General features: G+C 40.2%; 1 protein-coding gene and 1 non-coding gene across 2 annotated transcripts; both read left to right on the forward strand.

The window, feature by feature from the left end:
• Positions 1-9313: 9313 nt before the first annotated feature.
• Positions 9314-41039, forward strand: FRZB (frizzled related protein). Its single transcript, XM_052635830.1, has 6 exons — positions 9314-9791; positions 17512-17559; positions 33310-33375; positions 37136-37340; positions 37725-37788; positions 40759-41039. The coding sequence occupies exons 1-6, from the start codon at positions 9314-9316 to the stop codon at positions 40873-40875; spliced, it is 978 nt and encodes a 325-aa protein (XP_052491790.1). The 3' UTR covers positions 40876-41039.
• Positions 41040-48485: 7446 nt separating this feature from the next.
• On the forward strand, positions 48486-48592 carry LOC128044120 (U6 spliceosomal RNA). Its single transcript, XR_008199088.1, has one exon. It is a non-coding gene; the product is annotated as a U6 spliceosomal RNA (small nuclear RNA).
• The last annotated feature ends 23497 nt before the right edge of the window (positions 48593-72089 follow it).

Below are 72089 nucleotides of genomic sequence, written 5' to 3' on the forward strand. Positions count from 1 at the left end.
ATTTCTCAAACAAAATGCATAGCAGATGTAAAGAATGCAAAGTTCCCCACCTAACCTTTCACCATAAATGATATTTTTAACACTAAGCAGCACCCACTGAGTGACTGATGTGGCGCTGCGTGGCGGAGTTCCTTGAGGCGTGTACTACCCTGGCAATTATGGTCTTACAGATACTTCTAGTTGAAATTTTTTATACCAAGAAGAGGAAATGCAATCTTCTGCAAAAAGAATATCCATGGATGATGTGGGGAAAGAAGCGAAAATAACACAGACCTATAATTTGGTAAAATGAAACATGCTACCTATAGGACAAAGAATCATTTCAAATGTACACAACTTAGGCTCTTAGTATATAAAAAGTGACTAAATAAGCATATACTGAGGTAGGAGGTAGACGCCCCACCCCCTCAGGACAAAGCGATTAGATGTTCCCTGTGGACTGAAACTAGAAGACAAGAATAGCAGGACAATTAAGAGAGGCGGCTGGGCCCTGCCCAGACCATATAGTTCTCATTCTCCAAGTCAGGAGACCTTGCCGACCACACACGCACAGAAAGGCTCCTTGGAGGCCAAAGGGGGTTGATGTCAGGGGATGTTCTACCCATAAACCTTTTCAGTAAAACCCATGTTGACTAAGAGTTGTGTGCGCATACATGGGAAGACCCTGAGATAGAGCAATTATGGACTGTAAGACAGGCAAATCAAAATGATCGTCCAAAGGAAACTTGGAAGAAATACCTCATAAAAGTAATTCAGACTTCCACGAGGGTGCAACTTGGGGACTCTCCCTCTGAGTCTGCCTGTCTATCTGCACATACTGTACTCTTTTTCCTCTTAATAAATACTTTACTTGTTTCACTACTTTCCATCTCATGGCACTTCTTTTCTGCAAAGCCAAAGGGCTAGCGCCCTTGTCACCGACCACTGGTCTGGTGCCTGGGACCTGGTGCTCTCACCACAACTCAGCTTCAGTCTTTGACTGGGAACCCAAGCACCGCTCCAAGCCATTGCAGGCCGAGGTCACCCATGATCATTTGCCAAGCAGAAAATATGTAAGGGAAATATAAGCAGTTTTTCAAGAGAAGTTTACAGGTACTATCAAAAATGCCAACTTAACTCATTTTCCACCTGCCATTTTTATCAAAGCCTCACCTCCCAGGCCTCCTCCTTCCTCTTCAAGTTTGGGGCCCATCTGAAGAAAACAGTGATGTTTGTGGTTGTGTTTATAAGGTGGTGTCATCTAAACACCTAGAAGAAAAAGGTGTTCTGTCTTTCTGCACTAAGGGACCAATTTCAGGACTTTGTCAACCTCAACCTAGAATATCCTTCAGATCTAGTGTCAATCTTCTTTATAATGTTATGTTACAATGTTATAACTTAGTCTTTCCTCAGTTATGATATAGGACCAACCATTATATAGTTCTTTCCATTTTGTAGAGAAAACTTGTAACCCTGTACGTTTTATGATGGCCCAGACTTTGCTTTGTTTATCGTGTCATCTCCACAGCTTAAAACCAGCACTTAGAAGGCAGCCATACGTGTTCAATGAATGAATGGATGAATGACCTTTTCCAGGATAACAATATGCCTTTAAACTTCAGAGATTATATTCTACCTCCTCACCACTGCCAAATAGAAGTTTCATTGTTTCCTCTTTATCCTGTTTACCTTGGTCCAATTAGACACAATATTCTAGACCTTGATAGCTATGTTGTCATTGTTAATCACCATCACTATCATCATAGTCAAAAACAGCAGAACATTTATGTTGTTTACAAAACAGTATAAATGGACTCCAGTGGCACTCTACTACAAGATCCTCTTAGACACCTAGAATTTGTTTTCATTCAAAGCTTACAAATTTAAATAGTTTTAGTTTCAAAATTGAGAAGAAAGGGAATCTAAGAAAAGGGACGCTATTTCTCACTCTTACAAAATATTTAAAGAATTAAATTGTTTTTGTTTGACAATTACTAGTAAAAACTAGTCAAACTCTGAATGTCTATCAAGAGAGATGAAGGATTTACCAAACGTCTAAGCTTAGAAGTATTTGGATGATCTGAATCAATGGTCAGGTTTTTACCTTTATCAGGCCGAGGGAAAGAATGGCTGATTTTCTGTAGAAATCTTTATCTTCTATGTCTTCTATCTCTGTAGAAATCTTTCAGCACCTATTTCTGAAATTCTGATGAGCATTTATTCTTCAAAACTAAAAAAGTATTTTTAAAAAAATTCTCTGGCTTTAGTTAATTGAGGCAGTTGCCAAGTTGGCAGAATCATGTTCTCATTATTTATCTAACTATGGAAGAAACGGAGTCATCTTCCAGCTTAAATACGATATGTACAGCTCACATTTAACAAATCATAGATGACAGAGGCCTAGCAGGATTTTCTGACCAGGATTTGAACCTTTGCCCTCAGCAGTGAAAGTGGACTCCTAACCACTGGACTGTGAAGGAAATCCTGGGTTATTGCGTCTTATTGATTTTTTTTTTTTGGCAGGATTTCTAATCTTGTGGGGATCATTTTAATGCCATTTTCTAATGTGGCCTTGATGGATACAGTCAGTTGCTCAGTTGTTTATAAATAAGGTTGCAGTGACGTGTGTGCTACTTGACTTCTCCATCACCGTAAGAGAGGGAGCTGAGGAGTAATTCAAGACTTCTACAGATAGAATAAGTTGAAAGATGTAGCAAAACGTGTACGTCTATTCTAGAGTAAAATGGTAGAAAAGGTATTCTAGAAATCTTCTGCAGTTAGATCTCGTCGAAGGGAGATTAGAAAGAAATCCAGGATCATTTGGGTTTCAACTGACAGTAGGCACAGGAAGGGTGAGGAGGTTTCCTTGGAGGTGTCCCATACCGTCTCTTCTGGATTCCTAGATCCTTTTAAGCTGTTTGGAAGGTCTGTAAGATTTTAAGGGATTGTGTGAACTGATATACTTTATATAGGCACTTGGTGTTTTTAAATGAATGAAAAGCATACACATTTTCAACAGAGAAGAAAATGGTGTAAAGAGAAAGAATATTGAACCAGGCACATTTAACCACCAGTAACTGAGTTCATGACTTTACATAAATGATTTTATCTCTGAGTTTTCTCTTCAAGTGAGATAGGAAGGGCTGGGAGGTTAAGGAGGAAGAACAGGTGGGTGGGTTATATTGCTGAGCTTCATTCATTTGCTGAGCTACTATGGTTCCTTCTGGAACTTCTTTGAAGCTGGATCTATTGTTCTTTTGTTGCAATCAGAGTGGAGTGGTGCTATTTTCCTTTAGAAAAGTACATTGGGGTCAGAAAGCCAGCTGATTTCATTGTCAGGCCTCGCTGGGGCTCTGAGACAGCCTTTGAATAACTAACTAACTGAGGCATCTAGTCCTCTCTACCTTCCTGCCTCTCTTCAGAGTGTCATTAGCTGTTAGGCTGCTTTATTGAAATTTTGTTTCAAAGTCTTTGTGACAGAAGACAACCAGGAGATAAATATCATGATATCTCTTTAGCATGCAAAGTTTGTTAAAGGTATATCAGAGCTAATACCTAATTAAAAACCGTGATATTCACTGTTCCTGGACAGCAGTATCCGCATCACTTGGGAACTCATTAGAAATGCAAATTCTCAAGCCTTACCCCAGAACTACCGGGTGAGAAACTCTGAATGGGGCTTAGCAGTCTGTGTGTTCAGAAGCCCTGCAGGGGATTCTGTTGCACATTACAGTTTGAGAGTCTCTGCCCTGATGTTGATATAGCTAACGGGTGGGGGGTTTTATTGGGTTGCTTGGAAACTGGAAAGGTCTGATCTTCCCAAAAAGGAATTAACGAGGTCTGCAGAATAGCTCCGGTAGAGGCCACAAAGCAGGAAGTTCTCCCTGTTTGGAGCTCAAGGCTTTGCATTCTATTCCTAGGCAGCAGAGCGGGAGGCTGACAACCAGTATGGCTGGGTTCAGACAGAGACCCAGGCTCACATAGAGTCCTGTCTATTTTTCCCATTTCCCAGCTCCTTTCTGCCCAGGAAGAAGTGGGATTGTTGAACTTGTGAAGAGCGTGGACCCAAGTCCCGCTTCCAACTGGCCCTTAGCCAGCTGTGGACGCTTTGGGAAATTCCTTCATTCCTCTGAGCCTCAGTTTCTTCATCTATGGAAACTACACCTCCAGCAAAGCATGGTATGATTTACATGCCTCACTCATAGTAAGTGCTTAATAAAGACTAGTCCCCTTGTTCCCTGGGTACTGGGTCCCCTTGCTCAGCTCGTACAGAATGAGAATGGCTGCAGTCATTCTGACTGCTCAGTGTCTGAGCTGACCTAGTTGTTAGTTACTCCACACGTCAGCCCCACACTTTTGCTTAATAGGACAAGATGTGGACAGCCTTGCAGACTGCTCCTGGGATAAGTTTAAGGTGTATTTAACAGATGAAAATAATGTTAAAATTTAAATAACTGACAAAACAAGATATTGCAAAAATTATTTTAATTGGTCAAACTTTAATTTTTGAAAAATGACTATTTCACAGTGATAACCTCTAACAAGATCTTTTTCTGATGTCTCCACAGGAACCCTTGTCAGGAAGTTAAATGGAATGGCACTTACTGTGGTGCTGGAGGCATTTTAAGAATGATTGTAACTCTGTCTGGATATAGTTTCTAAGCAGTCATTGAGCCCCGAATTGATCCACAGGCTGAACTAGGTTCGAGGTGCAAGAGCCAGGTCCATGAGGTTACTCTGAAGTGGCCTCATCCCTGGAAGAGGCCCCTGGAGGAGCCTTGGGGAGCCCTTTGAAGCCCTGGAATCTGGTTTTCATAAGATCTTTTTCAGCAAGGTATTGGTATCAACAAGTTGCATTTACCATCTTAATGACTTCCTCAAATATAAAATCCACTGCATAAAACTCTGATTTTCATCCTTAGTTTTAAAATATGAGTTGTTAAAGATCCCTATCAAAATATCATTTAAAAGTTACAATTCTCCAGCCCCTTCTGTGTGGCCTACAGATTATCTACCTTGAAATTTCTTCACCAGATAGGGAGAAATGCCTCAAGCTGTCTTTCAAGTACAAGCCCAGGAGCAGTTTTACACAAAGATCAGTGTTCTCTCAGTTAAAGGCTGGTTAAATAAAACAGTGTAACATAGAATCTAAGAGAAACAAATTACCTAAGACCTATTTCCTCTGAGGCACTGGGTTTCAGCCTTCCTTTAATTTTCTCCTGTTCTTGTTCAGTCACTAAGTCGTGTCCGACTCTTTGTGACCCCATGAACTGCAGCACACCAGGCTTCCCTGTCCTTTACTATCTCCCAGAGTTTGCTCAAACTCATGTCCATTGAGTTGATGATGCCAACCAACCATCTCATCCTCTGTCATCCCATTCTCCTCCTACCCTCAGTCTTTTCCAGCATCAGGGTCTTTTCCAAAGAGTTGACTCTAGTGTGGGCCAATTTGAAGGCACTCAGCTTTGGGGGGGTCAGCTCATTCATTAGTGGAAATTATGCCATGTCTTGTTTGTTTCTTTCATGTTCCCACAGCCTACTTTTCAAATTTGGCTATTGTAATTTACTCAGTTTGTACTGTACTTCTCTATAAGAGATGTATATGTTAATATTTAAAATACTGCATTCCAAGTTCCATCAGCCAACATTTCTTAAATGACTATTTCAAAAGAAATAGAAGATGAAATCTCTTCTTAAAAAAGAAATACCTACTATTTAGGAAGACAGAGCACACCCAGATGGAATAATGAATAAAATTTTTTGAAGCAATAAATTGGCAAGTGCTAAAGAATAATTTCCAAAAAAAAAAAAAGAATGATGTTCAAGGGGAACTAACTAGAAAAATGAACAGAACCAGGCAGGGTACTCAAAAAAGCTTCTGAAGGCCAGTTGGCATATGAAAAGATGCTCAACATTGCTAATTATTAGAGAAATGCAAATCAAAACTACTATTAGGTACCATCTCATACAGGTCAGAATGGCCATCATTAAGAAGTCTGAAAATAAAAAGTGCTGGAGAAAGTGTGGAGAAAAGGGAACCCTCCTACTCTGTTGGTAAAAGTGTAAGTTGTTGTGAGCACTGGGAAAACAGTATGGAGGTAACTTAAAAAACTAAAAATAGAACTACCGTTTGATTCAGCAATCCCACTCTTGAGCATACATCCAGAAAAAAAGTAAAAACAACAACTAAAAACTGATCTTCAAAAAGATACATGCACTGTGTACAGTAGCCAAGACATGCAAGCAACCTAAATGTCTACAGACAGGTGAATAAATTAAAAATATGTGCTTTTATATATAATACGTATAATATAATATATATACATATATAATGGATACGACTTAGCCATAAAAAGAATGCAGTATTGCCTGAAATATTGCCATTTGCAGCAACATGGATGGATTTAGAGATTATCTTACTAAGTGAAGTAAACCAGAAAGAGAAAGACAAACACTACATGATATCACATATGTAGAACCTAAAATATGACACAAATGAACTTATAAAACAGAAACGGACTCAAAACCATAGGGAACAGACTTGTAGTCAAGGGGACAGAGTTGGGGGAGGAACGGATTGGGATTAGCAGATACAAACTATTGTATACAGAATGTATAAACAACAAGGTCCTACTGAGTAGCACAGGGAACCACATTCAATATCCTGTAACAAATCATAATGAAAAAGAATAGGAAAAAGAAGATTACATATATATGAATCTCTTTGCTGTATAGCAGAAAGTAACAACACTGTAAATCAACTATACTTAAAAATTTTTTTTTAAAAAACACTTCTAGGAAGCCGTGAAATTTATTTTAGATTTTGACAAAGACAAATTTGGATTAGAAAAATGTTGTGAGGGTACATGTTAGACAAAGGAGATATTTGACTTTTGTGCAAGAAAAGGAAAACACACTTTATTTCAGATAATTGTAGAACCATTAAAACAACTGGCTCATTCTTTTTCTCATGCTGTTAAGATATAAGATGAATAGAAAAATATATTTATCAAACAATCTATTATATCTACTCCTCACTTCTAAACTATTGAAAATCCCACCTACATTTTCTTTACAGAGCCCACAAATGCTCAAATATTGACTGTTTTTGTTTCTTCCCCTAAATGTTACTTGCTAAATCTTTTTTCATCTAATTTATTTATATAATTTTTGGCTTACTTTTGTTAAATAATACAAAATAATTGTAGACCAGGCAAAGTTTGTACACTCACTTAAATGACTCCCTATCTACAGTCTGTTTTTTTTTTTTCTTCTTCTCCTAAGTGGAAGAAACTTCCTTCTGAAATAATTTACTGCAGTCCCAAATGGCTGTTTATGGTCATTTTAGAGATAAAATTCCATAAGTTCAAGTTAGCACCGACATTTTATAAGTGCTGTCATGTCAAGGCTGGGGAATGGAAACCATCTCACTGGGTTCTCTAAAGTGGAAGCATCTTTTGTCTGGTTATTACTGACTGTGAGAAATGGCCGGATTAAAGCCTCCAAATGTTTCAGTGATGCAGAGCAAAGGTGACTTCCTGTTTTGTTTTAGGGTTTGTTTCCTTCTCTTCTCAATGAAGGCTGTGTTTTCTGACCTTCTGCAATCTTTTTGCTCAGTGATTTCCCATTGAAAGGGCAGGGTAGGAGGGCCTCTGCAGGTCATTCCATTTACAATACGCCCTGAAAAGGGAGGAAGGGGGGAGAGGGAGGGAAAGAGGAAGCTCATTAGTGGAAGGAGCAGACCAGGAGGGGATCTGTTTTCCATTTTCTTTTCTGGATTGAGCTCATTTGGATGGAAAGGATTTTATTGTTATCCTTATCATCATTATCATTACCAGTGTGGTCTAATTTTCCTACACGTTTGTCTCAAGTGTGAGGTGAATTTATTGGTAGAAGAGTTAATATGTGCCATTTTATTTTAGTAAAATCAGGGGTGCGTGGGTGGGGGAAACCCAAGTACTTTAAAGCAGTTTTCACTTTGAAGCTTAAAACACAAAACTCAAAAGTTTTAATTCTGCAGTGCAAAAGAAAAAATTATGAGAAAAAAAGACCTGCTTCTCGTGGCCTATTTGTAATTATGTACAGCGTTTCTTTTCTTTTCATGAAAGGCGATTTCCGCCCACACCCCCACACCCCCTAACCCGGTCCCCCACACCCCGCCACCACCTAGTTATTAAAAATGCAGACCTCCGCAGTCAGGAGTTCTGGATTGATAAGGCTCCATCATCGCTGCAGGAGTCCCTGTTTTCTGCGACTCGGACATTTTTCAAGTGACGTTGCTTAAGTCTTCGCCCTCAGTTCTTCCTGCAGAGCCGGTAATCACAGAGGCGAGGCTAGAGGTTGCTTAAAGGAAATACCTCCTGGGAGCGGGGGGCTCGGGTGGGTTCCCAAGTAGGGAACTGGGGGCACTCCTTCGTGGAGATTTGGGGTGGGCTCTTCAGTGAGAGGCTGGGGGCTCTCCTTTGGAGCCGGGGATAGGGGGGTGCGGTGCTCCCCGGTGTGGGTCGTCTCAAGTCCACTCTGTCTCGGGTTATCGCATCCTCTCTGCTTTCGCAGGCTTCTCCTTCCTCCGCCTCCAAACCACAGACCCCTTCCCGGGAAGGGGAGCGGGCGCTTGGAGGTCTGGGACCGCACGGGGGCGGGGCTGCCTCTCGCTCCTGGAGGTAGGAAAGCGGAGAGCAGCGGCTCCGAGGCGCAGACCTCCCGTCGCGGCTCCTCGGACGGGTCCCCTCCTGTCAGCGGCGGTCGCTGCAGCAGCCGAGGCTCACACCAAAGACCCGCAGCTGGGTCTTTTTGCTCAGCCTCCCAGACTTGCAAACTCTCACGGCACCCTAGTCCTCCCTTAGGAGTCTTTGCCCTCTCGTTCCCCGCTCCTTCACCCCCCGTCCTCCTCCTCACTTGGGAGACTTTCATGCTTCTTTTAGCACTTTTCTGTAATCCAGGGGACGTGACACCCCAGAGCTCCAACTACCTCAGCTGAATTCTACTTTTTTTTTTTTTTGCCCCCTCGGTTCCTCTAGTTTTCGTCTCATCTGCGAAGTCGGACGCTTCTGCCAGAGCGAGCGAGGAATTAAATAGATGCCGCGGCCCTAGAAGGCTTAGACCTCGGGAAAGAGCCGCCGGAGAGGCAGGAGCGGCAGGGGCGGCGGCGGCTGGCGCTCGGCGCAGCTTTTGGGACCCCATTGAGGGAATTTGATCCAAGGAAGCTGTAAGATTGCCGGGGGAGGAGACGCTCCCATATCATTGTGTCCACTTCCAGGCGGGGAGGAGGAGACGGAGGAGCGGGCCTCGGGGTTCTCCGCACTGCTGCACCCTGCCCCGTCCTGCCGAGATCATGGTCTGCGGGAGCCGGGGAGGGATGCTGCTGCTGCCGGCCGGGCTGCTCGCCCTGGCTGCGCTCTGCCTGCTCCGCGTGCCCGGAGCACGGGCGGCCGCCTGTGAGCCCGTCCGCATCCCCCTGTGCAAGTCCCTGCCCTGGAACATGACTAAGATGCCCAACCACCTGCACCACAGCACCCAGGCCAACGCCATCCTGGCCATCGAGCAGTTCGAAGGTCTGCTGGGCACCCACTGCAGCCCGGATCTGCTCTTCTTCCTCTGTGCTATGTACGCGCCCATCTGCACCATTGACTTCCAGCACGAGCCCATCAAGCCCTGCAAGTCTGTGTGCGAGCGGGCCCGGCAGGGCTGTGAGCCCATCCTCATCAAGTACCGCCACTCGTGGCCGGAAAGCCTGGCCTGCGAGGAGCTGCCAGTTTATGACCGCGGCGTGTGCATCTCTCCGGAGGCCATCGTCACTGCCGACGGAGCCGGTGAGTGCGACACTGCCCAGACTGCCCCCACTTCCCTGCCTTCCAACCGCTCACTTCTTGGAGTCCTTGTTACTCCCGTTTACTCTGGTTCTGTGGATTCGGATCACTTCGCTTAATCTCTGTCTTAATTACGCCTCTATCGAACACCGTGCCTTTTTTCTCTCTCTTCACCTCCCTTCTAAACCGATGCAGTCTATTCTTAACAGGCGATCTGTCTTTCTAAAACACTCAAGTTCATTCCAGTCCCATCGCACTTCTGCTCAACACTGCCCCTTCACTTCCACCCTTTACATGTCCTAGTAGCCACATATAGGGTGCTCTTTTCTTCCCTTTATTTGTTTATAATCACTGAAATTTTTTGCGTTCTCAGCCGTCAGTTTTCTGTATCCCTCCTGGTTAGCTACTTGTAAGGACTGTATGGTGAAAACGGAAAACTGAAGCACTGTTTTCTTCTTATCATTAAAAATGCCAAGATAATTTCAGTAACCTTACCCCAACCCACAGATCTTAGTGGTATGTGTTTGCTCAACATCCAATTTGAGCAATTACCTTCACCTTAAATTTCCCCCTCCTTTCAATGAGATAAATTGTTCTTCCATTCCAGACTGAAATAGCTGTGAAACATTGGTATGCACTGCTAATTAGTTTCTGAGACTTGCTCCAGCCACAGAGCTGGTGAAGTGAAATTGCTGGGCTCTTTTCACATTCCCACATGCCTTCAAGTCATTTTGTAAATGACATATGGATGAAAGGAATTATATTTAAGGCATGTTATCATCGTACACTCATGTAATGTTATTTTTAATCTCACCCCTTATCCCACTCTTATGCCCTGCGAACAATTTGTCTTCAGTACCTTTCTCTGTGTGCATCCACCACAGATTCATTTCGCTCTTCCCTTACTGTAAAACTTTATTACAGTTCTGTGTTCAGTGGAATCAGTCACGAGTTGCTTTCTCACTAGTGTTTGGTCTAATTAGGATAGTCATAACTCGTAAGAGTCCAACTAAACCTAGTTCATTATGGTCCATTTAATTCTAACTCAATGTCATTCCTACCAATTACCCCAAACCCAAAAATTTCACCCTTCGTATACTTTAAATAAACCTGATCTTTTATGTCTGGTCCTCTTTCACACCCTCCCCAGATCATCTCTGCCCTTAGGTGTGATGACTTTATACCTCCTTCTCTGTTCATTTCTTGGGCATCAACTTTTTCTTCTTTTGCCTCCCAACTTGCTCAGCCTAAGCTCATGCCGTCAGTCCATTCTTAGGTGAACAGTTCTTGGTCAAGGAATTGATTTGGAAAAAATGTTTTCTGTGCACAGTGACCCACTTAACATAGAGGACTACGGCGGGGGGCGGGGCGGGGGGGGGGGGAGTACCTGTACAAATAGCTGCAAAACCAAGCTGAACAGAAAGATTTCCAGACTTTTTTGATGGTCACCTCACTTTATCACCTTTGACTACACCTATTGTTGTCTTGATTTTAATAATCAACCAACAACTGACTAAACAAATCACAAAGAAATGTATTTCTTATTTATCTTTGGGCTAAAAGAGCACTTGAGCTTTTATACTCATTAATGTTACAGGCTGTACAGATGCTGGGAGAGAGCTGCCCTGGTCTGTCAGGCACTTAGATCAGTTAAATGCAGACACTCCTCTCAGGCCAAGGGCTAGGAATGCGGTGGCCACAGTTCACGCTGAAATGCATTCCTCCTTCTGCTCTGAAACCTCTCCTAGAGATGGACCTCAACTGAGAGAGGTTTGGCAAAGTTAGTGGCTCTCAAAAGCCATGGTCAGTATGGATAGGAAGCAGTTCCTCAAGTGTCCCTGAGTTACCCATCATTGTGGACCAAATGTAGAACAGTTGCCTCATTGAAGCACTCAAATAAGACATGCATGGAAACAATTTGTCAGTCCATGGGCCCGGATTACTAAACTGCTTTAAAAGGCTATAATGTGCTTTGCTGACAGTTGCCCCTGCTAGAAAAAGAAGTAGGGGTAGGTGGCAGTTGGAACCGTTTGTTAGTGACGTTCTCCCTTCCCCTTACCGTGTCCCCCAGTGTGAATCAGAGACTGTGGTGGCAGGAGGGAGCTGAAGGGGGAGGGGGGAGGGAATGGAGTGGTGGATTCTAGCCTGAAGGGTCCCCTGGCTTCCAAGGCTGCAGCTTGCTGAAAATTACATTCCCTATGCTGGGTCAAACTATCAGGCACCTGGAATTACTTAAGAACTACCACATGTGGCCAGTTTAATTTACGATGCAATATGCGCCTTGCTTCAGTGGGATATGATAGTTCATGAAGCAGGGGTTTTTTTTTTCCCCCTTCCTCTAAGTATAAACAGAGTTCCTATGTCTTATGCCTAGAATCTAGCAGAATATAAAAATGAGGTCTCCCTGAATAAAATAGAACCACCGTTTACGTACCTTCAATGTCAAGAGGATTTTCAAATCCTACCATTTACACAAATTTGTTCCCTTGTAGGATATTATGACTCCACCAACAAGTTTAAGGACATTTTACAAAGCAGAATTTTATTGAATGGGATTTTGCTTCAGTGTACTTTTTGTTTTGAAGTATTAAGGGCAAGCATGTTTTTATACAGAAAATGTCGTATCCTCTTGATGATTACTAATAAATTCACATTAAATTTATTCTTTTTCTACATTTTGTATTTATTGTAGACCTGTGACTGCATGTACACCTGCTTTATCTGTGAATTCAGTTCAGTTTAGTCATTCAGCCAGTTAATAGTCAAATATTTAATATTGTGTGATGAATAAAGGGTATGAGCGTGGAGTGGGAAAGACCAGATGTTGAATCTTGACTCTGCCTCATATCAGCTATTACTATAGGGCAGTTGTATAGCCTCTCCAATGCAGAGTTTTCTAATCTGTGACATGGGAACATACTGCCTACATCCCACGGAGATGGTGAAGATGGAGTTAAACAGCATCTGTAGTATCTCATGCATAGTTAGTCCTCAACAAATTGCTGCTGTTGCTATTGCTATTTTACCATTATTATCATTGGTATTAAAATTTATTTTTTTGTTTATTTGGACAAACCTAGTCTGTTGGTAAAGGCAGATAGAGCTTAGAGCTTTTGTCAGTTCAACTCTGGGAAACAAGCTTCACACTGAGAACGCCCTGCGTAGGCCAATCTTATTTCTTCTGAATATAAACTTAGTATTTCATTTTACACAAATTGACCTGGACCTCGGGCTCAAGAACAAATCCCTTTGGGAGCAATAGGAATAAAGAATGAGCTTGACGGATGTCTGTTAATTACAAACAGTTTATCTCAGACATGTAGACATTGAGTGTTTAAGAAAATGTATGGTATGATATTTCACAGCAATTATGCTGCCCCCTGGGGTGCCATGCCCAGGGCTTTATAATTGCTCCTCAGTCACTGCTGCTTTTTGTTGTCACCCAGCTCTTGCACAGCACATTTCTCCCTGCCCTCTCTTGCCTGGCAGAGCTGTGCCAACTTTCACATGCATGCACTGCTGTTTAATCATTTCTCCACTTTCTGGGGAACAGGCAGCCTTTTCTTTAGCCCTGGTCTACAAATATTTGAGGGGCCAAATAGCAAGAAGGGAGAATTATTTAGTGTGATATGAGGAGGAAAATGGAATGGAAAGGGGAAATGGAAATTTTTGGGTAAGACTTCATTGTGTGAAGTTTTGAAAGGCACTCTGGATGGGGGTAGGAAGGAGTACCCTAGAATACAATGATATTAAATTATGTGTATAGCTAACACAGTTATCAGTGGTAATGGGATCTTAGGTAGTCTCCAAATTGTATATTAATAATTCTTTTCTATCTTGTTTCCACAAAACTCTAAATAGTGGCTTGCTACACATAGCAAAATTGGCTAAGTTTTATTTGTCCTTTCTCCTACTAGGTGTATGGAAAGAGGAGACCAATTACCACCATATAGATAGAGAGTTTTGAATGATTAAAAACTGGCCATATGTCTTTAGTTTAAAGAAAACCAGTTTTAGAGTTTTGGCCCTTAGTTGGAATCCAAGATTTGCCATTAATGTTATACTTTGAGGGACTTCCCCTGGTCATCCAGTGGTTAAAGACTAAGTGCTTCTACTGCAGAGGGTGTGGGTTCGATCCCTGGTTAGGGAACGAAGATCCCATATGCTGCACGGTGCAGCAAAAAAAAAAGTTATACCTTGAGCAAGTTGTGTGGCATTAACATAGAGACTGTGAAGAGCAAAAGAAATAGCTATATGAAGTGAATGATAAAGGGTAAAACGACAGCAGTGTGACTGGGAAGGCATCATTCTCAGACCAGGAATCATTACTGGCCAGAGAAGAAGAACTAACAACACTTAGTAGGTGGCATGCGCTGCTTAGTATGTGATGCATGTTAATTTCTTTAATTCTCATAATAACTACTTGGTAGGTACTATTACTCCTCTCAGCAGAAAGGGAAGCCGAGGGATATAGAGAAGCTAAGTGAACCAAGTCCATAAAACTATTAATAGAAGATTCAAACCAGGACCTGTTCTAAGTTATACTTCCTCTCTTATGAAGAAACAGGTGATGTCAACTGTTCAGAGAATCGGTGTCTTTTGACCATCTGAGGGCTTTCCTGATAGCTCAGTTGGTAAAGAATCTCTTGCGAAGCAGGAGACCCTGGTTCAATTCATGGGTCGGGAAGATCCACTGGAAAAGGGATGGGCTACCCACTCTAGTGTTCTTGGGCTCCCCTGTAGCTCAGCTGGTGAGGAATCTGCCTGCAATACAGGAGACCTGGGTTCAATCCCTGGGTTGGGAATATCCCCTAGAAAAGGGAAAGGCTACCCACTCCAGTATTTTGGCCTGGAGAATTCCATGGACTGGATAGTCCATGGGGTTGCAAAGAGGCAGACACAACTGAGCGACTTTCACTTTGACCATCAGATTTCAGTTACAGTAACCCTTTTGTTTTCATTGTATTTTGATTTATATGTGGCTTTAGAGAATAGAAGGCAACTCTGGACAATGAATTCCAAGGGATGAGAGATACTTCTCTGCACTTCTGAGACAGGAGAGAACATACATTCTGTACTCTCCTGTCTATCCCTGAGCTCCTCGGTCTCTGCAGGCCCCAGAGTGAACTCCTCATTTCCTTACCTTCATAGGTCAGTTCTCTTCTAGTATTTTCTACATTGTTAAGGGGCACACCCACCCATATTCCAGGTCTGAAGGCAGCCTTGCTTCTACCTTTTCTTTATCCCCCACATTCAGTTGGTATCAGGTGCTTTAGGTCAACTCTGAGTACAGTTCCCTCCCCTTTTTCTCTAATGCTACTTTCTTTGTTTGGACCTCACCATTTCTTCCATAGATTGTGGAGCTAGAATGATAATTGGCTTGCTCCATGTTCCAATAGGGTGATCATTCTGAAATACAAATCTGTTGTTTAAAATTTTCTGGTATCTGCTGCTAGCCTTCATGATCTCATGCCTTCTTACCCCTTAGTTTCCTTTCTGCCTACTTACTCTGCTTTGTTAGCCCCACTGGAAGACTTGTAGGTCCCTCCACTCCACGAGTGCTTTCGTTTCTCACCCCAGACTCTGGCATGTGCTATTTTCTATTTGGAAAACCCTCTCTTCTTTTCCCAGCTCCTTCTTAGAACTCTTCTTCTGGAAACCTCTATGACACTTACTTAGAACTTGAAGAGTTCTAAGAAGGAGCTGGGAAAAGAAGAGAGGGTTTTCTAAATAGAAAAGTTGCTCAGTTGTGTCTGCCTCTTTGCAACCCCATGGACTATCCAGTCCATGGAATTCTCCAGGCCAAAATACTGGAGTGGGTAGCCTTTCCCTTTTCTAGGGGATCTCCCCAACCCAGGGATTGAAGTAGGTGGGGCATTAAAACCTGCTAGTAATACCTGCTATTTTACTTTAGGATAATTTGTTAGAATTCCTAAGTTCAACTTTCTGAAAACAGGATCTTTTTGGATTATTTATAATCAGAAAACATTGGCTTTCTCTTCTATAATTCTAATAGCTGATGTCTAAGCACTTTAAAAAAGTGTAGAAACATTTTCCTATGAATAAGAATAAAAGAAGAAAACCAAACTCCTAGGATCAGCTGCTTTAAAGGGGTTTTCATTTTCCAAGAGAAGAATTTTTTCAGTTTTATTTGAACCTGTTGACATTAAACAATTACTTTACATGTGGGTCAGTATACTTTTTTAATTTACAGAGAGATCATCTTTGGATAAATCATGTGCATATTTTCCTAGGATATAGCTTTTTCCTTATTTTTTGTTTATTGTTAATTTTTGGCTGTACTAGGTCTCTGCTGCTGCATGTGGGCTTTCTTTAGTTGTGTCCAAGGAGGCTGCTCTGTAGTCACAGTGCCTGGGCCTCTCACTGCAGTGGTCTCTTTTATTTTGGAGCGTGGGCTCTGGGTGCACCAGCTCAGTAGGTGCAGCGCGTGGACTCTTGAGCATGTCCACTCCAGTAGTTATGGGGCACAGGCTTAGTTGCCGCACAGCGTGTGGAATCTTTCTGGACCAGGGATTGAACCCTTGTCCTCTGCATTGGCAGGCGGACTCTCAACCACTGGACCACCAGGGATGTCCTTTTCTTATTTTTTTCTTTTTCGTTTTTGGCCACACCGCACAGCTTGCAGGATATCACTTCTCCCACCAGGGGTTGAACTCTGACTACAGGAATGAAAGCCCGGAATCCTAACCACTAGGTCACCAGGGAACTCCCTAGGATATAGATTTTAAAATACTAGCTGATGATTACTAAGCCTGGGAAAGTAATCCGTTAATTGTAGTTTTGAGTGTTATTGTTCTAAAATGGTGTTATACCTTCTGGTTTCATTTATTCATGATATGACCTATGAAGGAAAAGGACAGAGGAAGAACATTATTTTCTACTAGGATAAACAGAGGCATTAAACTCATTTAACACAAGGTATTAATGCAAATGGAAAATGCTGGTATAAGTGTACTGAGTTAAGTGTCAATAAGAACATATAATTATGTACCGCATAATGCTTTGTGAGGGAGTCAGTATTATTCATCAGAGGCTGCTTTCTTAACTAGAACAAAGAAGAACTTAACATAATCACCATTTTCATTACCATTAATCATGTTACCATTTTCTGGGATTTGGGGATCTTAAAAAGAGTCAATGGCAAATTTCCAATTATTATTATGTCTATTAATTGCCCTGGCTTGAGTAGTCCCTTAATGGTAGACTTCCTTTCTGCTAAACACCCGTTTAGTGTGCACTTAACCAGGAGCACAGGAACACTTTCGGCACATTTTCCTTATGGACTAAGAATTAAAATGTATGCCAGTAAAGTGTGATACATCTGTTATTGAAAGGGTGTATTTAGTTACTGTAGCTGTCATGAAAAGTGTTGGGTGAGTACCTAGTGTATGCTTAATTGTTGGAAATTTTCATGAAACTCAAAAACTTTGTTTATTAAATCCAAAAATGTATCCACAGTTGATGAAGATTCAAGAGTATATCAGCTTTCAATCACATGAAAATCACATGAAAGAATGCATCTTGTCCTTATTTGACCTACAGAAGATAGTGTCAACCTCACGACGCTAATAAGAATCCATCTCCTTAAGACACCTGGGTTGTTATCCAGATCAACTTGAGACTGAATTAGATTTTAGTATGAGAATTCTTGAAATAATAATGAATAGTATGACTCTCACTGCACTCTGTCATCTCCTTTCAGACTTTCCGATGGATTCTAGCAGTGGAAACTGTAGAGGAGTAAGCAGTGGTGAGTATACCGCTCTCTTTCTGGTTCTCACTTGTGGTCAGACTAGCCTTGATGTTACCTAGATATTGAAATCCTATTTGGGGACATTTGTGCCCTGCATGGGCTTCCCTGTTAGCTCAGTTGGTAAAGAATCCGCCTGCGATGCAGGAGACCCTTGTTCTATCCCTGGATTGGGAAGATCTGCTGGAGAAGGGAAAGGATACCCACTCTAGTATTCTGGCCTGGGGAATTCCATGGACTGCATAGTGCCTTACATATTAAATGTGAACTTATAAAAATGTTCCTTTGTTTGTATTAATTTTATTTTTTAAATTAATGATAAAATTTGATCTTTTATTTCAGTATGTAGTTCTTTGAATTTTAACACATATTTAAATTTGTGTAAGCACCAACACAATCAGGATACAGAACAGTTCCATAACTTCAAAACAAACAAAAAACTCAATTCAGCTCATCCTATTCCTTTATGATTACAAGCCTCTCCCACCCTTAACCTCTGGCGATCACTAATCTGTTTTTCATTGCTCTGCTTTTGTTTTTTGAGATTGTAGTGTGCACGGAATGATAGATATGTAACTTTTGGACATTGGCCTCTTTCACACAGCAAAATATCTTTGAGATTTATCTAAGTTTCTGCATGTGTCAGTAGTCCATTCCATTTTGTTGCTAAGTGTTTTATTACTTGGATGTATTACCATTTGCTTGTCCATTTATGCCTTAAAGGATATTTGGGTTGTTTCTAGCTTTTGGCAATCATAGGTAGAGCTATTATAAACATTTATGTATAGGTTTTTGTGTAAATATAAGTTTTCATTTCTTTAGGGTAAATGTCTATGAATAGGATTATTGGGTTAAATGGTAAGGGTATGTTGAACTTTATAAAAAAACTGCCAAACTGTTTCCAAAATGACTGTTCACTGTTGCACTAGCAACAGTTAAGAGTTCCAGTTGCTCTGCATCTAAGAATGACTCTAGTTGCATTTCACACATTTTGAAAGGTTTTATTTTGGTTTTTCTTCAGTTGAAAATGTTTTATAATTTCCATTTAGACTACCTCTGTGACTCATGCATTATTTAGGATTGCATTGTTAAATCTGGTGCTGTTCGGAGGTTTTTCTGTTCTTATGTTATTAATTTTTATTCTAAATTCCATTATAGTCCAAGAATATAATTTGTATGATTTTAGTGTTTTAATTTGTGAAGATTTATCATAAGACCCAGGATATGATCTATCTTGGTGAATGTTTCGTGTGTCCTTGGGAAATATATATTGTGGTATTGTTGGATGGAATGTTCTTTAAATGTCAAGTAGATTAGTTGATTCTTGTTAGCCTTTTGTCTACTACGTCTACTGATCACTGTGAGAAAAGTGTTTACGTTTCCAAATATTGTAAATTTTTCTATTTCTCTTTTCAGTCTGTCTGTTTTGTTCCATGAAGTCAAACGGGATACTATTTTGTGTGTATGCATTTAATATTGTTATGTTTTATTGATCAAATTGACCCAATGATGTAATGTTCCTCTCTATCTTTGGTACTTTTTCTCTTTTCTAAGTCTGTTTTGTTTTGTGTTAATATAGCTACTCCAATTTTCTTTTGGTCAATGTTTGCAAGGTATATCTTTTTCTATTCTTTTCTTCAAACATATCTGTATCATTATGTTTTAAATGAATTTCCTCTAGACATAGTACAATTAGTTTTCAGGTTGGTGTTGGTTTTCTATCCACTCTGTCAGTCTTTGTCTTTTGATTAGTATGCTTAGATTATTTACATTTGTTGTAATTATTATGTTTGCATTTAACACCTTTATTTTGTTTGTTTTATATTTGCTCCCTCTCTTTTTCATCCCTGTGTCCTATTTCCTAGCTTTCTCTTGCGTTATTGGAATGTATCTCTCCGTCTTTCTCTCTCACCCTTGTCAACGTGAGTGTATACACACACAAACACATCCATATATGTGTCTGTGTGATACATATCTTTCCATAAGACAATGCTGTATTTTCTCTTTCAACCATTAATGTCTATTTCAAACATTAAATATGCCTAGATAGCTCAAGAGGAGAAAAATGGCCTACTGTGTTTATACAGATGTTTATAATTTCTATTGTTCCACCTTCTTTCCTGATGTTCTAGGCTTCCTTCTGGTATCATTTTCCTTGTGTCCGAAGAACTTCCTTTATACTTAGAGCAGTTCTGCTGGCAGCCAATTCTATCAGTTTTCTTCCATATAAAAATGTCTTTACTCAGCTTCATTCCTGCAGGACATTTTCACTGGATATAGAATCCCTTTATGCGATTTCCTTTATTTCTGTCCTCACTGTTTCTCATGGGAAATTGGTTGTCACTGTTCTCCTGTGAGTAACGCATCAGATTTCTCTGGCTGCTCTCAATAATTTTTTCTTTGTCTTTAGTTTTTAGCAGTTTGATTACAGTATATTTAGACATTGATTTCTTTGGGTTTATACTGTTCAGGGTTAACCTAACTTCTTGGATCTGTAAGTTTATACCTTTTCTCAAATTTGGGAAACTTTCAGCAGTTATTTTTTCAAATATTTACTTTTATAACACATTCTCTTTACTTGTGAGTATATGGTTATATGAAGTTTAGATCTTTTGGTATTTCCCATAGGTCCCAGAGGTTCTGCTCATTTTCCTCCAGTCTTCCTCTATTCTTTAGGCTGGATAATTTCTATTTGTATTCCTTCAGGTTTATTGACTTCTTCCTTGTTATCTCCATTTTGCTGCTGAACTCATCCAGTGTATTTTAAATTTTCAGTTATTATAATTTTTTAAATTAAGATTTTTCTCTTGATTCTTTATGATATTTTGAGTTTCTTGGAGTCTTTCTATCATCTGCTTCATTTCAAGGGTGTTCACCATTTACTTTTTGGAGAATTTTTAGAAAACTGCCTAAAGTCATTGTTGGATAATTTCAACATTTGTGTCATCTGATTTTTTTTTCCCCATACAAACTGAGATTTTCCTGGTTCTTCATATGCAGAATAGTTTTTTCATATATCCTGGACATTTCAAATATTATGTCCTAAGACTTTGGGTCTTTAAGATCATATGAAAAATGATGCTATTTTTTTGTTCTGGCAGCAGTCAACCTAACTTGACTTAGGCTGCAAATTCTGACTAGTCTTCTGAGGGTTGGTTTCCAAAGGCATTTGTAGTGCCTTTCAGGTCTATCCCATGTGTATACTATTCAGTGACCAGTGTGAGATCAGGGCAGTGATTTGTACCATAGTTCGGTTTTCAAAGTCTATCTTATACTTTTTAGTGTCAGAGTCACCATACCCAGGAGTGAGCCCAGCAGTTCATAAATATTCCCATGGGATCATTTCCCAAGCCCCTCCCTCTCCATAACTGTCTCAGTACTCTTCAATTTTGGGGGGCTCCCCCTTTTGGTTCTTCGGCCAGAAAGCTGGGGCTTTATGTATTCCACTCTGTGATGCACTTCCTGTGATTTCTTGTGTATTAGGGGCCCAGTGGTGGGGACAGAGCGGTGGGGTCACCCCAGTCTCAGAAAGGAAGGCTCTCCTCCATCATTCTAGGCATCTGAGGACCTCCCTTGCAGCAGCTGCTGCTGCCACCACTGTCCCAGGATTGCTTCACAGATGGGATGGAAGGACTGGAGTGTTAGGAGACCCCTTCCCACTTCCCGAGTTAGAACCGGAGGGCTTTTTCTAGAGGACTGTCTGCATGGTATCTACTTCCAGGCTGTGTTGAAACCAGGCGGGAAGGTACTAGAAGTGGAAAGAATGACAAAGGCTCCATCAGTTTGATGGGGCTGGGCTTCTTTCTTAAACTTTCTGCTACTGTTTACTTTTCAGAATCCTTGAGGAGTCCTTCTCAGATTCTGTTTTATAACTGCGTTCAGTGGGAGAGATGAGATGGAGTCTACTCACTCCATCTTTCCATAAAATACACCCTTAAATGAAGTATAGCGTATGTGCAGAGAGGAACACATCCTAAGCATGCAGCCCCGTGCATTTTCACAAAGTAAACACTCTTATGTGACCACTGCGCAGATCAAGATGGGTACCATCACCAGCACTCCAGAAGCACTTCCTTGTGCCACCTCCAGGTCACTGATTCCACCTTTCTTCCCAGAGGTAACCTCTGGCAGAAGTGCTAGCAGCATAGAATAATTTTGTCTAATTTCAACTTTTATGAGAGGCATTATTATATAATACAGTGTGTCTATGTGTGTGCCTTCCTCTGTTCATTATGCTGTCTATAGCAGAAGTTTTAAATTTTAATTACTGTATAATATTCTATCATACGAATATACTACTCTTCATTTATTCATTCTCAGCGTCCTGGAAATTTGCATCATTTTTTTCTTCTCCTTTTTTTAAAAAAAGTATGACTAATGTTGCATTTGTTTCTGCAAAAGCCTTGTAACTACAACTAGTTCTTTTTTACTTTCTTGAAATAGTAATTTGTACTGATTTGGTCTGTAAGTTGTCATATGTGGAAGTGGAATCTTTCTTAAGTTGTAAATAAGTTTGAAGCATCAATTTTCATTAGACTGAAATAGTTTCACTGTTGATTTTCACTGAATCTTATCAGAGTGACAAGTATTTGACATAAGGCAATGTGCATCAAAGGTACCTCAAACAGCTAGCTTTTAAAAACAAAAGTGAATTAAAATGATTTATTTAGAATTACGTTGCTTTTGAATGCAACTGAGAGTGTTTATAGTGTCATAAAATCAGCTGGAAATTACTGGTGTCCAATAGTGGTGCTATTTTAAGGATTACTCCTGTTATGGTTGCTCAAAACAAACTGAAAAGCTCATTCGTATTGTATATAGTACACTTAGTGAGTCAAAATTTCAGGCCAAGTACATGCATGTTCTATCAATTTGTCTAGAACTTATGGTTAGAATAATATAGCACTTCAATGTGTGAAAGAGAGAAGATGTTAATGACACTATAAATTAAATACAAATACAGTTCAATGTGTAAAAGCTAGAGTGAATATGTGGTTCCTGTGTTCAGTATGTACTGTTCCTCTTTATAAAAGAGGAATGTTTTCCTGTTCCCTGGTATAATGGGAGTGATAAAGACAAAGAGACAGGCAAAACCAAGCTCACTTGCTTGTGGAGAAACACATTGACACTGTCACATGTTCCAAGAAGAAAATAAAATTTGTTCACACTCAACATGTCATACTTTGGAGTAATATAACAGCTGAAGTTGATTACGATAGAAGAAATGAGGAAGGCACAAAAACATTGTCACCCTCATAACCCCTCTTTCAAAAGTGTCAAGCTGTTTATGTCTGGAATTTGGAAAAGAAATTGTTTCACTCCAGTTAATTTATCCTTTGCCTCAAAGCCTAGCAGTCTTCTTTTTTTTGGAGATAATGACTGTCTGAGCAGCTTCCAGTTTATGAGTGTATTTTGCTGTTATAAATCCACTATCATAATAAGGGGTGGATTCTCTCTAGTTTTCATAACATGGAATATGGAGAAAAACAATTTTAGTTCTATTCTGCTGAGTCACTTGGTCTGGTCAAATCAACCCAGAAAATTAAGGCGGGTATTCAGATGGTGCAATGAAAAGATAAATTGTTTATTAAAACAATTCTGAAAAAGAATCCCCCTCTCTTGCCCCAGTTTTCTACTTGGTGATGGTGACCAATTTATGGACTTTTGTATTTGAAAAATACATTTTCCCAGTGAGGTGATAATAATTAGTGAATTCTGACACCAATTAAGTGTATGAGCATGACCAAATTACTTAACCTGTTATTCTGGATCTGTGTTTAAATATAAAATCAGATAATATTGATTGCTGAGTTCTGATATTTATTTCTGGTTTATTTTCAAATTAGGGAAACACGAGTAATATCTGCTGGGCTTTCCTAGTGGCTCAGACAGTATAGAATCTGCCTCCAGTGCAGGAGACCTAGATTCGATCCCTGGGTTGGGAAGATCCTCTGGAGAAGGGAATGAAAACTCACTCCAGTATTCTTGCCTAGAGAATTCCGTGGACAGAGTATCCTGGTGGGGTACAGTGCATGGGGTCGCGAAGAGTTGGACACAACTGAGTGACTAACACACACACACACACACACACATACACGAGTTGGATATTCTTGCAGTTTTAGCTAACGCCTTTCTGGTAGTTTTTCAGAGGTGCTTCAGAGAAACCCCTCTGAGGAGCTGAGTAACTAGTGATACCTGACTGCCTGGACCTGCTAGGGCTGTGCTGGCCGTCACCCCGCCCCTACCCCTAACCCTCTGCCCTGCAACAGCCAACCTCCTCTTATTGAGACAACCAATGCCTAGCTTGGGTAGTATGGACCCATCCTCTCTCTTTCCTTCTCCAAATTTGTTGTTGTTCAGTTGCTAAGTGTCTGACTCATTGTGACCCCATGGACGCAGCACACCAGACTTCCCTGTCCTTCACTATCTCCCTGAGTTTGCTCAAACCCATGTTTATTGAGTCAGTGATGCCATCCAACCATCTCATCCTCTGTTGCCTGCTTCTCCTCCTACCCTCAGTCTTTCCCAGCTTCAGGGTATTTTTCAATTTATTTCCTTACTAATCTGGGGAAGGATTCCAATTTTTTTTTCCTTTGATGCAATGTTTGTTCACTATAAACTCTGAATTAATTTGTGGTAACTTTGGCCCTTTATTTGAACATAAAATTGGGATAGATAAAAATAATATTTTGTAATTACATAGTAGCTTACCTGTAGCTCAGTCGGTAAAGAATCTGCCTGCAGTACAGGAGACCCGGGTTCAATCCCTGGGTTGGGAAGATCCCCTGGAGAAGGAAATGGCAATCTACTCCAGTATCCTTGCCTGGAAAGTCTCATGGAGAGAGGAGCCTGGTGGGCTGCAGCCCATAGGTTGCAAAGAGTCGGGCGTGGCTGAGCGACTAACGCTTACTTACTTACAAATATATGCTTTTTTCACTGTTTTCAGTATTGGACACTTTGGATGAATACTCATTCCTAAGAATTCTTCTCCCAAATTGTCCTAGTTCTTCTCTTCCTGTCCCCTAGCTGTGGGCATTCCCCAAGGTTCTAGGCTTGGCCTCTGCTCCTCCTTACAATGAGTTCTTCCTGTTGGAAGTCATCCAGCTACATAGGCTGGATGCTACATGTTTCACCTCCAATAAATATGTCTACCTGGGCAATCTGTTTGTACTTCAAAGGATATGTATTCAATAATTTTCTTTTCATTAAAATTTTACCCCTTGCAACTTTTGTTTAGTATGTGGCACCATTGTTTTCCCAGATCCTCAACACTTAAACTTCATCGTCCATCTACCAATAAACTCTTTAGTCCATCCTCCCCAACCATTCATCACAAATGTGACGACCACCCCTTGTACTGGCATACTCGATGCCAAGAACAGGGAGGGAGTGAAGGAGTGAACTGTTGATTGCACTTTTCTCCCACCTCTTTCCTGTGTGGTTGGCATCGGGTAGATGCATGATGTCCTGAAAGACCTTTGCTTTTCTCCTAATTGACCTTTGTTGTTTTTGGCCATGCCGCATAACTTGCAGGGGTCTAGTTCCCTGACCAGAGATTGAACCTGGGCCTCAGTAGTGAAAACTTGATGCCACTGGACCACCAGGGAATGCCTTCTTGATTGACTACCTCAGAGTACCTGTACAGCACAAAACTAGCATTTCAGATCTCACAAGAGAAAACAGGCATGCTGCCTTGGTTCTTTACATTTTGTGTATCCCGAATGACTCTTGGGTCCAGAAACCTTCTGAAAGGCAGTTTATTTAAAATTTTCCAAAGATAGAAATCCTAAAGAAATAAAACTAAATTTCCTTTTATTTTTAATATAATGTTAGTTCCCTCAATCTTAAGCAATTCCCTTTTACAAAGTGCAAATTACTATGAACTGAGACCTTTATTGCAATATTTGAGGTTTGTTTTTTCAGCTAAATTGAGCGAATGTTAGTTTTGCTTTTGAAAGCTTTATTATATTACCTGAGTTCAGCAATTGACTTAATTGCATTTTCCATATACAGCAGTAATCCAGAATAAAATCCAATATGATACTCTTTGCCTAATGTATATGTTTAGGAAATAAATATTAAATACGTAATGAACAGCTGCTAAGTCATGATACACTTTAATTTATGGAAAAATGAAAGGAATTCATATAATTATGAATTCGTATGTTAATTTACTTACAGTAAAATGCACAGTTCTTAAGTGTATGGCGTATTGAACTTTCACAAATACATATACCTGTGTCGCTATCACCCGGATCAAGATAAAGAACATTTCCATCTCCCTTGAGAATTCCCTTGTGCCAACTCAGTCACCCACCCCACCATGAGTTGAGCACAGGTCTGATTTTTATTACCATGGATTAATGTTGTTTGTTCTTCAGCTTCATGCAGGTGGAATCATACAGCACATACTCTTTTGTGACTGGTTGCTCTTGTTTTTGTATAATATTTCTGAGATTTACCCATTTAGTTACGTGCATCATTTTATTGTGGAATAGTTTGCCTTTGTGTGAGCATAATACCAATATGACTTCTAAATTCTATTTTTTATGCAATTCCCCCCAAACTAAATATAATAATCTAAATTAACTTTCTGTCTCCAGGAAAAACTTGGCAGATTTTTATCCTCAAACTTATAGATGATTTTTTTGTTGGAAAATTTTCTCTTCTGTTTCATAAACTGGTCTTAAATTTGCATAAAGTATTTTCTGATCTTTTTGCTTGTTTATATATAACAGCTAGCATCTAATGAGTGATTAAGTACCAGGCAATATGCCAAATTCTTTATGTGAATTGCTGTTTAAATTCTTATAATAACCTGATGGGGTAGCCAGTGTTAGTTTAGGAATGGGTATTGTAACTTGCCCAAGGCAACATAAGCAAAGAGGGACAGAGCTGGGATTTAAACTCATGTGTCCTTAATCAATTTGCCATACTCTCTTGTGCTAATGCTTATTATTAATATAATGGCCACATATATGATCATTCTGGCTTGCTAACTTTGATTCTTCAAATTTTGGAAATGGACATGATAGTTCAAGTGGACTTCCTGCATCAGGACAGAAATTAGCTTTGTGAACTTGACGCAAAATAGCAGAGTCAGGCACTATTGAAAAAATCCTATTACTTTGCTTACTTATGGTAGATATCACAGTTCTTACAGGTGGCAAGCAGCCTTGGGAAAATATTGCTTCTCTTACTCATTAAATGGTCTTTACAGATGGAGGATTGGGATTCCCAGTGAATCTTATGCAAAATTAAATCCGACGTTTATGGGCCATTGTGTGCTAGATACTGTGAAAGGTATTTTATGTTTATTATTTAATTCTCTCAGTAATTCTGCTGATCTGGTATCTAAAAAGATGCCACTTTTTAGATATTAAAAGTTACGTAAATAGTAAGGCATGGAGCCTACATTAACATCCAGCTGTGTCTGATCGTGAAAGTCCATCCTTTGAATCATGGCATTTTCTGGACTCTGCTTCAATGGTATAGACCTACTTAATGGTATAGATCAGCATGGTTCCTGATTCTGTAAGAGATGCATTGTTGTTCTTTTAAAAATTTTTCTGGACTTACTTGGTGGTCCAGTGGCTGAGACTTCACACTCCCAGTGCAGGGGACCCTGGGTTCGATCCCTGATCAGGGAACTGAATCCCACATGCACCAACTAAGAATTCACGTACCACAACTAAAGATCCTGTATGCTTCCACAAAGACTGGAGACCCCTTGTTCCACAGCTAAGACCTGGTGCAGCCAAATAAATAAATAAACAAATATTAAAAAATAAAAGTGTTTTTTCATCATTGAAATCAGGACACTAGGGTTCTGTTTTCTTGTCTGTTTTTGTTTTTTTTTTAATGCACCAGGAATAATAATATCCTTTAGATTTTCAATAAAGTGCCATTTCCTGACTTATAAGGAGGAGAGAATGTAGTCCTAGGGCTGGAATCCAGGCCTGATTCACCATCTCTTTGTTTTTAGAAGGGTAGTGAAACTGATTTCTGGAAGGTCTAGTGATAAATTGCCTATCCTCCGTTAAGCTCTCTCTGTGCATGTTCCGTAATGGCCCCCATCTCTGTTGCCATTTTGATGACTTTGATGATAAAGATCATTCATTTAGTGCACTGACTTCTTTACTTTACTGACCTGTTTGTTCTGCCCCAGCCACCTAGTTCCAGGGGCACATTCTGTACCTTGCCATCTAGCAGTGTGCCAGCTCTGTAATCCTAACTTCAAGTGTACCCTTCTTTGCCTACCATCTCTTCTCATCCCAGCAGATTTGCTCTAGTTTCATCATTGCTATAATTTTGCTCCCCTGGGACTGCCTGTTCATCATATACCCTTACTATTTTTGCTCAACCCTAACCTCCTTGCCTACCTGAGATTTCATGGTCTATTGTAATACTCATTTCCTTGAAAATACCTTCAATTCATTTGCCAATCTTTTCTTCTGCCATAGTCACCTGACAAATTCTCAGCTCTTGTTGCTGGAGAAAAATTACTTAGCTGGGGTGACTGGTTTTACTTTGAATTCAAGATAAAATTCGAATACATAATCAGCATTGCAGCACTACCTTGTATCTCTAGAAAGTTTGCCTTCCACTCAATAACTGTTTTATACTTTCACTTCTCTCCTTACTCTTCCATACCCTGCTTCTTTTAGCCCCTCATTTCCTGCAGCTGATAACTTCATCCTTTAATGAGAAAGTAAAAGCTATCAGAAGGAATTCTTATCACCCTACCAACAGATTTATAAGCTGGCAACATCAGTACCCCTTTCTCCTTTTTCTTATGTAGCGGATGGAGTATTCCTCTGATTTTCATCCATCTTTTCCTTGCCAACTAATTTTATTTTTGGCCATGTCATGCCAAATGATCTTAGTTCCTTGACCAAGGATCAAACCCAGGCCTCCTGCAGTGGAAGTGCAGAGCCTTAACCACTGGACTGTCAGGGAAGTCCCCTTGCCAACCGAAACTGATAGACCTCCTTTTCTCTTAAGTCATTTGAACTTTGAGGGTGTTCTCCTCAAAGAGAGCTCACCTCTTTTCTTGCAAGGCCATCTTCTTTCCGGTTTTTTTACTACACTCTTCCTGTGTTTCTTCCTCATTTTTGGATGCTCTTCCCAGTCTGCTTTGTGACTTCTTCACTATCTTATACATAAAGATATAGTTCCTACCAAGATAACAGCTGATCTTTCAGGTTTCAAGCTTTAATGTCATTTCCTCAGAGGACTTTGAAGACCAGCCTAGTGTAGGTCATCAAGTTGTATGTTCTGATGACACATTGTACTTTTCTTTCATAACAGGTGTTATACATGAACATAGATTATTTTGTGCATAATTATCTGTTCAATGTCTGTATCCTGTTCTGAATTGTCTGTGTTGCTCATCAGGTGTCCTCTATGCCTGGCACAGAGCTTGGCATGTAAGAGACATTCAGGAGATATTTGTAGAATGAATGAATTATGTAAATGACTCAAAATGTTCAACAAATGTTAGTTCTCTTTTCCTTTCCCATCTCATATTTAGAGAACCATAGTTATCCCAAGGTTGTAGAGTCAGAAAACACTCTTTCTGTAGAAGAAAGGCAGTTCTATGATGTGATAGATATTGACATATGTTTAAATTATTTAAGCCATGCTCATAGACACCATTTATAGGCAATGGGAAAGTATAGATCTGGATCTCAGTAAAGAAGTCAGAGTTAACGATCATAATATTTAATTTTTTACATCTGTTTTTAAAAATTGTTGTGCTCTGCTCCTATGTGTCTTAAAATGGAGCGAAGTGGGCTTCCAGGATCAAATACAAAACATATATTTCATTTGGTACAAATTAAAATTATTTAAACTCTGACCCAATTAGAGAGAACCAATATTAAGAGTTATAATAGAAATTGTAACACAAATAGAATTATATTTTCTTTTTTTCCCCTACTTTTTGAAAATAAATCTTGAGCACAGATCTAAGACCTTTTCCAAAAAAAAGCAGAAAAATATTCACTAACAGTAGTATTTCAAAGTCATGGGACATGAAAAGTTATAGGGGTTTTGGAATCTGCCAAAGTTAATTATAGTCTTACAGCTCTGGAGGAGACCCAAGAGAAGTCAGTTTCAAACAAAGGTCAGGATTAGTTAGAAAGTTGTATCACACTGAAGCTTGAACTCAAACAAGGTTGCCCTAAATAGTGGAGGGCCAGTGAGCATCAAATTTCAAAATTGTCAGATATTTATAACTTTTAGATCTTGTAAAATTATAGAACCCTTAAAAAAAAAAAGACTATTGTCCTTGTGTGTTTTCAATAAGTGAGCTGATATTTATGTGTAAACAAATGAATAAAGAAGGATGTGGTGACTTCTACTCAGAACTGTCTCTAAGAAGCCCCGGTGTTGAGAGAGTGAGGCTGTTCCCAGCTCAAGCACTGCAGTGCACAGTAGGGCATCCCCCCAGAATTGCAGACCAGATTGTATGCAGCACTGGGCATGTTAATTTTACAGACTCACATTCATTCTAGTGGGGTAAACTCATGTTCATACTAGGATAATGAACAGTTTTCAGTTTCATTAGCAGAGAAGTAGGAGATCATTGATTCTAGAAGAGTAGCTGAGAGAACCCAGCTAGAGGACTGAGGGAGAGCTGCCCAGAGAGTTTCCTGGTCCCCGCTCCAAGGATGCTGTGTGGTACAGGACCACATGCTGTTATGCGACTCAAGAGAGTTGTATTTAATGCTAGACTGAAGGCAATGAATTGCTAATATTAAAACCTTCCCCGCATTTGAAGAACTCTTGTCACTTTATTTTGTCACAGCCAGCCTCTTTAAATTTTCCGTATTTTTCCTTAGATAAGAGCACCAAAGCAGTTCGTTTATATGTTTTTCTTCTCAACAGTGGAATGCAAGCAAATCAATACCTATTGGTCTTTGTGCAAAGCTCAGTAAAAGAATAGATTTTATTTTGCCACGATAGCGGAACAAAACTTAGACGTTGTGCCATTTGGAAGCTGGGGGAGGAAGACTACTGGCAAGATTATTGGTGAATTAAAGTAGATATGATGGTAATGCTGCTGGCCCAATACAAATCAGAAATCAGCTATTGGTAATAAAAAGTAACTGTTGCCGTCTGATTTAGGGTGGCTAATACATGAAGCATATGCCTCCATGTTTTTTTTTTTCCATTTCCCAATTCTTGGGCTTTCAGGGATATATATGTAGATGTGAATAGAAATACTTTACAAGAAAGATAACTCTCCAGAACTGTTGATCTAAGATATGCTTTTCATGAATACCCTCAGATATGAATATGTTTGGGTTGAGTCAGCATAGATAAGTGAAAGAAAGTTCTTCTGTATTTGAGCCTTGTGGATATAATATTCCATCCTCCTTTTTACTCTGCTGTTTTATTGACTTACTAGATACTTCAACTAGAGAGATATTTGCTTCTAGCAAGAGCTAGGGACTGGCACACAGGAAAGGCCTTAAGTACATAGTATGGCATTTCTACCTCTGAGGCCAGCAGGAGAAACAAGTGCATTGGGAGGGAACAGAATTCAGTCCAAAGAGTATAATGGATATATTAGGTCATTAGCTATTAGGAGTCTAGCTAATATATGTAGTTGTACATATGGTTGTGGAAATACCTACTTGAAAACTTCCAAAATTATTTTATGATATAATATTTTGGAAAAAATCTCCACCTGGAAGGTTTGTGGAATCCATTGTTTATGCTTCAAGTAATCATATTAGAATCAATCCAGTGATAGTTGGTGTATTTTTCAAAATCTATTTAATTGGGAGTTGGTGTATTTTTGCCAAGAATTTTTTATTAGAATATGTGCAGATTTCTGAAGAATTACAAATATGTAGATAATTTATCTTCATGTATTATTTTTAGTGAGTAGTATCTATTTTTAAAGAGATAGAAAAGCACAAATCCGTATCTATATGTAGGTGAGGATAATTTGTAAGTCAAAGACCATAGCATTTATTTCTTCAGAAATAGTCTCATCTCAAGAATCTCTCTTTCAAAAATGTGTAACATTTTGGTACAAAAGAAAGCAACTGTACGGTGGAACTAGATCACTTTTCAGTTTAAGTGGGAGTACAAATGCTTTGCTAATAAAAACGTCATTTTGTGAGAAATCTTCTTCAAATAGCAACCAGCACTGATGTGACTTATTGTCTATTGAGATCGTTATTCCACAGAAACAGTGTTAAAAATTATCTGCAGAATCAGAGCGCTGCTGTGTGTAGCGCTGAGGACACCCTCGCCTCTCTCCCGGGTGAGAACAGCGGTGCTTGTCCCCAGGAGAGATGCTTATCTCTAGAGCTGAAAAGAGGGTAGTGAGGTGCTGTTTTCCGAAGGACTGCTACTTCAAAGCACATTATCCGTGAGTTCAGCTGGAAATAACATTTATTATGATAAGGAAGGGCTTCCCTGGTGGCTTAGATGGTAAAGAATCTGCCTGCAGTGTAGGATACCTGGGTCTGATCCCTGAATCAGGAAGATCCCCAGGAGAAGGGAATGGCCACCCACTCCAGTATTCTTGCCTGAAGAATCCCATGGACAGAGGAGCCTGGTGGGGCTACAGTCCTAGGGTCACAAAAAGTTGGACGCGACTGAGTGACTAATACACACACACACACACACACACACTTAGAAAACATAATGTCAAATTGTCAACAAAACCTTCTGCTTTTTACTGGTCTCCATGCTAACATAAAACACTTTTTAAACAAAAAATTTTGTGTTGGCTTCTTTTCTGTGATTCATGTGCACAGAAATCTTTACATAAATGAATGCTTTCTCATAATTGTGCATTATCTCCAATTTTTATGTTCACTTTAATGACTAAGATTTTATTATGGTTATGATGTACACCTGAGGTGTATTTCTTAGCCAAGTAATCTGTCATAAACAATGTAGTAATCTACTCTCTAAAATGTTAAATGATTTATCCTATATATGAAACACTTTGAGATAATTAAAACTTGTATTACATATGCTTGTATTATATTACATAGGAAATGTTCTGGTCACTACTCACCAGATATTTAAAAAACACAAGAGCATCTTATTTCAAAATATGTATATAGTAAGTTCCTCCTGTAAACATAAAACTACCATTGAGTTTAATACCAGTTATTCTGCCTATAGAAAGTGCTCATGAGAATCACTATGTTGTACACTTGAAACTGTTATAATAATGGAAATCATGTATACTTCAATTAAGATTTTAATAAATTAGATCCAAAAAAGAAGGAGGTCATACCTCTTAAGAATCAAAAAGTTCACTGGGTTATAATAATATGTGCTTATCTTATTGTGTTGATTTTGGATCCAAAAGCTAATATTTGGAGGTGGGTTGCAGAGTCTGTAAAATGTCTGTGAGGGCAGGTGGCCTTGAACAGGGGTAACTAGTTAGCTGAGCTTAAGCATCACTCCCCTCTCGGGGGACACTCATTCAGCTGCCTGAAGCACTGAGCGTGTCTCTTTCAGGGTTCTGGGGGCATGCTCTCTTCATACATGGTGGGGAACAGGGTTCCTCAGGATTGGGAACTTTGACTGAATAGGCAGCCCTGTAGACAGAACAAATGTGAATGTAGTTGCAGGAGAAAAGGACCAGACACATAGACTATGAGCTTCCTTTGCTACTAGGTTTGGGTCTGATCTTACCAAAAAATGTGCATAAACAAAAGAAAGCTAATGTCGAACTTTTGCTCATAACAGATAAAATGTTATGTTTTTTAGAACGCTGCAAGTGTAAACCAGTCAGAGCTACACAGAAGACCTATTTCCGAAACAATTATAACTACGGTAAGGATGACTCTGTGATCAACTTCTGAACTGCTAGGTTCAGAAAGGGGTTTGTGTGTATGTGTAGATTGATAGAACAACTTACGAATAAGGCTTAAAAACAAACAAGGACAGCTTTTAAGAGCACAATCTCTCTGTTCTAAACAATTAAAATGTCTCATATGGGCACTATTCTTAACAAATGCTTGATTTTGGGGATGCATTTCAGGCAGCACGGCTGGCGTCTTAGAACCATGCAGGGACACACAAGCGGTTGAGAGGGGCTCTTCCCTTTCTGATAGGCCGGCAAGGATGTGGAGCTGCAGTGGGTCAGCAGTTGTGAGTCACTGGGGTGAACAGTCAGTGGGGTAAATAGCACTTCAATGCATAAGGCGTGGTTAAAAGAGTCAAACTGGATTTTTTCAAACCTTCTATGTCATGGAAAACATTGACAGAGTTGGAAAGTAACACAGAGGTGGTTAGTATTCAATGAAATGTTGTATTCCTTGAAAAAGTATTCAAGGAAATGTTTTGTTATCTAGCCTGAACTAGACATGTGCTGTTCTGATAAGCAAAGTATTAACTGAAGAGCTACCAGTCTAAATGTAGCTGACAAATTTAACTGGAGGAGAGAAAGCTATGTCTCTGTGCCAGATAACGTGTTAGGTGGTTTCCAAACACTGTCTTGGGTGGTTTTCTCAACTGCACCGTGAAATGGTCTGTTATCCCTATTTTATCAGTGATTATTGAACCTAAGTTATCCTTCCTTTAATTACTCAGAATGTCCTCTTGGATACTGGAATGCTTCAGAGTCACAAATATCAATCACTGCTGTTATACTTAGAAGGGTCAATTAATAGAGTTTTCTAGTTGATAAAATAAGCAACAAATCGGTATTTGCTGTATTCTGTTGGCATTTTATTATGGTTCTTCCACTCTGGCATTTATGAGATTAGTAAAGTTCATGTCACTGTCTCTGCCGAAGACCGTCAGTGCTGAGTAAATGAATAAACATGGCAATTAAATGGATTTATAAAGTGCCTTCATTACTAAAATGAAGGCTTTATTATTGAGTTTACTTTAGAGAATATAGCACACACACAACAGAATTGTTCCTCCTCTTCTATTATTTGGGAATTGGAAGGAGAGAAATGGATAAATCTCTGTAAGAGTAACCTTTGATATCTTTGAAAATACTGTATGTTGAAAGATATCAAGTAAAAAATTCAGTGTAGTTAAATCTCTTTAAGATAAATATACCTAGTTCCTCAAATTTTTCTTCAGTGGATTCAATTTTTATTTTTTGTTTACTAATTATCTTTAGAGGAATCTATAGTTTCTCTTAGCCAATGGTAGACACACTTTCTAAGGTGGAAATGTAAGAAATCAGATGCCTGGCTGCTCCTTTGAGGATGCTATCCTCTATAAATTGATGTGAAATATCACAAGGAAAGGAAACTTTTAATTTTTAGGAGATTAACTTTGTAAGATTGAAAAATGCTATATGAACTTTTAAGTTAATGAAGAGTTGTGTTAAAGTCAAAAACATGAAAAATTTTATATTCGGAAATTTTACTTCATTTGTATTTGTTTTACTTATTATTGATTTTTACTTTATCCAGTCAGTGCTGCAATGGTTAGTGTTACTATTTTTGTTAAAAGGTAAAATGGTTACTAATGGTTACAAGTCATTGGAAGAGAAAATCTTCCAACAAGATAGTGGAGTGAGTATTATAACAGAAAATAGGATACAGATCACAGGCAGTGGAAAAAAGATAATTTCTTTTTTATGGTTAAACAATAACTAGATTTCCCATAGTTTAAGAATTTTCACTTCTCTAAGTCTTACTCAGAGCTTCTTTGAGGAAGACAGGCACTGAAATTATAAAAGAGAAGGAAAACTCCTGAAAAAAAAATGTATTTTAAATTTTAAAATATGTTGATTTTTATCTTTCTTAAATATCTACATGTGTCTATTGAGAAAATAAAGTGGAGGTGGGAGCAAATTGGTAATTCAGATGAGGCCTCTGCTTCATTCAGATTAATTCAGGTAAAAGCTCTTGAGCTTTAACAAAATTACTTGAATAATAAAGTAAGTCTTGTAGAGAGGTATTTACTTTGGAGTGGGTACATGTGCTAAAAATTTCTAATGAAAATAGTAGACACACTGGGTAAATAAATCATTAGTTTGAGAACGTTTGCACAGTTCACTAATCTCTAATAGTTGATGAATGCTGTGAAGCACATTCACATTAGCCAGGACACACAAAAATGTGTGCTAGCTGGGGCTGTGAATCTATCATCTGGTTCTCCCAAATGACATTTCAAAAAGGGCAACCTTATCTTTTGTTAAAATAAGAATAGAATACTCATAAAAAAAGACCCCTTCACTCAGAAATCACACCAAGCAGAGAGGCTGGGCAGTTACATTTTGTTTGCTATAAGCTCTCATACTTGAGACAACTAATTCTCTGAAGATTGAAATACCTGTGAAGCAAAATTGAGGTTTTGTTCTAAAGTTTTTAGAATTAGTAGCTTAATTCTTATTGTATGTGTGTTGTACTGGTGGAATGTTATTGAATAAATTTCTGTATGGAATTGGGGCATTGATGGAGGGCAATGGTTTATTAGCTGGCTTTATATTTTCATGGATTACTTTTTCCTTTGTAGTCCAAAACCCCTAAAATATGTGGGAAGGAACTCAGATGAAAGTGGTTGGCAGATATGTGCCTAAGAGGCTTTTAAAAAGTACATTCATTTGGATATGTTGTGTTTTCTTCTGTATAAAGTCCATGGATATTGAACTAGAGCAATGAGGCTGCCTGGGCAAAAGCTGTTGGCTTCTTACTAATTGACATTTTTTGCTTCTTCCTAGGCCTTTTCAAAATCTCCTTAGGAAAAAAAATAAAAAGCTCATTTACCCGAAGTAGGAATCTAAAGAATTTGGCTCTTCCAAAGGAGAGAAATACAGAAAAGAAGCAGAACAGTACTTTCTAGATTCTGAGTCAAATGTTTTGAATTTGCAACTGAATTTATTCTTTTTAAAGCAGTTTTGTCTTTATTTTGAGAAGTCAAGCCCAGCCTTATGAGATAAACTGGCTGCCAGAATACCCACTGAGACAGTGGATTAATGCAATTGACGTGTTAGACTGTATTTCATAGCACACGAGTGGGACAGTTTTTATTCAAGCAGAAAATGCAGTATACCTAAACGAGAGTATGAAAGATAGTCTGTACTGAAACAAAGGAGGAAAGGGGCTGATGTCTGAACAGTGAGCTAAGGTGAAAAGGGTGGAAAGAGTGCAGAACTAGCCTGAGAACATCGTAGAACAGGACAGCTTTACGACACTAAAGAAAACCCTAACTGGTTAGAAAATCTGTTAATAGACCTGATGGAAAAAATGCAGACAGTGAAACAAAGCCTATTTAGGTGGTAGGTCTTTACATATAGTGAAACTAGTATGGTTTAAATTCCTCTTGGCACGATTAAAACCTGACATACCTAGACAGTTCTCATCATGAATGTATGCATATATACACACAAATATAAATGTACATGCGATTTGCAGGGGATCAGGGATGGATATTAAGGGGGCAGGTGTGCTGTTATAGTGTGTTACTCACCACTGTCTAAGGAGAAAATATCTGCTTGATTTTTTCTCTCCATTCATTGAACATCAAGTGGATATGAGTTGACTAGAAAGAAGTCTACTTGTCTCTTTTGAATGGGGCACCTATTGTGTATCATATTGCCATGTCAGCTTTACTGTCTTTTATCCAGTCATTCGGGCTAAAGTGAAAGAAATAAAGACCAAGTGCCATGACGTGACTGCAGCAGTGGAGGTGAAGGAGATTTTAAAGGCTTCTCTGGTAAACATTCCAAGGGAGACTGTGAACCTTTACACCAGCTCCGGCTGCCTGTGTCCTCCACTTAACGTTAACGAGGAATATCTCATCATGGGCTATGAAGATGAAGAGCGCTCCAGGTAATTCACTCCTTAAGGACTCAGAATAATTTCTATGCACGTCCCATTCTCATTGCATTTCTTTAGAGCTCTGACTCTGGAGGTTGTTCTTTGGGATCTGTCTACCTTCTGGGGAATCAAAGATCAGTTTTAGTTGGATCCTTCAATTCATGTATTAGATAGGAAAGTATATGTGGGAAATTCCTAGGTGTGCATTTTTCTGAGGAGAGGGATCATAACTTTGTTTGTTCTTAAATGGGTCCATGACTCTCAAGTAGTTGAGAATTACTGTTCTAAAACATGGCTGTCCCTTTCTAGTATAAACAGTATATGTTTCTTGACAATGATTCCTTGTATTTTTCAGTAATATGTTTTAATTTTTCAAAAATGACTGCTTCTTTACAGATTACTGTTGGTGGAAGGTTCTATTGCTGAGAAATGGAAGGATCGACTTGGTAAAAAAGTTAAGGTAAGCCTAAATTTTATTTTATTATTTATTTATTTAATTGTAAATTATTTATTTATTTATTTGGCTGCATTGGGTCTTAGTTGCCCCACAGCCTGTGGGATCTTAGTTGCTTGAGTAGGGATCAAACCTGCATTGGAAGGTGGATTCTTATCCACTGGGTCACCAGGGAAGTTCCAGCCTGAATTTTATATTGAAAGTGATACCTGGAAAATTAGAGTAGAAAGCCAGCCATTTGTCATTTAAACAAAATAACTTCCTTCAACTACATGAAAAATATTAAAACCTGATACATGTGTGTGTCTGTGTGTGTGTGTGTGTGTGTGTGTATTACAGACATTACAAAGTCAGGCTTTGGAATATAAAATATATATATATATATATATATATATATATATATTTTTTTTTTTTTAAATTTCAAAACCCAACTTTGTCTGTAATGTCTGTTTCATTTAAGGAGCACATTCTCTGTATGTGTGTCAGAGATCTAGCTACAGATACCTGACTTCTCACAGTGGGAAATCTAGCTGTAGTTAGACCAGCCTTGTTCCCGTGGCTTCTTATTCTCAGTAGAGCTCCAGGCTTTTTCTAGCTTATTTTTAAATAAGCTAGAAGATATTGTCAATTTTAAAGATATTGCTTCCATAATCAAGTTTAGCTGGAGGTCATAGCTTGGCTGCCCCACCTCTACGTCACACTTACATTTCAGGGGAAACGAAAAGGAGGTAAAAAGAGATTCCAAGCGTCCTACCCAACCACATATTACTTAGGACTGGGTCCATCCCTAGCTGCAAGAGAAGCTGGAAAATACAGGGTTTGGTTTTGTTTTTTAGCTGGATATGTTGATTCCTTGAACAGCTGCAGTTCTGTGAGTCAGAGAAGATGGGAAGAATAAAGCAGGAGTAGAAAACTGTGGATATTGTCCCAATGTATAGACACCAGTTCCTATGTACAAAGTGCAGCCACAGTCATCTGTATATAGGCGATCTGACCAAATTAGGTTCTTAGAGCAGTAATGTAGCTTTATTTTAAAACCGATGACTCTTAGATTCTGAAAGTGATGCATTAAAAAAAATACAGTAAACCACCTTATTATGGAAAGTATCATTTCCTTTTACTAAGTAAATCTGGTTCAACAAAAGGAATGTGGGGGGCGTATTCAGAGGGACAAAGAATCAAGAAGGGTGTGTGTGCACGGGTGTGTGTGTGTGCATGCACACGTGCAGGGGCAGGATGGAGAGGGGAGAGTAGGGATTGTACTAGACATAATACATCCTCTTCCTTCTGGGAGTTTGAAGGCTTGGGAAACATTTACGGGGTAAGTTAAACACCCCTGGGCAGTTTATCTTATACATCTGGCACTTGACACAGCAGACACATTTCAGTTTAAGTGACCTACAAAAATATAGAGGGCATTATTTTGCAGGGAGAAAATACCCTCTAATATGCTCTTTTATTCCCCTCAGTATTATGTCAAAAGTGTGATGTATTTATGAGAAGTCTTTATTTGTGTCTCTTCAATTTGTTTGGTTTCTGTTAAAAAGTGGCTCTTCTTTAGTATGTGGGAATCTCTTAAACTGGCCTTTTAATTCCGTTTTCTGCTTGCTAATGCAGAGTAGGAATTTGTCCTAAATTCCTGTATGAGTTGGAAGAGCTTTCAGCATCACTGCTGCAAAACATGTAACATGGCTTGCTGCTTCTCTTTTGGTACCAAAACAGTTATCATCATGTAAAGATACAGGACATCATGGCTTGTTGGTCCTGTTCCTTAGTTAGGCAGGCATTTTTTTTTTTTTTCATGGCTTTCTACAGGGAGCTCTCAGTTATTATTGTAAAATCACTTACAGTTTCATCTGGTTGCTGATGGGAAGAAATAACTTGAGTAATTTTTAATTCTTACTGTGGTTTTCCAGTCAATTTTGAGGATGTAAAGAAGAGTTTCATGGAGGATATATTTTTTTTTCAAATAAGAATTGTCCTTCTCAGCTGATTATTCTTTTTTTTTTTTGCTCTCTGGGATAGATCAAGAGCAATAAAAACTTTTTTTTATGGTCTTGCCATGCAAAAAAAAAATTAACCTAAGTCTCTGTTATAAGATGTTGTTCAAATCAAGATATTTCACTTGCCTTGGGGAGTTGAAAATCTGACTTTCTTTTTTTTTTAATATGGAAACCCAATATGATTGTGGAGTAAAAATGTGCTAAACTGAAGAATTACTGAAAGTAATTGAAACTTGAGAATTTGTTATGTACTAAGAATTTTATTATAACTCTTATTCTTATTTACTACCTATAATATCCATAATATTACTTCCTTTTAATTTATTATATTACATGTGAACATTATTGAAGTTGTCAATATGAAATTTTAGTAAACTTGATTGTAGTTATTAAAACCATTTGTGATGTGATCCTTTATAAAACTTAGAACGAGGGCAGAAATTTGTTCTGTTTTGTTGTACTTGGTAGATGTAACTTAGAAAGATATTTTTAAAGTACCCTATCCTCTCTTCCCACTTTCATTTTTTCACTGCTCAGATCACTTAGGTTTAAAAGGCTGTGCTCTTATGTGTCACAAGAGAAGAAAATAAAAAATAGCACTTTCTTCAAATTCTCTGTGGAAATCTTCTATTTGTTGATCACCCGTGACGTATCAGACTTGTGTACGTTACCTCAGGAAATACCCACAGATATCAATGTTTATTTGTGTCACCATTTACTGACATGGAGATTTTAAGTTTAAAATTTGATATGAAACCATTACTAATGTATTGTAGGTGGCCAGTTTTTCAGATTAAAGTATTATATTTACATAGCATCCATCTCATTGCTACCCCTGGGATACAGATTATACTTTTGGAAAAGTAGTAAAATGCTTTTGAGATCTGATTTTGCAGTCCTAGTTGTTAGAATAATAGAAATGATGGCCCTGGTAATATGTGCTTGTGACTGTTCTGTGTTTTCAATTTCACAGCGCTGGGATATGAAGCTCCGTCATCTTGGACTGAATACAAGTGATTCTAGCCATAGTGATTCCACTCAGAGTCAGAAGCCTGGAAGGAACTCTAACTCCCGGCAAGTGCGCAACTAAATCCTGAAATGCAGAAAATCCTCAGTGGACTTCCTATTAAGACTTGCATTGCTGGACTAGCAAAGGAAAATTGCACTATTGCACGTCATAGTCTATTTTTTAGCCACAGAAATCAGGTGGTAACTGATATTACTTCTATTTTTTCTTTTGTTTTCTGCTTTTCTCCTTCCCTCATTCCCTTTTTTGTGGTCTGAGTACAGATCCTTAAATATATTATATGTATTCTATTTCACTAATCATGGGAAAACTGTTCTTTGCAATAATAATAAATTAAACATGTTGATACCAGGGCCTCTTTGCTGGAGGAAATGTTAATTTGCTGTCCTGCACCCAGATTGGGAATGCAGTATTGGATGCAAAGAGAGATTTCTGGTATACAGAGAAAGCTAGATAGGCTGTAAAGCATACTTTGCTGATCTAATTACAGCCTTATTTTTGCATGCCTTTTGGCATTCTCCTCACGCTTAGAAAGTTCTAAATGTTTATACAGGTAAAATGACAGTTTGAAATCAAATGCCAACAGGCAGAGCAATCAAGCACCAGGAAGCATTTATGAGGAAACGACACATGAGATGAATTATTTGCAAGATTGGCAGGAAGCAAAATAAATAGCATTAGGAGCTGGGGATAGAGCATTTTGCCTGACTGAGAAGCACAACTGAAACCAGTAGCTGTTAGGGGTGGTAACAGCAGCAGTTTTCTTTTGAGAATGCATTTGATTTGTTTGTGAATATATTGATCAGCATTAGAGCAGTGGATTGCAACCAGACATCAAGTGTTATCAGCATAGCTCTGTTTAATTTGCTTCCTTTTAGATGAACCCATTGGTGTCTTTTTTTTTCTTCTTTTAAAATAAATCTCCCTTGCTGCATTTGACCAGGAAAAGAAAGCATATATGCATGTGCACCAGGCTGTTATTTTTAAGATATGTAGCTCTATAAAATGCTATAGTCAAAAGATGGTAAAATGTGCAAGATTCTGGGTGTGTGTAGTAATGTGTGTGTGTCCCCATACACTCACACTCAAGCTGAACTGAATGACAGGCCTGTGCACTGGCCTGCACTTTATCATTTGGATTTGTGCTGTTTAATGCTCAGTAAAATATGCTTAATAAAAGGAATTATGGTTGTCAGGAGAGAGGTGATTCTGACTTTTGAAACAAATGCTCACTCTCATTACCGAAGGTGCAGTGGGATCCCCCAGGGACCATGGGGAACAAATGATGCTCTTACTTGTTCCTCCAGTAGGGTTCTTTGGAGCCTGTGCCCAATACCTGAAAGTCTCATTCTCTTAAATTTACATAGTTGATATTAATAGAACCAAATTTCTAAATTGTGGTGTGCTGGAAACACTTACGAAGCAAATGGTTTTATTTCCTTCTATAAAGACAAACCTGCAAGAATGCAATTCATTCCTGAACAAGTTTCCTAAAATAGTAGATAACAATGCATCCAAATTCTCTCTTTGGAAAGGAAGAGAACACCCTTGCCTTCTGACTAACTCCCAAACCCCAACACTCTCCATGATCCCAGAAGGAGTTCTCACCTTTGCTACAGCAGGCCCACCTAGTCTTTGAGCTGCCATATGGTTGCTTTGAGGTATTGTCACAACCTGTCTGTTGGGCTTTATTCTCAGATGGCTAAGACAGGTCATCTGTTTCCAGATGTGGATGTTGTAGCCCTAAAGGGGGAGTTTGGGTGTCATGGGGTGGTAGTGAAGTCCTGCAGAGGAAGTACTGCACTTCGGTGTTCATTCTGACTTCAACTTGAGCTTCAAGGACTGAGGACTGGGAAACAGTGCTTCTGCATTCTCCTGTTTGTCCCCTGCCTTTTTCATGTTACCGATGGGGAGAAGGGCAAGAAATCACTGCAGGAGATTCAAAGGGATTGGTGTCTCAGATCCACAGAATGTCATCAGCTCTTCCAAACCTTAGTTAGAGGAATTTAAGTAGCAAAATCTTCTGATGTTCAATGAAAGCCACAGATGTTTCCAGCTCCTCAAGTTTTCTTTTTCTGGGGAGAAGGAAATAATATTTGTGTAGAGATTTGATACAATTTATGCTCAATACATATACAATTATGATATTTATAAGCAAAAGAGGACCAGAATTTAAGATTCAGCAGTGTTTTTTTTTCCACTTTCCATTTGTCTCATCAGTGTGAGGCTCTGTCAGTTACAGGTTTTAACGGTATAAGGTCCATGAATAAAACACATTTATTTTTGAAGTTTGGTAGTTGCAATGTCTCCATTAATAAAGTAAGGATAGGCCTCTTTCAAAGGTGTCATAATGTTTTATCTTAATGGTCACATTTCTAATCAGATTGCAAAATCATTTCTACTCTGTAATTGCCGTATCAGAAATACATTTAATTAATGCCCCTCCATGGGCTTTCCTGACAGGTATTAACTTTCAAAGCCACTAAAATTTTAATACACATGTTTCCTTGTCAGTAACCTTGAGATTTACAAATGTAATATAATATTTCTTAGAAAATTTTGTTCACCTTTAAGATTTTAGTTTTCCTAGCCAAATAACAACATCAAAATGATGTTTTAGATGCAGGCTGACAAAGTTAAGATAACAGCAAACTTGGATTCTCTTCACGGATATGTGAGTATTTCACTGTGTCTCAACCAGAGTGTAATCTGATTCAGTGCCATATGTTGCACTGAGCATTTGGGGGTGGGGTGGGACAAAGCCATGTCATTCCACATCTGCTATAGATTAAGAAAGCAAATACAAAAATTATAATCACTGCAAGTAAATAGCACTACTTACTGTCTTCTGCAAGACATTATTTGCTATTATCTTTCAACAAGTAAAATGACTGAAAAGTATTTCAAGAGTGGTCTTTATTTAGACAGAATTTTAATATTTTAATCATACAAACTTTCAAGAACCTGGGTGAAAATGAGGTAAAGCAGGGATTTCTAGTACTGTTATTGAAATCCAACCGATAGGATTTTAAAATATGGTTGCCAGCTGTACTAATATTACCAAAAACAGTATAGTTTTACCTTTGATAATTTTCCTCTTAGGGTAATAAAGCCTAATCAAGCACTGTACACAACACTGGCATGTATATTACCTCACGTAATCCTTGCAGATCTGTGAAGGAGGAATTGTTATTTCCATTTTACGGAGAAAGAAATCAAGAATTTAGAACTTCAGAGTTATGTAAGTAGCAGAGCTGGGCCTCAGACCATCTTATTCTTACTCCCCAGTTATATGTTTTTCACCATTGCAATTGCTAATAAAAAAAATAAAGAGTGAAACTGAAACATATTCATTACCATATGTAAAACTGAGAGCCAGTGGGAATTAGCTGTGTGAGGCAGGGAGCTCAGATCCCATGCTCTGTGACAGCCTAGGTGGGTGGGATGGCGGTGGGGGGAACCCGTGTACACCTATGGCTGATTTATGTTGGTGTATGGGAGAAACTGGGGCTGGCCAGGTGGCCCAGTGGTAAAGAACCCACCTGCTAATGAAGGAGACATGAGATAGGCAGGTTTGAGCCCTGGGTCACGAAGATCCCCTGGAGGAAGACATGGCAACACACCCCAGTCTTCTAGCCTGGAGAATCCCACGCCCGGAGGAGCCTGGCAGACTGTGGTCCATAGGATCACAAAGAGGCGGACACGACTGAAGTGGCTTAGCACGCACGCACGGCAGAGATTGACACAATGTTGTAAAGCAATTACCCTCCAATTAAAAACAAAAGGAACTGTGCTTTCTGGCGCTGTAAACACCCAGGGCCATCAGCCTGGAGCGAGAGCTGCCCACACTGCTTTCTCCTTAGAGTCATTTCGTCAATCAAAATGGCCCCCTCACCATACCTTGAAAAGAGGTTTGCTAGGGCACCTGGATTCAAATTCTCTCTTTGTAACTGTTTAGTGCACGCTCGAAGTTCTGAGATCAGGTGAGCTGAGCTGGCTGGAGCCTGTTGGGCAGTGCCTAGAGCATGGGAGGTGTCAGAACTGTTTCACCTTTTACTTCTGAGCACTCTCTGTGAGGTACTCGGTCCTCAAACAGGGCTCTCCCGAGTGCTTAACCGGAGAAGAAAAGCGGCTTCCAAGAGATCCTATCCCCTGCCCTGCTCTCTCCTCCATCTTTAAGATGCCAGACTCAAACCTTGCCCCCATGCCTGCAACTCATCCTCAAGCTGAAGAGAATTGAAATGGGTTTCTTTTTCCTCCTCCAGTCAGGCAGATGTGCTTAGAAAGTAACATGATCAGGAGACAAGATGAATACTTACTCAGTTTTTTTTTTTTTTTTAATTTTTTATTTTATTTTTTTTTAAGTTTTTTATTTTTTAAATTTTAAAATCTTTAATTCTTACATGTGTTCCCAAACATGAACCCCCCTCCCACCTCCCTCCCCATAACATCTCTGTGGGTCATCCCCATGCACCAGCCCCAAGCATGCTGTATCCTGCGTCAGACATAGACTAGCGATTCAATTCTTACATGATAGTATACATGATAGAATGCCATTCTCCCATATCATCCCACCCTCTCCCTCTCCCTCTGAGTCCAAAAGTCCGTTATACACAGCTGCGTCTTTTTTCCTGTCTTGCATACAGGGTCGTCATTGCCATCTTTCTAAATTCCATATATATGTGTTAGTATACTGTATTGGTGTTTTTCTTTCTGGCTTACTTCACTCTGTATAATCGGCTCCAGTTTCATCCATCTTATCAGAACTGACTCAAATGAATTCTTTTTAACGGCTGAGTAATACTCCATTGTGTATATGTACCACAGCTTTCTTATCCATTCATCTGCTGATGGACATCTAGGTTGTTTCCATGTCCTGGCTATTATAAACAGTGCTGCGATGAACATTGGGGTACATGTGTCTCTTTCAGTTCTGGTTTCCTCGGTGTGTTTTTTAAAAGATAGGATCTTGTAAAAATAACATAGTACTCAATTCTAGAAATGTATCACTGGTATTTCAAACATCATTAATTTTGGAAACCAACCAAAATACTTTTTCAATCACTTTTAACTACAGAGGATGGTAAACCTATAGAAAACTTCCTATCTCTGTGTTGGTTATCTCAATGGAGATGTCAGCTTCTCAACTAATTCACTCAATCTTTCAGTGCTAAAGTAGAATTGCGCTTTTATACTTTACTGTTATCCATTATAAGCATGAAGTAAGAAATTACTTCACATCAAGGGACAGAGCAGGTCAAACAGTTTTTCTCTTAATTATTGGTTAAAGTTTGGCTCTCCAAAAAAGTTATTGTTCATGGTTTAGGTGAGCAAGGAGAGACCTCTCGCAAAGATACGTGTTCTCAATATAAGCTGAATTCTGTCAGAGGAGCTTCTTGGTGTTTTTCGTTTCCTGGGGAGTTCCAGAAGTACTAAAATTATATCGAGACAAAGTGTTTATGTTTCAAAAGTGCAGGCTCTGCATTCCAGGCTACACAGTGAGGGTTCTCAAAACAGAGGCAGCTTTTATTGAAGCTTGGAAATAAGGATCAGTCACAAGGACTTGGACTAGTACATACTGGAAAAATAGAAGATAACCCAAGAGCCAGCTAAAAAGGGAACAACCTAACCAGGAGTTTCATGGTAAATACTTAAGACTTTGTGGGTCATATAGTCTCTGTTGCAAGCTCTGCTACTGAGGTTCAAAAGCAAACACTAACGTTACATACATGAGTGAGCTCTGTTCCAATAAAACTTTATTTACAAAGACAGGAGGTAGGCTGGATTTAGCCTTTGGGCTATCGTTTGCCTGTCTTTGTGGATCTAATCGAACGCTCCCCACCTAGTTTGAATGATTTCATCATTTGTTGGATTTAATTAAATAGATGGTTTTGGTAGCATAGAGAAATTAACTACTAAGAAAAGTTAGATTTGTGTTTAAGGAGTACTCTGCTTAAAATTTTACCATTAGAAGTTCAGTTTATGTGTTGAACGTTCTTTAGGAATCTGCTTAAAATGCAAGGGCTTAGGAAATATATCCTTAGTATTAATTAAGTACTAACTAATATATCAGTATTAATAACTAATATTAGTTAAGTACTAACTAATATATCCTTAGTATTAATTAAGTAGCTATGGCTGAAAGAGGCCCTAGAAGCTGCCAGAGAATACACAGTACCTAGCATAAGGAAAAGAGGATTGAAAGGGGTGAGCCATGAAAGGGAGGTGTCTGTCTCCTGGCTTTAAACAGTTATTCATAGGATCTATTTGACCATCCAATAATATTTTTTTGTTGTTGTTCCTGCAAAGGCACATTCTTTAGGAATAAAGTCCTGCATGAATGAGTGCTCAGATATCCAGACCGAGGGTGCCACTTTGTTCAATACACACCCATTCAACAAACACAGATTTTGTTGCAAGGCTCAGGGCTAGGAAATGAAGGTAAGAAGTGGAATAGGATAATCCAGCAGGGAAAATCCACATATAATACAAAATGGCAGAATCTACAAAAGAAGCAAGAACAAAGGGCAATTCTTTTTATAAGTCCCTCAAACTGCCGGTCTCATTTCTCTCCGGCCCTCCCTCCAGTTCATTCTAGTTCCATGTATTGAAATGTGTTCCTAGGGCTAATTATTCCTTATTTTTAAAGCTGGCATGACAGTAATAGTGAAAAACTATAAATATGGTGGTTGGTAGTTGGTATAAACCTTATTTACTCCTTGCTATTTCCTTAACATTTCCATTTAAGTTGCTCAAACTAGAAAAAGATACTAGGAAGTGTTGCTCATGCATTAAAACCCCCTTGTGTGTTTAACCCATTCACCATAAGCTTGATTTACAACAGCTTCCCTTGCTTGATGAATCCCACATGCCCCATAATTTAAACATCTTAATGTGCCTCTCACTGGAGTGCCTTTTTATTTGAATTTAAATTGATTCTGAAACTGCTCCCAGTCAGAAGTTTGTGTTTGGTAAGCCGTAGCTTACAGTGGAATATGGTCACACCAAGGTCCAATCTGCAAGGTATCAGAGGGAGGTTCAATTGCTACCATAATTAACCTAGTTTAGGTTAATTTAACCATAGAATATATACTCTGGTGACTGTTTAATCTGCCACAAATAAATGAATAGCAAAGATCCTGAGCCACTTGACAACTGAAATACAGTTTGTTCATATAAATACAGAAGAACCTCAAGTTCACTTCTGGATTTGTGCAACTTATGCTTTTTTGAAGAATTTTCAGTAGAAGGCAGACAAGATTTTTGTAGCATTCTAAACTTGAGAGCAATCATCCTTGTCTAGTCCAGATAAAACTAAACTTAAAACATTTTTAAAAAGTGGTTTATCATTTCTCCTATTCAAAGAGTATGCTGGAAGTCATTTAATGATTCTTCCAGTGATATGGACAGACTTGCAAACAAAAAAGGGAATATAATGAGGCAATAGGTGAACAAAGTGTCCAGAGAGGAGAGGCCTAGACTGCTGAGAGCCCAGGGCTCCACAGAGGCTGCAGCCCTGGCCCCTGACTAGCATCACCACAGCCATGTTGATGCAGATCCTCCCCCTAAAACACAGAGGATGGTGAGTCTGTTTCGTGTAAACAGGCCTACCCTCTTGGGCAATTGATTTTTTATCTCTGGAAATTAGGTGGCCTTAAAAATTCCTCAGGCTTGTGCTTGGATGGGCAGCATATATACTAAAATTGGAACAATACAGAGAAGATTAGCATGGCCCCTGGGCAAGGATGACATGCAAATTCATGAAGCATTCCATATTTTTGAAGAATATTGCAAGAGATAAGTAAAGGCACTACATAATGATCAAGGGATCAATCCAAGAGGAAGACATAACAACTGTAACTATTTATGCACCCAACATAGGAGCAACTCAATACATAAGACAGACACTAACAGACATAAAAGGAGAAATTGGCAGTAGCACAATAACAGTAGGAGACTTTACCACCCTACTCACACCAATGGACAGATGATCAAAACAGAAAATTCATAAGGAAACACAAATGTTAGAGACACATTAGATGAGATGGATTTCATCAATAGCTCAGGACATTCCATCCAAATGCAGAAGAATACACTTTCTTCTCAAGTGTACATGGAATATTCTCCAGGATAGACCCCCATCCTGGGTCACAAATCAAACCTCAGTAAACTTAAGAAAATTGAAATCATATCAAGCATCTTCTCCGACCACAATGCTATGAGACTAGATATCAATTACAAGAAAAAAAGTGTAAGAAACACAAACACATGGAGATTAAACGACACATTTCTAAATAACCAACAGGTGACTGAAGAAATCAAAAGGGAAATTGAAAAATTTCTAGAAACAAATGACAATGAAAAAAATGACAATTCGAAACCTATGGGATGCAGCAAAAGCAGTTCTAAGAGGGAATTTATAGCAATACAATCCTACCTCAAGAAACAAGAGAAACATCGAATAGACAACCTAACTTTACACCTAAAACAACTGGGAAAAGAAGAAGAACAACAAAAACCCCCAAATTTAGGAGAAGGAAAGAAATCATAAAGATAAGAGAAGAAATAAGTGAAAAAGAAATGAAAGAAACAATAGTAAAGATTAGTAAAACTGAAAGCTGGTTCTTTGAGAAGATAAACAAAATTGACAAGCCTTTAGCCAGACTTAGCAAGAAAAAAAAGAGAGAAGAATCAAAGCAACTAAATTAGAAATGAAAAAGGAGAGGTTACAACAGACAATGCAGAAATACAAAGGATTATAAGAGACCATTATGAACAACTATATGGCAATAAAATGGATGACCTGGAAGAAATGGACAGATTCTTAAAAATTTTCTATCTTCCAAGACTGAACAAGGAAGAAATAGAAATTATGAACAACCTAATTACAAGCACTGAAATTGAAGCTGTGATCAAATATCTCCCAAAAAACAAAAGCCCAGGGCCAGATGGCTTTACAGGAGAATTCTATCAAACATTTAGAGAAGAGCTAATGCCTATCCTTCTAAAACTCTTTCAAAAAAATTGCAGAGGAAGGAACACTTCTAAACTCATTCTACAAGGCCACCATCACTCTGATAACAAAACCGGACAAAGATGACAGAAAAAAAGGAAACAACAGGCCAGTATCACTGATGAACACAGATGCAAAACTCCTCAACAAAATTTTAGCAAACAGAATTCAGCAACACATCAAAAAGCTCATACACTATAATCAAGTTGGGTTTTTATTCTAGGAATGCAGGGATTCTTCAATATATGCAAATAAATCAATGTGATACACCATATTAACAAATTGAAAGATAAAAACCACATGGTCATCTCAATAGATGCAGAAAAAGTCTTTGGCAAAATTTAGCAGCCGTTTATGATTAAAACTGTCCAAAAAATTGGCATATAAGGAACCTATCACAACACAGTAAGGGCCGTATATGATAAGCCTACAGCAAACATTATTCTCAATGGTGAAAAACTGAAAGATTAAGATCAGGAACAAGACAAAGTTATCCACTTTCACCACTATTATTCAACATAGTTCTGGAAGTCCTAGCTACAGCAATCAGAGAAGAAAAAGAAATAAAAGGAGTCCAGACTGGAAAAGAAGTAAAGCTCTCACTGTTTGCAGATGACATGACTCTGTACATAGAAAACCCTAAAGGTAGTATCAGAAAACTACAAGAGCTAATCCATGAATTAAGCAAAGTTGCAGGGTACAAAATCAATACACAGAAATCACGTGTATTTCTATATATTAACAATGAAATATCAGAAAGAGAAATTAATGAATCAATCCCATTCACCACTGCAAGAAAAAGAATTAAGTATCTAGGAATAAACTTAACTAAGGAGACAAAAGAAATGTACATAGAAAATTATGACACTAATGAAAGAAATCAGAGGCAACATAAAGAGATAGAGAGCTATTCCATGTTCCTGAGTAGGAAGAATCAATATTGTGGAAATGACGATACTACCAAATGCAATCTACAGATTCAATATGATCCCTATCAAATTACCAATGGCATTTTTCACAGAACTTGAACAAAAAATTTCATGATTCATATGGAAACACAAAAGACCCGGAATAGCCAAAGCAGTCTTGAGAAAGAAGAATGGAGCTGGAGGAATCAACCTTCCTGACCTCAGATTATAGTACAAAGCTACAGTCATCAAGACAGCATGGTACAGGCATAAAAAAAGAAAAATAGACCAGAGGAACAAGATAGAAAACCCAGAAATAAATGCATGCACCTATGGATACCTTATTTCTGACAAAGGAGGCAAGAGTATACAATGGGGCAAAGTCAGCCTCTTCAATAAATGGTGCTGGGAAAGTTCAGTTCAGTTCAGCTCAGTTGCTCAGTCATGTCCGACTCTTTGTGACCCCATGAATTGCAGCATGCCGGGCCTCCCTGTCCATCACCAACTCCCAGAGTTCACTCAGAGTCACGTCCATCGAGTCGGTGATGCCATCCAGCCATCTCATCCTCTATCGTCCCCTTCTCCTCCTGCCCCCAATCCCTCCCAGCATCAGAGTCTTTTCCAATGAGTCAACTCTTTGCATGAGGTGGCCAAAGTACTGGAGTTTCAGCTTTAGCATCAGTCCTTTCAAAGAACACCCAGGACTAATCTCCTTTAGAATGAACTGGTTGGATCTCCTTGTAGTCCAAGGGACACTCGAGAGTCTTCTCCAACACCACAGTTCAAAAGCATCAATTCTTCAGTGCTCAGCTTTCTTCACAGTCCAACTCTCACATCCATACATGACCACTGGAAAAACCATAGCCTTGACTAGACGGACCTTAGTCGGCAAAGCAATGTCTTTGCTTTTGAATATGCTATCTAGGTTGTTCATAACTTTCCTTCCAAGGAGTAAGCATATTTTAATTTCATGGCTACAATCACCATCTGCAGTGATTTTGGAGCCCCCAAAATAAAGTCTGACACTGTTTCCATTGTTTCCCCATCTATTTCCCTGTGAAGTGATGGGACCAGATGCCATGATCTTAGTTTTCTGAATGTTGAGCTTTAAGCCACCTTTTTCACTCTCCCCTTTCACTTTCATCAAGAGGCTTTTGAGTTCCTCTTCACTTTCTGCCATAAGGGTGGTGTCATCTGCGTATCTGAGATTATTGATATTTCTCCCAGCAATCTTGATTCCAGCTTGTGCTTCTTCCAGCCAAGCGTTTCTCATGATGTACTCTGCATAGAAGTTAAATAAGCAGGGTGACAATATACAGCTGGGAAAACTGGACAGTAAAAAAAATAAATTAGAAACTTCCTAACACCGTTCACAAAAATAAAATGGATTAAAGACCTAAGTGTAAGACCAGAAACTGTAAAACTCTTAGAGGAAAACATAGGCAGAACACTGATGACATAAATCAAAGCAAAATCCTCTATGACCCACCTCCTGGTGCTGCTGCTAAGTCACTTCAGTCGTGTCCAAATCTGTGAGACCCCACAGATGGCAGCCCCCCAGGCTCCTCTGTCCCTGGGATTCTCCAGGCAAGAACACTGGAGTGGGTTGCCATTTCCTTCTCCAATGACCCACCTCCTAGGGTAATGGAAATAAAAGCAAAAGTAAACAAGTGGGATCTGCTTAAACTTAAAAACTTTTGCACAACAAAGGAAACTATACGCAAGGTGAAAAGACAACCCTCAGAATGGTAGCAAATAATAGCAAATGAAACAACTAAAAAGAGTTAGTTTCCAAAATACATAAACAGCTCATACAACTCAACACCAGGAAAACAAACACTCAATTAAAAAATGGGAAAAAGACCTAAACAGACATTTCTCCAAAGAAGACATACAGATGGCTAACAAACACATGAAAAGATGCTCAAAATCGCTCAGTATTAGAAAAATGCAAATCAAAACTACAATGAGATATCACCTTACACTGGTCAGAATGGCCAGCATCAAAAAGTCTACAAACAATAAATGCTGGAGAGGATGTGGAGAAAACAGAATCCTCTTGCACTGTAAATTGATACAGCCATATGGAAGATGGTTTTTTAAGATGGAAATTCCTTAAAAAACCAGGAATAAAACCACCATATGACCCAGCAATACCATTCCTAGGCATGTATCTGCAGAAACCCGGGTTGAAAAAGACACATATATCCCATTGTTCATTACAGCACTATTTATAACCGCTAGAACATGGAAGCAACCTAGATGTCCATTAACAGATGAATGGATAAAGTTGTGGTATATATACACAGTGGAATATTACTCAGCCATAGAAAGCAACATGTTTAAGTCAGTTCTGATGAGGTGGATGAACTTAGAACCTATTATACAGAGTGGAGTGAGTCAGAAAGAGAAAGCTAAATATCGTATTCTAATGCATATATATGGAATCTAGAAAAATGGTACTGAAGAATTTATTTACAGGTCAGCAATGGAGAAACAGACATAGAGAATAGACTTATGGACATGGGGAGAGGGGAGGAGAGGGTGAGATGCATGGAAAGAGTAACATGGAAACTTACATTGCCATATATAAAATAGATAGCCAACGGAAATTTGCTGTGTGGCTCAGGAAACTCAAACAGGGGCTCTGAGGCAATCTAGAGGGTTGGGATGGGGTGGAAGATGGGAGGGAGGTTCAAAAGGAGGGGATATATATATACCTATGGATGATTCATGTTGAGGTTTGACAGAAAACAACAAAATTCTATAAAACAATTATCCTTCAATAAAAAATAAATTTAAAAAATAATATTAAACCAAAAAAAAAATTCTTGAGGCTTGGAGTAAATAGAGAGGACATAGCAATTGTTTCCTCCACACCAGGAATTATGATATATTGTAAGGTTCTTCTTATCATGGGAGAGAGGGACAGAAAACAAGCCTGCTTTGATCAGGTGCAGATTTAAATTAGTTCTTTACATTTAGCTAGCATTGTTAATTGTTAAGGGACATTTCGTCACCCACTCATTCAATGGCATGTTGACGCGACATTTGCTATAGGAGTTTTTGCAAGGTGCCCGCCCTGCTGGAATGCACAGTCTGATGCTGGAGGCAGACAAGACACCTGACAAATTGTGAGAAGTGGTAAGAAGGGTAAAGAGGATTTGCTAATAGAGGCCATGGGCTGGAGGTGAGGGTAGGGTGGAGAGGACCTACTAAACAAGGGTAGTCAAGGAGTAAGAATCATGGTGGAGGTAATGATCTTAAGCTTTAGAGTCCTTCACTTGTTCCAGCCATGGAGTCCTATGATCATGTGTTTTTAATAAGATCTACAAATTTAAGATTTACAATTTTTCCTTAAAAAACTTCTCCCAAATTACATGAGCTTCAGAGCTTGCAACATCTGAATTCATGTCTGGTGGTTAGGGAAGTTTTCTCTGAAGAACAGACATTTTGGTTGGTCCCACTAGGATAAGGAGACTGCTGTGCTTGATGTGAGGGTAGAAGTTCTGTTGGGTTGAAGGGCCATTTGAAAATCCTGAAGCTGGAAATTGCCCAACCACTTGGAGGAAGTGTGGAGGGAGTAGAATGGAGAATGGAGAGAGAGGGAGGAGGCAAATTCTGAGAAAGTAGCAGGGGCAAACCCTGGGGGGTCACGGGGGTCACAGGAGGGAGTCTGGTTTATGTCAAAGTGATACGGAAAACCACTGGAGTGTTCTGGGCAGGCAAATGACACAATCAGATTTATATTTGTAAAAGATTTCTCAGAATTGATATAGGGTTGGGAGCATAATTAAAGAAAGGAGACTGTGGCAATATTCCAGGTGAGAGATGGTGGTTTAGATTAGAGTGGTGATTGTAGTGGTTATGGAGGGAAGTGGAAAGATTTAGGATACATATCAGATTTTGAAATCATAGCTGATGGGTTGGATTGTAGGGAGCAGATAAAAGAGAAAAGATGACCTAATAGGTATTGGAGGAGGGGCAGAAATATTGCCAGAAGGTTGCAATAATCCCAAGTTGTGTTAGGACTACTTAGGAAGGTACTTATTAATATAATGGCTAGGGCTTTATATATGTGAATACGGCAAAGCTGACATCTCTTTGAAGGTGATGTAAGAGCAGGATTACGGAGTTAGACATGATTCGAGTTACTTAATCCCACTCGAGTGCCCAGGAATGAATTAGGTATGTGAAACATGTATACCATCTTCATAAATCAGACTTTCACTTTGTTATCGCAGTTCGTTTACATTTCTTAGTGGCCTGTGGGAAACAATTACATGACCACTACTGAATCATTCCAATCAATGAACAGATCAGCCTTTGAGAGCTCACATGAAATGTGGCCAACATTGTGTTTGCCTGTGGCTTAAGACCTTGACTTCAGGAGGTTTCATTAGGAGATGTTTTCCTAGAGTTAGAAACACATTTTTGCAAAAAAAAAAAAAAAGCAGTGAAGAGAAGTTTTGGCTAATCTGGTTCTCTAATTTCTTCCCAGTATAACTGAAAGTGCTAAGGTTAACTGTAATTAAACACAACCTGAGGGTTTAGGATCCTAAAAAATCGATATTTGTATGTGGTATATACAGCATGAGAGACAATTCCAAAGAGCTGTGAAGAGAAAACACTGTAAGGAGAGAGTAATTGCTATGCTGGCCTTAAGAAAATTCTTACCCTTTCCTTAGGGAATATAAAGCAATGAACATAACTGGTAGTTGCAAATGCAATGAAAGTCATATTATTCTTAAATAGTCATATAATTCTTAAATTATAAGTATTCTTATCTTCATTAATTAGGCTTTTAGAAACTAGAGGTATTGAAATAACCTTGGAATTCAGGAAGGAGATCATTAGGCTGCAAAATAAGTTTCTTAAGGACTGACATCTCTAACTATGTAATGTGAAGAATGACATTCAACTTAGCATTCAACTCTATATGAAATCTTCCAAGAGTGGATTTTGTATAAATGAGTTTCTATCTTTTTTCTGAGCCCCTTTCTTCAGATTTTTCTGTTTTTTGATGAGAGTTGGTGATCTAGGAGTTTTTATATCTTGTCGTTATGGGACTTCTGCCCTTCACTATCCTCACACACACAGTTTCTGAAACACTTATTTTGAAGCATAGTGGATTTGACAAGAAGTCTAATGTAGGTGGGGGGGAGGGGGGAAGGTAGGCATGAGAAGTTAGCAGAAGACAAATAAATGAGCCTGACCGGAAAGCCAATGTAAGACCAGTAGGGGTGAAATTAATACTTTCGGGATTGCTTACATTGGAGTGTTAAACCCTGAAGAAGTGCAAAGTAGGTATGATAAAAACATTTTCGATAAAGGTAGGAAAAGAGGCAAAATGATGCAAGAATTAGAATGGAACGATTCAGGAGACCTTGCTGATGGTGCTGGAAAGAAAAGTAATGCAGTCTGAAATTCTGCCCATTGCAGAATTTTTGGTATGTAAACAGCAACTAGAACAGCCACCTACGCTGTTTCCTTGTGAGGTCTCTGCCTGCAGCTCAGACTCTCTGTTAGCCATCAGCCAAGAGTTATGTCCAAAGTCAAACTAAGGCATCAGAATTAAGTGTTAGCAGGAATTCCCTGGCAGTCCCGTGGGTAGGATTCCAAACTTCCATTGCAGGGGGCACAGGTTCAATCCCTGGTTGGGGAACGAATATTCTACAAGCTGTGCACCACAGTCAAAAACTAAGATAACCGAAGTGTTAGCTTAAAAAACATGAGTGTTAGTATGTGGAAAGCCAATGCCACCATGTGTGAACTCTGAAAAGTCACCCTTCCCACCTTCTGGCTGTGACATGTCAAGGACCTGAGCGTCATTCCTGCTGCTGGAGCCAATCTCAGCACCAACCCCTGGAGATTAGCTGTCACCTCCGAGCCCTACCAGGCATCCCGGGGAACCAGTATTACATGGTTTCTGGAGAGTGGCTGCACCAGTAGAACATGAAGCCTCTGTCTGGAAACTGCCCCAGATCCACTCCCAGAGCCAGATTTCACCCAGGAGCATCTCCCACTCTGTCCCTGAAGTCCTCTCAGCTGACCTGCCTGCACGTAGCTGTTGGCACTGTTTGGGTTGTCTCACCAGTTACACTGGACTATTACTACTACAACCAAACAATTCAGTATGCTTCTGGCTACCCCTGGATTGGGAAGATCTTCTGGAGAAGGGATAGGCAACCCACTCTAGTATTCTTGGGCTTCCCTGGTGGCTCAGATGATAAAGAATCCACCTGCAATGCGGGAGACCTGGGTTCAGTCCCTGGTTTGGGAAGATCCGTTGGAGAAGGGGATGGCTACCCACTCCAGTATTCTGGCCTGGAGAATTCCATGGACAGAGGAGCCTGGCAGGCTACAGTCCATGGGGTCGAAAAGAGTAGAACACAACTGAGCGACTTTCACTTTGACTGGCTACCCCAAAACATCATCGCTGGCTGTGTTGTTCATAAAATACCCTAGTTTTGTTGCTAAGTCATGTCCGACTCTATTGCGACCCCAAGGACTGTAGTCCCCCAGGCTCCTCTGTCCATGTGATTTTACAAGGAAGAAAACGAGAGTGGGTTGCCATTTCCTTCTCCGAAGGTCTTCTCTACCCAGGAATTGAACCCATGTCTCCCACTTCTCCTGCATTGCAAGCAGATTCCTTACCACTGAGCCACCTGCTGCTGCTGCTGCTAAGTCGTTTCAGTCGTATCCGACTCTGTGCGACCCCATAGATGGCAGACCACCAGGGTCCCCAGCCCCTGGGATTCTCCAGGCAAGAACACTGGAGTGGGTTGCCATTTCCTTCTCCAATGCATGAAAGTGAAGAGTGAAAGTGAAGTCACTCAGTCGTGTCCAACTCTTAGCGACCCCATGGACGGCAGCCTACCAGGCTCCTCCGTCCATGGGATTCTCCAGGCAAGAGTACTGGAGTGGGGTGCCATCGCCTTCTCCAACTGAGCCACCTGGGAAGCCCTTATATGATACTTAATTTATTTGCCTTTGGTTAAAAAAAAATCACTTTTTATTAAAAGAAAACCCTGAGTGAATATGAGGTCTTTATCTCATTGTTACCAAGTATGGTATGGTTTTTGTTAAAGCCTGAAGAGTAAGAAAATGGATGACTTTAATCAGCCACTAGTGGGGAAAAATAAGCTTAAATATGTGACTTTCCATAAGATTAAAATTTGGGAAAACTAGCTAGACTTGCCCCTGTCTGTTGTATTCTTCAGTAAGTACATGACAAAAATACATGGCAGCCAGGTTTGCCCCTCTGTTTTGTGTATTAATAAAATTAGTTGTTGTGCAGTTCAGTTGACCCTGCCTTCTGCAGCCTGCAGCTGCTTTGGCATGCTAATTGAATTGTCAATAATAAACACAGGAAAAGAGGCACTTCAAGCTGCCATTTCAGGGCCACAAAACTTTCACTTAGAGGCTGCCTGCTGTTTCTCCCAACTGTGCATGAAAAGCAATTAAGAAAAGTCTTCCGTAACTGTAGTCTGCTAAATCAAGGATAAACTGTATGTTGGAACTAACAAAAGACACACAAAACGCCTGCAAATCTTCTCAGAACCAAACTGTGTGCAATGGTGCTTGTAAGAATGTGTGGCCCAATTAATGGAAAAACACTGAACTAAAAGTTAAATTGTCCCGTTGCCTTTTGCCCCATAAATTGGTGTCTAGCCTCAAGCATGGGAACCTTCGCTGAATGCTTATTTTACCAAGATGGAAACACAGTGAACCAGATATGAACCAGTCTAATAACTCTACCAGTCCTGGGCCAACTATTAATGCTCAGAATTTATACTGAATGGATGTGTGCTTCTTTGTTATTTCTAATTGTGGTGGTGAAAAGGTTACTAAGTTCCCACACGTGATGATACAAAAGACACTTTATGAACACAACAGCTCCATTTGACACCAGTGGAAGCAGGGACTGCAGACTCCTAGGCTGAGATAAAAATAAAGTTTACATTTGTTGGCAAGTAGATGTGCCGTGGTTATGTAAATTTAAGTTACCAGATTCTAAAATCTTGTGAAGTCATTCTCTTGTTACTAACCGGTTACAATGTTGACATGTGTTTTATTACTGAAAGTTTTTTATAAAATGTTCTAAACTCCTAAGGCATCTTGGTTTGAGGTGTTATTGATATAATCCCTGGACTAGAACACCTATAAGACTTCTATTTTACCTCTAAAGCTGTTCCCTGGTGGTAGAGTGTGTGTTACCGTGAGAGATAACCACATAACCTTGTCAACCCAGGAGAGGCCATGAAAACTGGCCCATAGGATTTGGAGAAATATTTAAAGATACCAGTCAACAATTTTCTTAAATGTAAGATTTTGAAAATACTGAAGTAAAAACTTGAAAGCTGCTAAAAGTACACAAGCTTAAAAATTGTTACCCCATGAAAAAAACATTTTAACCCTACATTTAAACTTAAAAGTAAATAATTTACAATCATTCTTATGTTAATGTACACATAATGAAAGTATATACAAGCTTTAAAATGCTCTTTTAAAATTTTAAAAGTAACATAGAAGGCTAGAGTCTGTGGGAGTGTAAATGTGTGTGTGTCGTTATTTATTAGAAGTAAAAATAGTTTTATCAGCTAATTCAAACTTATCCTTAATTATGTTTTAAAGACTCGAGGATGATATATTATAGTAATTTAATTTTTTAAGGGTTATTTTTGTTTCTTCAACTGTGCCTTTACTGTAGACACCAGCATTTTTTGTTCTGTGAAGTAAAAAACAGCTGTAATAAGACTGGGTTCTTTGCTTCTGTCTCTATTTTTAGTAAATCGAGGATATGTCCTAGAGAATGTTTCCTATGATCTGTTTTTTTCTTACAGTGTCCAGTGAATCTGTTGTAGCCACGCCTTCCGGGAAACAAACTCACTCAGAAGGACAACGCAGATAGTGGAATGCAGGTTATTACACCGGCGGGCCCAAAGCAGAGTCTCCTCTTAGCCAAGGACCCTGGCCAGTTTTTCTGAAAACCTTATATACCCTAAGTGTACGTGCCCAAACCCACCTCCCCAGATTCCCTCAAACTAGTCTGAACAAAGGAAAAGAAAGATACAAAGTTAACCTGTGATTCATATGCCTTAAGCCTAGGTAGTTACCAGTGGACAATTATCAATAGGCCTGTGGTCATATCCCATAAGCATAATAGAATTTATGATTCTATTCAGTACACAGATAATTAGGGTATTCTTTTAGGCAACAGAGAGTCTAGGTACGAACCCTGGGGCTCTTCCATCCAGGGGGCCTGGTTTTCCATTTGGTATGCCGTTTCCATAGATACTGGGCGTCCAGCTCAAAGTCCACAGTCCGGCCCAAGATGGAGTCCTGCTCTCAAGATGGAGCCTGTTCTGTCTGTTTTCTCCTTCATTCCCCTCTTTTGATGCTCTTAACTCATAGTGTGAGCATCATTCATAGGGATATATTGCACCCTGACTCTCCGACCTCCAATTTGGGAGAACGACATCAACCTTTGTGTTACAAGGTTCGTAATACATTGTAAAATAAAGGGTCCACAAAGCAGAACTATCAAGACAACTATAATGATCGTAAATATAGTTTACACCAAACACCCTTCACCCAAGATAGGACTGAAGTCCAGAAAGGAAGATTATCATCAGACATAAATTTTACCTGACTTTTCGTGTCATCTAGGATGGCTGATATAGCCAGATAAGTCAGGGCTATATACACAACATTAAACTTAATTATAGCACGGGTCCCTCTTTGTACTGAAACTATGGTTAGTCTCAAGACGACAGCAGCAAGTCCTTGTAGCAGCAGTTGATTGTAGAGCGTCATCACTTTTTCTCCTTTAAGATGATCTTGTTTTCACGGGGATCAGTGGGGTCCTGTTGTGTAGTCCACTTGGCATCCTCAGGTGTGCGTGGTATGCTCTCTTCACCCTCATGTGCTGGATCCAGGGAGTGACACCTGCAACTTTAACTGCAGTAGGGCTGGTTAGAACAACAGCATATGGGCCCTTCCAATGTGGGGCCAAGGAGTCGTGTTTCTGGTCCTTGACCACACCTGATGCCCGGGCACAAATTTGTGAATCTGTTCCCCAAGGGGGAACGGCACCCTCTCTTGTGCAAACTTAGTTACCTGATTTATTACCTTACCCAGTTGTTCCATCTGCTCAACCTCATCTCCCCTTACCTGGGGCAAATTTGTTGACACCTGTTTTATTATGGGAGGGGGCCTGCCATACACAATTGTGTGCGGAGAAGAGCCATGGGACTGTGGGGTCATCCGGAGTCTGAGCAGAGCCGTCGGAAACAAGTCCACCCAGGAACAGTCAGTCTCTAAGATCCACTTGGAGAGTGTCTCTTTAAGTGTCCGGCTGTTTTTTTCCACCATCCCAGAACTCTGGGGCCTATATGCTGTATGTAATTTCCACCTGATGTTTAAAGTTTTGCTTACTTGTTATACTAAATCGGCTACAAAAGCCGGGCCATTGTCCGATCCAATGCTGGTAGGAAATGCAAATCTGGGAACTGTCTCCCTAAGCAGGCACCAGGCTACTTTTGATGCTCTTTCCATCCGGGTAGGAAAAGCTTCTACCCATCCCGAGAACGTGTATACCATGACCAGCAGGTAATGGTAGTGTCAGTGAGGTTTCACTTCAGTGACGTCCACTTCCAGGTGTTCAAAGGGCGCGTGCCTTTTACCTGAATCCCTGGAGGTTTCTGTCTGGGCCAAGAGGCAGCGTTGACCTGTGAGCAGGCAGTGCAGTTCTGAGATTTTGTCCTGCATAGGGAAGAGAGGTGGGAAACCAAGAAACATTTTCAAATTAGCTCTTCCAGTTTATCATGGCCTAGTTGGGTCTCTTGGTGTGTTTGGCTTACCAGAGTGGGTGCCAGCTCCTCCGGTACCAACAATTTGCCACTTGGTAATTCCCACCATCCCTTTTCAGTCTTGATGGCCCCTTCTGCTTTGGCTAGTTGCTTTTGGGCTTCAGTGTATTTTGGAGAGTCTATGTTAGCTCAGGTAGCTCCTCCAATATGAGAGCTTTAATAGGGGCTTCACTTGTCACCCCCACGCCCTCGGCTGCTGGTTTAGCGGTCTTATCTGCCAGTCTGTTCCCTGAGCCCGGGGGGTAGCCTCCTTTGGACATCCTCTGCAGTGTATGACTGCAACCCTTTCTGGTTTCCAGGCAGCATCTAATAGGGTCTTAATTTCTTCCTTATTTTTAACATCTTTTTCACTAGCTGTCAGAGGCCTCTCTCCTTAAACAGAGCCCTGTAGTGTGGCAAAAGCATACCTGGAGTCTGCGTAAATGTTTGTCTTCTTACCTTTTGACAGTTGGAGGGCCTGGATTGGAGCATATAGTTCGGCCTGCTGAGCGGACCAGTGTGATGGCAGAGAGTTAGCCTCCACGATGGTTTCTTCCATGACTACTGCACATCCCGCCAATCACTGTCCTTGTTTCACCAGGCTGGTGCCATTGGTGTTCAGGACCAAATCTGGGTCCGGGATTGGCTGGTCTCTCAAGTCAGGTCTGCTTGCAATAATAATTTCCTTGCAATTATGTGAGGGCCCACCTTGTCCCACATGAAAGAGAGTGGCCAGATTCAGGGCGTGACAAGGCTCAGTAGTAACATGGGGGTTCTCATATAACAGTCCCTGGTATTGAGTAATCCGGGATGCTGACAGTTATTTATGGGGGTCCCAGCACAGGAGAGTATTGAGCTCATGCGGGACTTTTATGAACAAATCTTGGCCCAAAGTCAGCTCGGTTGCCTCCAGGACCAGTAAGGTAACTGCAGCAACTGCCCGTAAGCATCCCAGCCACCAGTGGCAACATTATCCAGCTGATTAGAGATAAGTCACTGGTCTGTCCCATGTCCCCATAATCTGGGACAACACTCCCATAAGCCACCTTGTCCTTTTCAGTCACGTAAAGAGTAAACGACTGGCAGGCCCAAGGTGGGTGCTGACATAACTGTATGGGGTTTGAGTTCTACTTCCAGTGGGAGGGACTTGTTTTGCAAGCCTGCAGGGGTTGTGTTTCACCCAGACCTCAGGGAATTGTTGAGTCAACTCTCTCTCTTGACTGTTTAGCCCATCCGGTTTCCCTTCCAGGAGATTGGGCAACCTCCATTCATCTTGAGGGGTTACAGGAGAGGTGGACACAATCTATGAGATCCAGCTGAGGTGGATTTCTGGGGGTATTGAGCAGAGGTCTCCATTGCTGGGATTGGAGCCTGCCGAAACGGTGGGTCTACGAACTCCGGGAGAGCTGGTGGAAGAGCAGTGGCTGCTGCAGGAACTTCACCTGGCCCTGGATTGGGCAGTAAGGCAGCCTCTGGTCCTGGTGGAGCACTGGGAGGCAGGCGGGTCATTATCCAGTATGGGGGAGGGATCAGGTCATCCCCGTCCAAATCCTGTAGAATTTCCTGTTTCATCATCAGTCAATTTTGTGCCATTAATATTTTTCCCTTTCCCTTCTGGATACAGAACCTTGTCCAAATAGGAGGATCTTGGGCAAACCCTAGCCATGAGTCAATGTATGGATATTGATCCAGGTGTCCTGGCTCTCCTGTGACTACTGTATAGACTGCTTCCACTATTTTTAAGTTCATGGTGTTCTCTGGTGGCCATCCTACTCCCAGAGAGGGCCATTCGACCTCACAGAGTATGTGGAGGCGGTGAGGCTTCATCTTCACCCCAGAGTCTCCTCCAAATCCCTTCTTTAAATTTTTAATCACGTACTCCAGTACAGTTGCCTTAGATTCACTTCCCCCCATCTTGCTTACCTTCTCGGAGCTCCTTCTACTTTTCCTTTTCATTCTGTCTACCAAGTTCTCAGTACCCTATGTACTTCTGATATTTCCATTCAATGACACTTAAATTGCCATTCTGCCTCCTTCCTAACTGGGGTGAGAAGAGCCTTACCTGCCAGATCCCAGAGAGAGAAGGGGGATCGGCATGTCTTCACCTGCCTGTCAGCACAGCCGAACCAGAAAATGTGATCCAAGACTGTTTCTCCCTTAACTGTTAAAGTCCATTCTGCCTTGGTGGGCCTGATCAGGTGCGGATGAAAACACAGATGGGTTAAATATCCCATGTCCCAGGGCGTCCCCGGAAAAGCCAATTTGTACTCCCTTATATATACCCCCCTTCTAGCCTGACAATTCTGAGGGGGTCAAGAATTTCATAGCAGATGGGACACCTCCTTGGGGAGGGCAGCATACGAGCAGACAAAAACCATGTTTTTTCTCCTAAAAATCCCCTGGCAATTGCTTGGTAATACTTTTCCCCAAGACGGCATGGACACCACCTCCTGAATGACCTTCACAAATTTCCTTCCTATGCCCTAACAACACACTGGTCAACCTGTGTACCAAGTAATCGTTGCCACCTGCCTATTCCAGGCTCCTGTGGGTCTGTGCCCCTTCTAATCCCTCCCAGGGGGGTGGTCAGGCCCCCTCTTCCACCCTGCCGAGTGGGTTCCTCCTCACCTGAGCACTCAGTTCCCCTCTGCCATCCACTACCTGCTAACATGAAAGGTCCGGGCATTGAGAAGCAGAATCCTTCCAGAAGGGCGAGGTGCCTTACCCTCTCTAGAAGATTTGAGCCGCAAGGCCTCAGAGTAGTCCCAAATGGGACTTGTCTCCACAAAGTGAGGAGTTTCCTGGCCCATGTTCCAAATGTTTTAGCCACGCGTTCTGGGAAACAAACTCACTCAGAAGGACAATGCAGATAGTGGAGTGCAGGTTATTACACCGGCAGGCCCAAGGCAGAGTCTCCTCTTGGCCAAGGACCCTGGCCAGTTTTTCTGAAAACCTCATATACCCTAAGTGTATGTGCCCAAACCCACCTCCCCAAATTCCCTCAAACTAGCCTGAACAAAGGAAAAGAAAGATACAAAGTTAACCCGTGATTCATATGCCTTAAGCCTAGGTGGTTAACAGTGGACAATTATCAATAGGCCTGTGGTCATACCCCAATAAGCATAACAGAATGTAGGATTCTATTTGGTTACACAGATAATTAGGGTGTTCTTTTAGGTGACAGAGAGTCTAGGTACGGGCACTGGGGCTCTTCCACCCAGGGGGTCTGGTTTTCCATTTGGTATGTTGTTTCCATGGATACTGGGCATCTTGCTCAAAGTCCACACTCTGGCCCAAGATGGAGTCCTGCTTTCAAGATGGAGCCTGTTCTGTCTGTTTCCTCCTTCAAATCAACTTTAGGAAAATTAAAGTCTAAATTATATAGCATGTTGATCCAAATTCTGTGGATTATGTGGGCAGAATAAATTTGGTATTTCTTTCTAATAACAAAATGACTGCAAATACATATGAATATTCTGCTGAATGAATAAATATGATACTGTAATCTGCATCTCTCTCTCTCACCTTCTCACTCATAGAACCTTTCTTTGTTTAATGAATTGTTTTGGGTAAAACATGGTGCATAATAAGAACAGTTTATAAACCTAAATGGTAGGAAAACTTTTAATTTCATTCTTGCTTATAAAAATCCTGTGGCAAGAATTACTGGTATCCAAAATATATCCTCTGAAGTTACTATTCTTACTCAGCGATATGAAGCAGCTGTAAAACCTGAGGCGATCCCATGACTTTCCAAACACTGCTGTTTAGAAATACCTGTGACATATCTGGCATGGTCAGAGGGCTGTTTTGCATTTTGGGAGTAAAGCTTGTTGGGCTCCTGGGTTCTCCTTAGGCCTCGGTGAAGGCTATGTAACTCCAGTGTGTGCTTTTGAAAATATTCAGAAACCAATGTAGAAGGTTAGCAAAGAAAAAACATTCAGCCAACACAAGACATTGCCCCTAAACGTTTGCATCAATTAAAGCCCTGTTCAAGGCCAGGCTGGCATTCCTCCAGCTGCGGTGTTCCATGTAAAATAAAATACTGCCAGCTGTGGTCAATTATTTGATTTCCCAGTGAAAGACGAGAAACGTGTAATCACTGTTAATATGGTAAAAATTGATCAAGTGTGACAGGCTATATAATTTACTGATTGCAATACCCTTTTAGGTACCAACTCTGAGACCCGTACCTGCTGATTAGTTTCGAGATGTCTAGAGCTAGGGTAAGAGTTACAGTAACTTTAATTTAGCTTTATGTCTGTCACATGACAGAGGATTGGTTAAAAGATTTACTTGCCTGAGAGAATACTGCCAATTATTCAAACATTTTTGCAAGAGTGTTTAATAATGCAATAAATTCTTATGATATAATTTAAATGAGTAAAGCAGGACTCAAAGTTACCATAGATGATTATAATTGCCTAAAAAAAAAAAATCTGAGGTTAAAGAAATGCTAGAACGTCAAAATATCTTTTTTTCTGGTCCCATTTGTATTAGGCCAAATGTACTGATTCAGAAGACGAGTTTGAGCAAACTCCAGGAGGCAGCGAAGGACAGGGAGGCCTGGCATGCTGCGGTCCCTGGGGTCTTTAAGAGTCCGATACGACTTAGCAACTGAATGGCAACAACTGATTTAGAAAGTATTGTTGGCAGTCTGCATATGATTTGAGAAAGATGCAGAGGGGAAAAAAAGATATACGAAAAGCATCAAAAATTGTAAAGTACCCAGAAAATAGTGAAAAAAAGAGGGATCTGAAAGCCCAACACCTTTCACCTTTCACTTTTACAATCTGTGCCAAGAAATTCATTCTCGTACTACACGTGTTTTGGTGATAAACATCCTTGGGGATCTTCATACACTGGTTATCTTTGGAGGAGGTCATAACGATAAGGCAGTATAATCTGTCGTGGTCAGGAGGGTGAGCTCAGAGTTCAAGTTCTATCTCCCTACGGCGTTTCTTCCAACTTTTGTTTTCCCAGAGTTTTGCAAATGATTTCAAAGACAAGGTCCCAGACTTTATGGAATTCTCAGCAGGTAGTTTTTGCAGTGAGTATCCATTCCCAGCACTGTTTAGAATATCGTGTGCAAAAGAACAGATGTGCTTTTCCTCGGAGGATAACCACAGTGCTCCCCTTATATGTGTCTTATATGCTCACTGAGCCTCTACTGCAAGCACAGAAGAGATATTGCGAATGTTTTATTGTCATCGGGCACGGCAGTCAAGTTCCCTGTAAATAACATGTGCTTTCAGTGACTCAGTCCCTGAACTGCGGCTTGATCGCTTTTTGTGGGGTAACCAGATAACACAGAGGATTTGGGGATGTGTTGTAACTGATATTCTAATCAGGGTAATTCATGCAACCAAAATGAAAATACTAAAACTTGAATATGTTGGTCAACTTTTAAGTTCCTTCCAACAAAAAGGTTATACTACTACTAACTACAAAGCCAGGTGATTACTTAAATTGAAAGAAAAAAAAGACCCCCAAATCAAATCCGTTGACAGCAACAGAGGCAGATAAAACCAGAAAAGGTAGGATTTGTGTGATTGTGTTATTTTATCTAAACATAAACTTCACTAGTGGACTCCCAAAGCAATGTCGCATTCCCATTTGGAAAATCGCAATTGGCATTTTTTTCCATTGTCTATTTTGGTCCTTATGAAAAGAAAGTGGAAAAATGGCCTGATGAGGTGGCATAATGCTTAAATCCACACCCAGTCTCTAACTTTTCCCCCCATGGGGTTCAGGCTACAAAGTCTCTAACACTTGCTGCTATTAATAAAAGCTGAATAAAATGATGCCTTTGTCTGAAGACATTAGCAGAATTGTAGTTGTGTTCCAAAGGATTGGGGGGCTGAGAAGAGGGAGGGAGAAGGCCAGCTGCCCAGGGCACTGACCTGAAGCATTGCTAAATTTGTTAAGGGGGAGGGCACCCAGCCAGCCATCAAGGAACCGCAAGTGCTCTGTTGCCAGTCTAGGTGCCCATGCTCAGAATAGTTCTGCTTATTTTGAGCAGTTCTACCACATGGGCTCAGAAACTCTAACGATCGTTTATGTTTTTTTTATTGAAGTAAAATTTAAAAAATTGGACATGCAGTCTTGCTCCATACTCAGCAACTGCTTTAGAGTTGAGGTTATAAAGACAGCTAAGTATTTTGAACTTAAACCAGGAAACCACCACCAACCCTTTTCTCCCCCACCCTGGAAACTCTCCAAAGTATTAAAAAAAAAAAAATGTTTCCCTAGTTGCTTCTTATTTGAGGATGCTGCAATGTTACAGCATCCTGGCCAAACAGTAAAATCGCCTAGAAACTCTGAACCACATCGTAGTCCAGTTGAAACTGGTCTCTGGGGGTTGGACTTGAATGCTCCCCTGGAGTTCTGATCTATACTCAGTGTGTTGAATGAGAGCCACCTGACTATGGTTGCGATTAGACCCTCAACGCTTAGCTCACATTAGAAACACCTGGCGGGCTCGTGAAACCCACTCACTGGGCCTTAAGCCCCAGGGTTTTTAAGTAGGTCTCGGTGGGATCTGAGCGTTTCTGGCTCCCTCAAGTTTCAGTGCTTGTTGATGCCGCCCCAAGGACAACACTTTGAGAACCACAGCCCTAAAGGAGATCCTGCGTATCTTAAGGTACTTTCACTCCTAGAAAGCTTTCAGCAGTGTTTCTGTTGTTGAGGGGGCAGATTTGGAGAAGGAGCACAGAGTTGGTGCCAAAGGGCAGGAAGTGGAAAGAAGGGACTAAGAAAATGGTTAAGATGAGTGTTACCAAAACTGAAGAGGGGAAGGTTTGAACTTTTAAAGTCTGGGCTAGGCAGAGAAGTGTTACCCAAGAAGTTCGAGGAGAGCAGACTAGGAAAGCCTTAATGGATGTAAGAAGATTGAAAGGAAATCTTAAAGAAGTGTTGTCGAAGTCTCTGTTTCCCTCCGCATGATGAGAAATGTAAGCGAAGGACGGTTTTGGGTTGAGTCACATCTTGCCAGTGCCCATCTCTCTGGGATGAACCGTGTGTGTCAGGCTTTTATAAGCATTGTGTGCGTGCATGCGTGCTAAGTCACTTCAGTCGTGTCCGGCTCTTTTCGACCCTGTGGACTGGAACCCACCAGGCTCCTCTGGCCGTGGGATTCTCCAGGCAAGAACACTGGAGTGGGTTGCCATACGCTCCTCCAGGGGATCTTCTGGACCCAGGGATCAAGCCCACATTTCCTAGGTCTCCTCATTGGCAGGTGGGTTCTTTACCACCAGTGCTCCTGGGAAGCCTGTAAGCATTACATCCCCTATTTTTTTCCCCTTCATTCTCTTTAGGAGAACCATAGCAACCTAACTTCAACTCTGTAAAGAAACAACAATTAGAAGCAACCGGGGCTTAAAGACCCAGAAAACTGTGTTCTTGGGGCTTAAGGAAAAAGGCATTTGCCTGAGTCCAGGAGAGACTATGTTCAGGGCTATAAAATGGGTGTGGAGCAGAAGGTGGAAAAGTGTATCCCATGGCTCTCACTGGGAAAGAGAGATCCTAGAGTGTGAAGGCCCCTGCACTTCAGCTGTGTGTGCTTCTGGGGTTGGGGTGGGAGTGAGATTGACAAGGTACCCAGGAGGGCCCCTATTGGCAGGGTGCCTTGGTGGAGGCGAGTGCCCAAAGCAGAGGCAGGCTGCCCCTGGGGAACTATGAGGGTGGACGCAGCTCTGGGACAAGATATATTAGGGCTGAGAAGTCCTGAGGGTGGTGGAAGGGGTGTGTGGTTTGGATGCTGGTGGAGTGGGTGACGATGTCCACACAGAACTCTTAATTGCTCATGTGATGGTAAAGCTACACACACAAATCAGCCGCAAATACTAATAAGCCATTTGTTTCTAAAAGTTCTCCTTCAGATTTACTACCTCTGTAAATTTAGCAGACCAAGGCAGACTCCCCTTCATTCACGGAGTCCATGCTCACTGCAGGAGACATTAAGGAGCAATAAGAAGACCCTAAAGCAAAATGGGAGTGTGGGCTCTGGTTATCAACAAACAGGTTGCCATCTTCTGGATTAGTGAAAGTAGCTAAGATTGAAATGAAGAAAAAGTGGAATTCAGAATTTATTTTAGAAGAGTCAGCTGGGATACACTGTCCCTTGGAAACACAATGTTTTAGCCACATATATTTACAAATACTTTAAAAGGGCACCCACAAGCAGTGGGAAATAAAGTGTGCTTAGACTCAGAACACCTGCGATCTAGTTCTAACTTTGTTGATAACTAGTGGCAGGTGGTCAAGTTACTGACTTCGTGAGTCTCACTGTTTTCTTACAAAACGGAGATCTCTGAGGCCCTGAGAAAATACCCTATGAAAGAGATGAAGAATCTTATGTTAGGCCTTAGTTAGGCACCTAATTCTTGAAGTGTAAAACAAATTTGTATTTTTTGCCCGTTCTTAACTAAGATTAAAATTAGGTAAAGTTCAGATTTCTTTTCCTTGGTTTAGGGGTGAGGCCAAAATAAGATTTTATAATGCACAAAAAAATCAGTACAGCCTTGTCCTCTAGGTAGGAACACACAGGACAAATGTTAGGACAGTTCAGTTTCAGTAAACAAGAAATTTGGCTACATTAGCACAATGCTGGAGTAGAGTTTAGTAACTGTTAAGTTTTTTTTTTTTTCTGGAGGTGGGGAGAAGTTTACATTCCTCAGAGGACATGCACTAAAATAGAGGAGACGGATTGGAATTTTTTTTGTAACAAACAATGAACCTAATTTCCTAGTTTCTTCTATAGCCCTCTGTTAGTTTTGAAACTGACACGGCAGAACAATTTCTTTTAAGAGGGGATTCAGACATTTATTTCATGTGAAAATTCAGCATATTTCCTTATTCCTGGTTTTATTTTTGTCTCACTTTCAAAGGTAATATATTTTATAGATAAAGTAGGAAGTTTTTCTAAAAATTAAAATTCTGATGGAATAAGTACAAGTGACAGCTGAGTTATTAAGAATTTCATCAGGAATTTAAAATCAGGTATATGGATAAATACTAGCTATTTTCTCATAATTGTGTGATTAAATCAGTAAGAAACCAGTATTATAAAATAATTAAAAATCACCCTTTACAGATTATCTGTGGCTTATCAATGACATTCTGCCAGTTTTACAAACACTTAGTTTTCATTGTATTATCCTTCCACGAGTTTCTGAGCCCTGCTACCCTCCCACTGTTTCTCCTTCCAGTGTCCCAAAGCTCTCCCAATTGGGTTATTTTTGCCTCCACATATAAACGTGCTCAGTAAGTTCTAATCTTAAACAATTAGATCCTATATAGTCAAGGCTATGGTTTTTCCAGTAGTCTTGTATGGATGTGAGAGTTGGACTATAAAGAAAGCTGAGGGCTGAAGAATTGATGCTTTTGAACTGCTGTGTTGGAGAAGACTCTCGAGAGTCCCTTGGACTGTAAGGAGATCCAAACAGTCCATCCTAAAAGAAATCAGTCCTGAATAGTCATTTAAAGGACTGATGCTGAAGCTGAGGCTCCAATACTTTGGCCAGCTGATGTGAAGAGTTGACTCATTTGAAAAGATTGATGCTGGGAAAGATTGAAGACAGGAGGAGAAGGGGACGACAGGGGATGAGCTGGCTGGATGGCATCACCGACTCAATGGACGTGGGTCTGAGTGGCATCACCGACTCAATGGACGTGAGTCTGAGTGGACTCCGGGAGCTGGTGATGGACAGGCCTCCTTTGGGTGAACTCCGGGAGCTGGTGATGGGCAGGGAGGCCTGGCGAGCTGCGGTTCGTGGGGTCGCAAGGAGCCGGACACGGCTGAGCGGCCGAACTGGACTCGCTGCTGCATCTTTCCTTGTTTGGCTTTCTCTTCTGTCCCCTCCTTTCTCTACTTTCTCTTTTTCTCCTTATCTATCCATTTATCTCCTTTTTGCAGAAAGTGGGGAAAACCACTAGACCATTCAGGTATGACCTAAATCAAATCCCTTATGATTATACAGTGGAAGTGATGAATAGATCCAAACAATTAGACCTGATAGAGTGCCTGAAGAACTATGGACAGAGGCTCGTGCCATTGTACAGGAGGCAGTGATCTAGAACATCTCCAAGGAGAAGAAATGCAAACAGGCAAAATGGTTGTCTAAGGAGACCTTACAAATAGCTGAGAAAAGAAAAGAAACTAAAGGCAAAGGAGAGAAAGAAAGAAATTCCCGTCTGAATGCAGAGCTCCAAAGAATAGCAAGGAGAGATAAGAAAGCCTTCCTCAGCAATCAATACGAAGAAATAGAATGGAAAAGACTAGAGATCTCTTCAAGAAAATTAGAGATATCAAGGGAGCATTTCATGTAAAGATGGGCACAATAAAGGGCAGAAATGGTATGGACCTAATGGAAGTAGAAGATATTAAGAGGTGGCAAGAATACACAGAAGAACTGTACAAAAAGAAATCTTCAAGACCCAGATAACCACGATGGTGTGATCACTCACCTAGAGCCAGACATCCTGGAGTGTGAAGTCAAGTGG

The sequence above is a fragment of the Budorcas taxicolor genome, chromosome 2 (genome assembly GCF_023091745.1).
Source record: "Budorcas taxicolor isolate Tak-1 chromosome 2, Takin1.1, whole genome shotgun sequence".
Classification (NCBI taxonomy): domain Eukaryota; kingdom Metazoa; phylum Chordata; class Mammalia; order Artiodactyla; family Bovidae; genus Budorcas; species Budorcas taxicolor.

Coding starts and splice junctions, on each gene's coding strand:
- FRZB (XM_052635830.1), top strand. CDS start 9,314: ATGGTCTGCGGGAGCCGGGGAGGGATGCTGCTGCTGCCGGCCGGGCTG. Junction 9,792..17,511: donor CGTCACTGCCGACGGAGCCG/GTGAGTGCGACA, acceptor ATCTCCTTTCAG/ACTTTCCGATGGATTCTAGC. Junction 33,376..37,135: donor CCGAAACAATTATAACTACG/GTAAGGATGACT, acceptor TCTTTTATCCAG/TCATTCGGGCTAAAGTGAAA.